Here is a 72089-nt window from a genome sequence, read left to right as displayed (position 1 = left end):
AGAGGATGTGGTGGAGGCTGGTACAATTGCAACATTTAAGAGGCATTTGGATGGGTATATGAATAGGAAGGGTTTGGAGGGATATGGGCTGGGTGCTGGCAGGTGGGACTAGATTGGATTGGGATATCTGGTTGGCATGGACGGGTTGGACCGAAGGGTCTGTTTCCATGCTGTACATCTCATTTCTGATGGCAGCCATCTTTTGCATTCCCCAGTTGTTACCATTTCATATGAAATTAGCAATCACTTTATATTTGTGGTCGAAGAACTATATGTAAGTGACTCAAATTCATTTAATGCACACCTTTGCAAACTGTACCAATATAGAAAGTGCTGCAGAGACTCAGTAAGTCTGGCAGCATCTGTGGAGACAGAAATAGAGCTAAAGTTTTGGATCTGGTATGGCTTTTTTTCAGAAATTTGCCATATTATACTGTATAACAATGGACATCTCTGAATTTAATCGAGGTTTCAAAGATGCAACAGAAATCAGCTATTTGTTCTAATTGGGCGATATTTGTGTTTGTTCCCCATCCAGGCAAATTGCTTTACACATCCCATTCTGATATTCTTTAAATTCATTTCCTACATTCACCTACCAATTGAACCTTGAATGTGACATTGTTTCTGCTAAAACCTTAAATCTTGGAAGACAATTTCAGAGCCCCACAACCTTATATGTTTCTCTATCCTAAGTTTTTTGTATATCATTTGAATTTAAGGCCCCTCATTTTTCACCCTTCAGTTACTGGAAACAGTCAGCCACTCTGTTTCATCGTCTCATAATTTGAAACATGTCTATCATATCATCCTGTAATCTACTTGTCCTAATGGAATAAGAGTCAGTCTATTATAATTCATTCTGTTGTATTGTCTCAGAATGAGGCAGCAGATTCATGAGCTTCTGTTGCATTTTTGTTTTAGAACCTTTTTCTGGTTACCAAGAAGACCAGTTAAACATATTAAGACTGGAGGCTTGTGACCAGCAGTGTGCCACAAGGATCGGTGCTGTGTCCACTGTTGTTCATCATTTATGTAAATGATGTGGATGAGAAGATAGGAAGCATGCTTTGTAAATTTGTGGGTGACACCAAAATTGATGGTATAATGGACAGTGAAGAAGTTTATCAAAGAGTACAATGGGATCTTGATAAGTGGAGCCAGTGGGCCAAGGAACAGCAAATGGAGTGTAATTCAGATAAATTCAAGGTGTTGCATGTTGCTAAGACAAGCCGCAGCAGGACTTACACAATTAATGGTGCCCTAGACAGTGCTGACAGACAGAGGGACCTAGGGGTGATTGAAAGTGGCATCATAGTTAGACAGGCTGGTGAAAAAGGCAGTTGGCACACTTGCCTTCATCGGTCAAGGCAGGCATTGGGAAGTCATGTTACGGATGTTCAAGACATCGGTAAGGCTACATTTGGAGTACTGCTTACAATTCTGGTCATGCTGCTATAGGAAGAATGTTATTAAATTGGAAAGGGTTCAAAAAAGATTTATAAAGATGTTACTAGGACTGGAAGTCATACAGAGAGGCTGGATAGACTGGGACTTTATTCTCTGGAGTGTTGGATGCTGGGGAGTGACCTTATAGAGGTTACAGATTTCATAGACCTTATAGATTTTATAACATCATGAGAAGCATAGATAAGGTAATGGCCAAGCTGATTTCCCCAGAGCAGGGAATTCCAAAACGAGAGGGCATAGGTTTAAGGTGAGGGGGTGGGGGGGGGGATTTAAAAGGGACCTGAGAAGCAACTTTTTCACATAGAGGGTGGTGCATGTATGGAAAAAACTGCCACAGGAAATAACAGAGGCAAGTACGATTACAATATTTAGAAGACATTTGGGCAGGTGCATGGTACGGAAAGGTTTCGAGGATATGGGCTAAATGTAGGCAAATGGGACGAGTTAAGTTTGGGAAACTTTGTCAGTTTGAATGAGTTGTGCCAAAGGGTCTGTTTCCATGCTCTATGACTATGACTTTATAATAAGATCTATCAACCGAGTTTTGAAATGTATACAATTACTGTATAAGACTTCAGGTAGAGCATTGTGTGCATTTTCTGGGCAATACATTGTTGGCAGGACATGAACACATTGGAGAAAGTACAGGTTACAAGATTGTCTTCCAGGGATGAGGAACTTCAGTTGTGTGGATAGATTGAACAAATTGAGACTGTTTTCCTGGAGAGAAGAAGATTAAAAAGAGATCTGACTGAGATTTTCAAAATCAAGACCAGGCTGGATAGAAGTGAAACAAATGGGTGGCACGGTGGCACAATGGTTAGCACTGCTGCCTCACAGCGCCAGAGACTCGGGTTCAATTCCTGCCTCAGACGACTGACTGTGTGGAGTTTGCACATTCTCCCCGTGTCTGCGTGGGTTTCCTCCCACAGTCCAAAAATGTGCAGTCCAGGTGAATTGGCCATGCTAAATTGCCTGTAGTGTTAGGTTCAGGGGTAAACATAGGGGAATGAGTTTCGGTGGGTGTGTTTCGGCGGGTCGGTGTGGACTTGTTGGGCCGAAGGGCCTGTTTCCACACTGTAAGTAATCTAAAAATAAAATGTTCTCTTTTGTTAAAGGAACCAAAACACAAGGATATAGATTCTCCCCGTGTCTGCGTGGGTTTCCTCCGGGTGCTCCAGTTTCCTCCCACAGTCAAAAAATGTGTAGGTTAGGTGAATTGGCCATGCTAAATTGCCCTTAGTATTAGGTGAAGGGGTAAATGTAGGGGAATGGGTCTGGGTGGGTTGCTCTTTGGAGGGTCGGTGTGGACATGTTGGGCCGAAGGGCCTGTTTCCACACTGTAAATAATTTAAAGCAATCTGCAAAAGAAGCAAGGATGATGTGAGAATTTTTTTTCCCACTCGGTGACTAGGGTATGGAATGCACTATCTGGAAAAGTGGTGGGGGCAGCTTCAATTGAGGCATTCACGAGAGCTTTGGATGATTATTTGGATAAAAATAATGTGCTAGGATATGGGGAAAACAAACAGGAGATTGGTTTTAGCTAAACATGCTCATTTCACAAGTTAGTGTTGATGGAATGGGTTGAATCATCTCCTTCTGCACCGTAACACTCCTGTGATTAATTTATTACCAAACAAATTCAACAAAGACATAGAATCCCTCAAATCCTGCTGATCTGCTGAGCGTATTCAAACAAGCAATATTCAACTGCAGGAGTCATCACAACTACAGAATCTGACTTCAGGTTTTAAGCTTTTCACTTCAGAAAGAGAATCTTCAATAATCTAAATTTTATATTTATATTTACCTTTCTTCATGAACTCTTTTGAACCTTGTATACATTGTTAACATAGACAATAAAATCAGATGCTTATCCCTCAAGTGTCCTGGAAACTCATATACAAATGCATACATACTCTAGGAAAAGAGAAAAATCAAACTTCTCTGTAGAAATTGGTTTCCTCGAAGTAAATAATACTTTGGCCAATGGCTACTATTGAAGGCAAAAAGGACAAAGCACAGAATGCTCCTAAATCTTGATAATAAATTAATCACAGAAGTGTTACAGTGCAGCTTTGACAAAGGGTCAGTTAGACTCGAAACATCAGCTCTTTTCTCTCCTTACAGATGCTGTCAGACCTGCTGAGATTTTCCAGCATTTTCTCTTTTGATTTCATGCTTCTAAATCCATTGCTCTGACATGTGTGACTGTCACTAATCATGCATGTTTTTTAAAAATCCTTGCAGATACAGTTTGCTCAGAAAATATAATCTTGAGATGTTCTTTCAATTACTTTTTCAAAAGAACATGTACATTTGCCCTTGAACTCAAATTCCAGGTTTTCTTTTCAGAAGTGGGAGAGATCAACCAGGCAGCTTGTTCTTATCGGGATTTCCTCCTTCTGAATCAAACAATAATTACCATTGAAAGCCACTTTTTCAAAACAACCCCAGCAGGTGACGACAACAAATCAAGCTGTTATTGCCAGGCATGTGATTTACAGAAAGGTTTGTTAAAAATACATCTCAATGTCCACAGTGAACATTCAATGACCTCTTTTAAGGAAATTACTCCAGGTATCTCCACAACATGAAATAAATCCATTTTTATAATCTTTCAAAACTTAAGCCCTCCAAACAATATTTAATATTAAGCAGCTTTGTAATAATTTTCTTTTACCTTGTGATAAAAGTGAGAAATCTCTTTTTAATAATTTTACCAACTTTAGAAGGTGACTTTACCATCTTACAGACTCTCATGACCACATAATCAGGTGTGATCTCAGAGTGGCCAATTGATCCATGAGCTAAGAATTTATTTAAGCCTTTTTTTTTGCACCCTTTTAGTTTTTGAACATTTTAATTTAAAATAAACCTAGCACAGCCTAATGCTTTGAACAAGATAAAACATTAATTTATTAAACATTTTGTTTAAGTAAAAGTAAGATGAAGTTATTGGTTAATATACAAGTTTCAAACGAGCTAATGAGGAAAGGTAAATATAAAGTTTAGATTATTGCAAGCCTGGTCTGATTGAAGACTCTCTTTCTGAAGTGAAAAGCTGAAAATCTCAAGTCAGATTCAGTAGTCGTGGTGACTCCTGCAGTTGAATATTCAGTTATTGCTTGTTTGGACAACCCCAGCAGCTCAGCAGGGTTTGAGGGTTTGCAGGGGATGGGAGAAAATGTTTTTTTGCTCAGCGCTAGCTCTGCAGATAGCTTGGACTTTTTCAACGGAACAGTAGGTCATTTCAAAATGCCTCATCTTGCACTTCCTTTCGCTGAAGGGATCTGTTCCGATGGGGTTGGTCTCTGCCTGAATCATGCTGGGACCAGAGTCCTGGTAAATTGCATAAATAGGGCTATGTGGAGGGCATTCACTGAATATTGTCAGGGGGGTGGGGTGAAATGTCAATGGTGGGGAGGGCTCAGCAGAGATTAATAATGTTTCCATGACAAGTCATAGGAAATAAAGTTTGGAAAGGGTCGGGAATCTAACTTCAGGCAAAGCAGATGAGTGGACAATTGTGAGAAGGGAGGCAGTCAATGCAGGGCTGAGGGCGTTGTACTTAGATACGTGCAGTCTACAAAACAAGGTAAATGAACCTGTAGTGCAGAGTCAAATTGATAGGCAAGTCTTGGGTATCACAGAGTCACGGCTGCAAGTGGAGCAGCGCTGGGAACTATATATCCAAGGTTCTATTGAGGGACAGGCAGATGGGCAGAGTGTGCAGGGTTGCCTTGTTAGGAAGAAATGAAATTAAATTGATAGCAAAAAGGGATGTGGAGTTGGAAGTCATAGAATTTGTGTAGGCTGAGATGAGGAACTGCAAAGGAAAGGAAGGATTGTGATGTGAGCTATGAACAAGCCTCCTCGCAATAGTCAGGACGTGGGGAAGAGAATAAATCAGGAGATAGAAAAGGCATGTATGATAGGCTCTACTACAATTATCATGAGGAACTTCAATTTATAAATGGAAAGGGCAGATCAGTTTAGTAGCAGATCTCAAGGGAAGGAATTATTGGAATGTCTAGCAAATAGTTTCTTTTTGGAGCAGCTTGAAGTAGACCCCGCCAGGTAACAGGCTGTTCTGGATTTGGTGATGTGTAATGAGGCAAACTTGATTAGGAAGATTAAGGTGAAGGAACACTTAGGAGGCAGTGACCATAATCCGATTGAATTCACCCTGCAGTTTGAGAGGGAGAAGCTGGAATCAGATGTAATACTATCATAATTGAGTAAAGATAACTACAAAAACATGAGGGAGGGGTTAGCCAGAATTGATTGGAAGGGGAGCCTAGCAGGGAAGACAGTGGAGCACCAATGGCAGGAATTTCTGGGGGTAATTTAGGGGACACAACAGAAAATCATTCCAAGGAAGAAGAACCAAACTGAGGGGAGGATTAAACAAGGGAAGTTAGGAATAACATTAAAGCAAGAGAAAAAGCATATAATGTGCTGAAGATGTATGAGAAGCCAAAGGATTGAGAAGCTTTTAAAGACCATCAGAGGATAACTAAATAAGTAATAAGGGGAGAGAAAATGAAATATGAGAGTAAGCTAGCTAGTATTAGAAAATAAATTGCAAGAGTTGTTTTAGACACATAAAAAGTAAGAGAGAGGCAGGAGTGCACATTGGATCACTGGAAAGTGAGGCTAGAGAAGTAGAAATGAACGAAGTGAACTGAAAAGGTACTTTGCATCAGTCTTCATGATGGAAGACACCAGTAGCATACCAGAATGTCAAGGCAGTCAGGCACAGAGGTGACTGTAATGGCCATCACTAATGAGAAGCTGCCAGGAAGTTGTAAGGTCTGAACATGGATAAATCATCCAGACCTGATGAACAACACCCAGACTTCTGAGGAAATAATTGAGGAGATTCTGGGGGCATTAGCGATGATCTTTGAAGATCACTGGAGTCAGGGATGATCCAAAAGGACTGGAAAATGTCTAATGTAACACCCTTGTTTTAGAAGGGAAGGAGACAGAAGACAGTAAGGTATAGGCTGGTTATCCTGGCCTCAGTAAGACTTTAGAGTCTGTTATTAAGGAAGAGATTGCAAAGAACTTGGAAATGCATGGTAAAATAAGGCTGAGTTAGCATGGCTTCCTCAAGGGGGAGTCATGTCTGACAAATTAGTTAGACTTCTTTGAGGAGAACCTGAGCAAGTTAAATGCAGGAGAGCCAGCAGACGTGATATACCTATTAATTTCTAGAAGCCCTTTGACAAGGTGCTGCACAGAAGGCTGCTAAATGAGACAAGAATCCATGGTGTCTGGGGAAAGATACAGGAACGGCTGAGTGGCAGAAGGCAGAGAGTGGGGTTAAAGGGGTATTTGAGGAGAAAGTGAGGACTGCAGATGCTGGAGAACAGAGCTGAAAATGTGTTGCTGGAAAAGCACAGCAGGTCTGGCAGCATCCAAGGAACAGGAGAATCATTTCCTGAAGAAGGGCTCATGCCCGAAACGTCGATTCTCCTGTTCCTTGGATGCTGTATGATCTGCTGTGCTTTTCCAGCAACACATTTTCAGCTCTTAAAGGGGTATTTGTCAGGATGGTAGCCAATGACTAGTGAAGTTCTATCGGGGCCTGAGATTGGACCCCAACTGTTCATATTATATATTAACAATCTGGACGAATGAACTGAGGGCAGTATTGCTAAGTTTGCAGAAGACATAGGGATAGGCAGAAGGGCAGGTCGTGTTGAGGAAGCGGTTAGGTTGCAGGAGGATTTGGACAGACTAGGAGAGTGGGCAAAGAAGTGGCAGATGGAATACAATGTGGGAAAGTGTGAGGTTATACACTTCGGTAGGAAGAATTGAGATGTAGACTAATCTCTAAATGCGGAAAGGCTTTGGAAATCTGAAGCACAAAGGAACTTGAGAGTCCTAGTTGTGGATTCTCTTAAGGTTAACATGTAAGTTCAGTTGGCAGTTATGAAGACAAACATAATGTTAGCCTTCATTTCAAGAGGGTAGAACACAAGAACAGGGATGTACTGCTGAGGCTGTATCAGGCTCTGGTCAGACCGTATTTAGAATATTGTGAGCAGAATTGGGCCCCATATCTAAAGAAGAATAGATTGGCTTTGGAGGGTGTCCAGAGGAGGTTTACAAGAAAGATCCTCAGGATGAAGGGCTTATCATATGACGAGCTGTTGAGGACTCTGTGTTTGTATTCAATGGAGTTTAAAAGGATGAGGTGGAGGGGGGGGGGGATCTAATTGAAACTTACAGAATACTGAGAGGCCTGGATACAGTAGACTTCGGGAAGATGTTTTCATGGGTAGGAGAGACTAAGACCCAAAAGTATAGACTCATGGTGAAGGGATGACCTTTATAACTGAGATGAGGAGGAATTTCTTCAGCTAGAGGGAGGGCAATCTGTGGAACTTATTGCTACAGAAAGATGTGGCGACATCTTAAATGTCTTTAAGATGGAGCTCTTGATTCGTAAGGGGTTCAAGGAGAGGTTACAGGGAGAAGGCAAGAGAATGGGGGTTGAGAAACACATCAGAAATGATCAAATGGTGGAGCAGATTTTGGGGCCAAATAACCTAACTCTGCTCCTAAATCTTATCTTCCTATGAAGACCCTCTCCAGTGATATCTTTCAGAGTTCTTCTGCATACAATGGCTTTTGTAACCTGTGCTGATCATAATGAAAGTAAATGGCTGTCTTGTCATTTGCATGTGAGCCACTGTTTCATAAAGCAAAGAAGTTAATTGTAGGAGCAAATTACTGCAAATGCTGGAATCCGTACTGAAAACAAATACTCAAACTCACAGTGAGTCAAACAGCATCCATGGAGAGTAAGCAAGCTAATATTTTGAGTCTACATGACTCTTCATCTGAACTCTGATGAAGAGTAATCTAAAATAAAGAAGTTAGTTGCATGAGTTCTTTTTCTGTCTTTTGTTCTCTCACAAGTTTTCAATTCTCACACCTTCAGAAAGATCCATTTTGTTGTTCAAGTGTTAATCAAATTATAATTATCGACCTTTATGATTGATGCTGATGGAACACAGTTCAGTCGTGTTTGACATGGCCACTGTAACAGACTACCGCTAATTTTTAAAACTTAACTTAGACTTTAGAAGGATTTTTTTTTCAAATTATAGTTTCTTAAAGTCAGTAATATCGGAACTGCAAATTTGTGACACAAGTCCAGGCCCCAAATACTACTGCCTTTTCACTGCACCCAGCGTACTGTCACTCAGTATAATTACAATCATTAATGTTCTATCTCACAGTTATTGGCACTGAATTCAATTTGCTGTTCTGTTAGTCCATTCTCCTTTATTATCAAACACCCTTTGTAGTTCTTTTTGTTTCCTATATCTTCTATTTTGAAATCATTTGCGACATGGTTCTTAATACTCAATGTGTGGAAATAGAAATTGTCCCAGGACTGAATCATTAGGATATCACAAACCACCTCCAACAACGCCACAAAAATGCCTTAATCCCTCGGCCTAACTTTCCATTGTCAAAATAGATAGCTTAAGTTGGGAAATTGTCCAACTCACCCACAATTTCAGTAGGTCTGGCAGCATCTTTGGAGAGAAATCGGAGTTAACATTTTGGATCCAGGGACCCTTCTTCAGAACTCAGTTCTGAATTCAATTTCTGTTTTTGTTTCTGATTTCCAGCATCCGCAGTTCTTTCAGTTTTTTTTAATTAGTTGGCTCTGATATTTGCTCCATGGAGTGGGGTGAGATGTGGAGCACCGTCAAGCCCACTAATCCCAGCATAGACCAAAGAGGCAGATGAATGCTGAGGCAGCCTAGTTAGAATGTGTTTCTCATCTGCTTCAGGAACTGTCAGGGTATTAAGTCCTCACCCCCATTATCCCTACTCCACCCCTAACAAGCAACCCCCCCACCCCCCACTACCATCCCCTGCACTTCTAACAATCTTCTAACTATTTATTACAGCTCTCATTCATACATGAGACTGAAAAAAAAACTGTTATTTATGAAACCCATTGAGTCAAATGGATAATTTCTTACAAAAAAATCACATAAATGTTTATTCAGATCCCTCATCAAGAACTGCTAACTTTTTAAAAGCCTCTTTAAAATGTCAATCAATCTGAAATCAGAAACTCCTTTAAAGATACATGTAACATTTAAAATTCAAACAAACATTTAAAATGGTAATAACTTTCATAAAATATAAACAAATGCCACTATTGAAACTGTTGGAACAGATGGTATTCTTTTCTGTCCTACATCAGATGGACTGTCAATCGAAGCATTCCAACAGCTTCGACCTATATTTTTATTATTTAAGAGACCATGGGATATATAAAACCTCCCTCCTGTCACATAAAGAGACTTTATCCACTGTTTAAGAGCATTAATGTCTACTCCTTCAATTAATGACTCCCACATTATAGTTTAAGGCCCTTAGGGCAGTCAAAATGAGACCTACGAATTCAGCACAATATACAAGTGACTCTGTTGAGTGTGGGTTTTCCCCACTGTGAGATTCATGCCCTATCTCTTTTATCTGCTGGCAAAAACTGCATCAATTGAAAATGGCAGCAGGACTTCTGCATGGAGTTGCCACCCACTATTTCTAAAAGTCCAGGGAGTCTCTCCCACTATGCAAAAATCAAGTTCTTTCTCTCCATATCTCTTCATTTTTTTAATAACTTTTTAAACCTATTTTCTCTCCTCTCTCTAACTCTAAATCATTTATTCTTTCCCAGTAATTTCTTAATTCTTCTCATGGAGTCATACAAGACAGAAGCAGACCCTTTGATCCAATTTGTCCATGCTGCACGAGTTTGCCAAGCTAAACTAATCCCATTTGACTGTGTTTGGCATGTATCCCTCTATACTTTTCCAAGTCATGCATCTGTCCAAATGTGGAGAAAGTGAGGACTGCAGATGCTGGAGATCAGAGTTGAGAGTGTGGTGTTGGAAAAGCACAGCAGGTCAGATGCTCCTAGGATGCCGTCTGACCTGCTGTGCTTTTCCAACACCACACTCTCGAATCTGTCCAAATGTCTTTTAAATGTTGTAATTTCTATTTTGAAAGACTGTCACATTTTTAGGAATGAAAGTACAGGATTTGAAGGAAACTTTGTCAAGGCCTTCCTTAAAATTCATGTATTTCACATCTCAGTCCTGCATCTTATACGGATATTACATTTTAAAAGATTTCTTGGAATCTGTCAAGCAGTTCCAACTGCACACTTTTAATTTGTTTTGTGTGTCTCAATATGTGATAATTTAATGGTTAATTAAAGACTCAAAACTGTTCCCTATCATAGCTATTAAACTTATCCATTAGCTGTGTCTATTTTTTTGAAAAGAAAATCCATATTCCAGTTCTGGCATAAATCTGCACTCAACAAAATACTGAGGTATAATTTCTAGGGGCACTGCAATTGCCCTTTAACACTTTTAATAATAAATAGAGAAATCTGATCCATGAGAGTATTTCACATTTCCAGGATATCCTAAGGTGCTTCATAGTAAATGAATTTCTTCTGGAGTATTGCTTCATTTATTGGCCCAGGTTTTCTGAGAAGTGACATTACAGCCAGGTTGCCTCACAGCTGAGTGGACCCACCTTTACATTTCTAGCCGATGGTTCTAACCCCATCTCCTTCAGAAATGTGGAGAGTACCTGAAATCAATTCATTTCCTTGTAGTGAAGGATAGTTAGGGGAAGTCAAACCATGCCCCCTTTAGCAGCAGTCAATGGACAGTATTCTATGATTTAAATGGCTAGCAGTTCAGCCAGACTCTTGGCAGTTTATGCAATAGGACACTGTATACCATGCTACATATATGATCTTCATAAGATAGTCATGCATTGGAACTCTTTCTTCATCTTACAATAAACGAAAGCAATGTCTATGATCTTAACAGTCCGAAGTCTCTTGACAGATACTATGAGAACTGCTGAGTTTCCCCTGAACTTTCTGTTTTCCTTTCAGACTTCCAGCACCTTGATTTTGTTTTTTGGGAAATCAAGAATTTTTAATTGGATAACGAAAAGTTCTGATTATGTGAAAAAGCAGTAGCAGGCATGGCCGAGAATGGGTCAGATTTAACTCCTAAATTTGATTTGACAAAGAATATTTGACTTGTATCAAAACTCAGTGAGGAAGGAGTTGAAATGTATTTTGTCTCATTTGAGAAATTGCTATAAAGTTACAAAGGCCAAGATAAACTTGAAAATTTCTATTTCAATATTGGTCAAAAAATGAGAGGTTGTTTTCAACCCTTGCAGATGGCCAGACTACAGAATATGATAAGTTTCAGATTACTGTGCTGAACATGTTTCTGTTTTTATGGAAGTGTACAAACACTTACAAATATTTGAGGAAGAGACAGAGTTGGACTTTGTGGAATTTTCTGTAGGAAAGCATGGTGCAGTGACTGATAGGGTCAATCCTTTACAGTATGAGCAAGTTGAAGAAGGTGCAAGTTCAGCCAATGAAAAATGCAAAACTAAATGATCATCAGATTGGCTGAAAAGTAATTTTACATGTGGGTAACCAATAATAAGTACTTCCTCAGGTTCTTGGAGTCCATAGTCCTTGATTAAATTCTAAGAAATTGAATTCTAATCCTTTCACAAACGATAGAGAGTAAAGCGAAAAAAAATTGAAACTCATCTGTAAGGCAACTGTCTTTATTGCTGTTGCTTCAATCACTCATGATCTCCCTTCTGTAACCTGATGTATAATAAATGGCAAATTTTACAAAAAATGGTGTATATAGAGAAATGGACCATCAGAATACTTATACATGTCCCCTTTTTTTTTCTTGGATGACATAGTCAGATCCAAATATCTTATTTACACAAAATAGTAATAATCAGAAATAAGTCAAATGGATTTGTGGCGGCACGGTGGCACAATGGTTAGCACTGCTGCCTCACAGCGCCAGAGACCCGGGTTCAATTCCCGATTCAGGCGACTGACTGTGTGGAGTTTGCATGTTCTCCCCGTGTCTGCGTGGGTTTTCTCCGGGTGCTCCGGTTTCCTCCCACAGTCCAAAGATATGCCGGTCAGGTGAATTGGCCATGCTAAATTGCCTGTAGTGTTAGGTAAAGGGGTAAATGTAGGGGAATGGGTGGGTGGCGGGTCGGTGTGGACTTGTTGGGCCGAAGGGCCTGTTTCCACACTGTAAGTAATCTAATCTAATCCTGTTCAGGTATGTTAAAGACTTGTCCAGCTCCTATGCTGTTGGACGACAACTAAATAAATAACTGGAGTCTCTTTTGATTTAACACATGATTTTAAACCATTTCATACTTAGCACACTCATAGAAATCCTGCAGCTGGAGTCATAGGGACTAAGTCTTATCAACTTCAGATGCTGAATATATTCTGCATTTAAAAAGGAAAAGCTATCCACAGTTTGGAATATCTTCAAGTCATTCCTTACTGTACAAGCCACAATAGCTAATTGTACCATGAACAAGAGAAAATCATTTTCCTTTCATTTTCATTAAACTTCAAACCCATTAAGACCCCTTTGACTGTCATGATAGGCCTTTGTGTTTATCCAGAGAAAGATAACCAATAGTCCTGCTGTTGTCACTTCCAGGTGTCAACAGAAATGATTCTGGCTTTGGATTGGCATAATTAACATTCATCATTTTCATTTCTGATTCAGGGTTGTTTCAGATAGTTACTTGGGTGATTTAAAGACACTCAGCAAAAATCACTTCAGAACAAAAGGAATCTTTAAGTCAGCTGTGAGGATGTTAAAGACTCCAAATACAGCTGAGCTATGTACCAAATTGAAAGCACTGCCTTTCTGTTCTCTGGAGATTTCTGTTGCAACACTGGTGCACACTGCATTCTGGTCAGTGTAGATGGAGAGTGGCAGCAGAAGATGAAGTGTGACAATTGTGTCCAATGATGTTTCCATTTGACACCATACAGAGGGGGTGAAATTGAGTTAGTGTTCTGCTGACATAAAGACTGCACTGAATTTGGCAGCCACCATCATCTGCATGCAAACAGCGGGCTGCAGGCACCAATCAGGTGTTCAGAAGCTCATCAGTATCTACAGCAGTGATTTGGTTGTGAACTGGCAAATGCCCTTAAAAAATCATTTGACAGTGGGGTTGATACAATATTGACAGGAATGAAAATTGGGCTGCCAACAGTCTACAGCTGTTTTGTGGACCTACAAGGAATTCTAGTCTCCTCGCTATAGGAAGGATGTTGTGAGACTTGAAAGGGTTCAGAAAAGATTTACAAGGATGTTGCCAGGGTTGCAGGGTTTGAGTTATAGGAAGGGGCTGAATAGGCTGGGGCTATTTTTCCTGGAGTGCTGGAGGCTGAGGAGTGAACTTATAGAAGTTTATAAAATCATGAGGGGCATGGATAGGGTGATTAGCTAAGGTCTTTTCTCCTGGGTAGAGAAGTCCAAAACTAGACAGCAAAGATTTAATGTGAGATTTGAAAGGGATCGAATGAGCAACCTTTTCACACAGAAGGTGGTGCATGTATGGAATAAACTGCCAGAGGAAGTAATGGAGACTGGTACAATTAAAACATTTAAAAGGCATCTGGATGGGTACGAAATAAGAAGGGTTGAGAGGAAGATGGGACTAGATTTGTTTAGGATGTCTGGTAGGCTTGGATGAGTTGGACCAAAGTGTCTGTTTCTGTGCTGTACATCTCTATGAATTACTTTCACTTTCACAAAATCCTAATACTTGCAATGCTTTTCACTGCTTTCAGTGGTCTCTAGCTAGTTGAAGTCCAATCGAAATCAGGGTTTCAAAACTAGCTGAGGATCCCAAACAAAATTAAGAGCCCGAGTAACACAAACTTGCTTAATCTAATTACATTGTGAGACACAATCCAACCTTCGACAAGACTTCACCCATGAAAAATGCCATTCAGTTATCCAAGTCCCTTGCTCATCTAATGTTTCCTCAGAGAATTTTCTGTTACTCCTTCCATGAAGACAAATAAAAATTGACTTTAATTTCTCCAGAATTTATTTGTCCTCCATAATAAACTCTCCTATCCCTGTATTCTTTCTAATCTTTTCCATTTCACATAGCAATAGAAGCTTTTGCCATCCCTCTTTGTGATACTTGCTAGCTTGCATACATATTCCCTTTGCTTTCCTTTTCAGTTTCTTGGCTGTCATTTGCTGGTTCAAAAATTGTTCTCAATCCTCAAATTAGCCACTATGTCTGTCACTCCTCTAAATCACTTCCTTTGACCTAATGTAATCTCCAAATTCTTTCACTAACCATGGTCACATCATCCTTCACTTTAGGTGTACATGCCTTAGTGGAATATATATATAGCTTGTAGATCTTGTGATATTTCTTCAAAAAATATCCAATGCCTGCAAACTATCAAAAATCATATTTTTCTTCCAATCCATCCTAGCCAATTAGTCCCTCATATCCACATAGTTTTGTTTCCTCAAATTTAAGACATTAATTTCAAAATGCACTATGTCACATTCAAATTTCAAGTAAAATTCTATTATATTATGGTTGCTATTTCCCAAAGCATTATAGCAAGATTATTGCAAGGTTTCATTAAAGCAAGGCTATTACATAGACCTTTCTCATTACAAAACACCAAATCAAAAACAGCTCGATCTCAACTTGGCTCCTCAACAGACTGATCTGGATACGCATCTCATACACATTCCAGGAATTCATCTTCCATAGTATTACTGTGTCCTGGTTATCTAAGTCTGTATGCAAATTGAAGTCATCCATTAATACTGTATTACACACGTTACATACATTTTAAATTTCCTGAATTTTGCATGTCCAACGTTAGTGCTATTAATCCCTTAAATAACTTCACTAGTTTCTACAGCTGTAACTGTGGCTCCAGGCTGGTTGTTGCCTCCGTGGTTACGGGTCCAAGGGTGTCAAATGCACCTACTGGACCCTTTTCTGGAGGACAGAGGTCATAGTTCATGTTGTTAATGTTATGACTCACCAGGGGAGTGGGCTGAAAATTAATATTTGCTGTTCTGGGGTCATCACAAAAGTAAAGATTTTATAAGTGTGAAATGTTACCAATTTACCTGACTTTCAGAATCAGATTTCTCCGCTGAACAAAAATGACTATTTATTACAAATAATTAAAAGGTAAAGGTTAAGTCACCACAGTCTTACCAGACCATACAACTGCTCTCTCATTAGGGGAAGATGACTAATGGTGGTTTAACCTGAGGGTCACCTACCTCAGATGAGGGGGGAGCTTGAGAAGGAGAAGCCAAACCTTAGTTGTGGGGAGATTGTTGGAGTCTATAATCAAGGATGGGTAATTGAACTGCAGGCTCTGTTACACTTGAGGCAATTGGTGGTCATGGGAAGAGGTGGGTAGACGTTTAGTATCACAGCACTGTCTTTACTCTGTTTTTGCCTGGCTCCAATTTTTTCCCAGCGGCAAGTGTGGAGGTGCTCAATGCCTTCCCAGAATGCATCTCCTCCACTTTGGACAGTCTTGGCCCATTGATTCTCAGGAGTCTGGCAATGCCGCACTTTGCCAGTGAGGCCTCGTGGGTATTGCTGAAGCACTTCCTCTGTCCACCTGAGGCTCTTCTGCCATTTCAGAGTTGGGAATGGAACAACTGCTTGGGGAGCTTTGTGTCAGTCAGGCAGACAATGGCCCAGTCCATCACAGTCAATCAAGGTGGATCAGTGCTTCAATGCTGGGAATGTTGGCTCCGTCGAGGAAACTGGTGTTGATGCATCTTTCTTCCTAGTGGATTCGTAGGATCTTGTGCAGGCAGTGTTGGTGGTACTGTTGGTGGTGCTTTGAGGTGTACACAATCCATGTCTCAAGAGTCATATAGGAGGCTGGGAACCACCACAGCTCTGTAAACCATGAGTTGATGTTGTTGCCCACTAGAGGCTGCTCTAGCACACTGGAGGTGATGCCAGATCTCTTCAACAATAGCTGCTTTGGCCAACAAGTACACTCCTAAGTTATTGGAAGTGGTCAACATTCTCTAAGGTTGCCCCATGGACTTTGATGATCAGGGCTCACAGTACAATGTCAGGCCAAGTTGTGGAGGATCTTCGGCTTGTGGATGTTCAGGTTGAGACGCATGCCCTCATATGCTTCCATAAAGGTGCTGATGGTGATCCAGAGTACATCCTCTTAGTTTACACATATGCAAGCATCTGCATACTGCAGCTCAATGACACTGGTTGGGGTGGCTTTGGTTTTGGCCCAAAGGCAGAGAAAGTTGAATAATTTCCCACTGATTCCGTAAGTTAGCTCCATTCCAATGGGGTGCTTGTCGGTGGTGAGGGGAAGGTATTGCAGTGAGGTAGATCAAGTTTTGGGATGATAATGCAGCCCTGCTTGACACGGATCCAAAAGGAGAATGTTTCGGTAATGAAGCCATTTGTCATTGCTCGACTCAGACAGTACTCTCCAAACCCAAAACCTCTGCCTCCTCGATGGACAAGGGCAGGAGCTGCATAGGAACAGCACCATTTGCAAGTTCTTCTCCCAGCCACGCAGCATCCTGACTTGGAAATATAATGCTGTTCCATCACTGTTGTTAGCTCTAAATCTGGGCCTATTTCGACTGTGGCTGTTCAATAGAGGGCAGTCCACTAACACCTTCCTAGGACCAAATTCTGGTCCTGTCTATGATGCTCACACCCCATGAAAAAAAAATACTAAAAAAAAATCATATCGTATACAGAGCCCCCTTGCTGAAATGAATTATTGAATGGGCAGACATCAGCTCAGGATTCTAAAGATGGTAATCACTGAAGACAGGAAAGTATATATTTTTTGAAATAACATCCCTGTGACAATGGAAGGAACAGGAGTCATGAACCCCAGCATCCCATTTCAATGAGTATATCCCACAGTCCAGTCTGTGGCCACTGCCATGAAGCTGCTTTCCCAATGTTGCTCCCTTCCCCCATGCTGAATATACTCATGAAACCCAAAAATCAAAATCTACCCCAATGAAGGAATATGGTGCATTTCCTTAGGCTTGTGACCCAGGATCAGAACAAATGCAATAACTAGAAATGTATTAAGACGAGGGGTAAGTCTTGAACATATAACTTTAAAGTAACAATCAGAAGTCACTATCAGAGCCATTAAACCATTATAATTATATTTATTAAACTGATTATGGAATGAATGCTGAAACAGATCACTTCTGAATGAGCAGATAGATTTGTGGCCAACTAATATATAAACAACAGTGACTTTATAACATGGCTAATTGGTCTTACAAGCACAAATCAAAGGCTTATGAGCTAATTGCTGAAACCATTTGGCATAAGTAATGATATCAGTGTACATTGGAATTGTCCTCTAATCACAGGTCAACTCAGTTGTCAAATATATCTGTAGGCAGACAAGGCAATTCCTATGTGATGGGATGGCAACAATTTAATGGTTAGTTATTTAACAACACTCATTATAATTAAATAGTAACGTTTTCAAATTGACTGGAACGTGATATACATTAAAAGCCTGCTCTACAACCTCCAAGCAAGAGCTTCTCAACAGCTGAGTAACAAATCTGAGTGCAAAAGAATATATAACCTAATAAGGTGCATTATTTGTTTTGATATTTATGTTTTCTTCATGGATAATGTCAGATCTGATGATTTATTCCAGGGCATGGAGATGCAGGATCCCAAGTAGCTACTAACTAAATTTAAAACTGGCACTAGATGGCACATACATTAATACAAAGAGCCTAGTTCTTTGCTGACAGAAATAATAGGGCACTTACTCCACCTGTTCCATATCAACAGACTGGGTGATAGACATTCACTGGTTCACTTCTCAGCTCAATGCCTTGACCAATCAACCTTTCTGGTTTACAATTTAACAAAGCCTGGAAGTTAATAGTCAATCAGCATTGATGGGTGCAATCTTCAAAGCAATGCCTGTCAATTAGAGTCCACCTTCCAAACAGTCAACACTCTGTTCTCATGTTGCTTAAATGTTTTATTTCTCTTGAATTTATATTTTTTGCAAAATATCCCAATGAGTACATGATGTAAAGCTTTGATAAAATATGTCCATTTTCAGTAATACTGAAGGTTTGCAATACTAAAAAGCTACTCGAATGTTGCTTGTTGGGATGGAATTATCACCTATATCAACAAAGTCTGAATGGTGAGTCGATGTTAGGGTGTGTGCAGAATGGGGGTGCAGATTCACTCGTCAGATGTTCCCTGACATTAAGCACCTTGAGAATGGTTGGAAAAACTATTGTCCAATTAGGCATACCTTCCTAAACATCAATGTGTTTGGCCACGCCTTTGGAAGTCTATGGATGCCACCTTTACTTTCTGAGGATTTGGCATCAAGATTTTTTAAAAAATTATACAGGTTCCTATTTCTCTATAATGGAGCCACTGGGATAACATGCTCCTGGATGAGAAGGAGAGGAACTCAATTTCATCTCAGACTCCTCAGCCTGGCAGACAATGTTTAGTTAGACTGCACATCACCTGCCTGCTTTACTCCTGCAGTTTTGGAGAGCGCCAGTTTAAAATGTTTTAAATCTAATCCAATGTGAAACAAATTGCTACTAAATTACCACCCCATTCAAAAAGGTCACGAGGTAGCTGTTATGGAAACTAGAAGTTACAAGTTCAGTATCCAGGTTTAGGCAATCAGAATACAAATCACGGACATTAACACAAAGTTTGAATAATATTTTAAAGAATTAGAATAACTTAAGAAAATTGAATAAAACTTAGGCATATTTGCTGCACATAGAGAAGACATGGCAGCAGATCTGGAGCACAAATCAACTGAAAATTGTATTTTATAGGTGTTATCTCATCATGTGAACATCCACCATATACTATGAATGAAAATGCCAAAGTGGCCAAAAGTCACAGTCAACAAACAGGGTTCAACATGAAGAACAGTCTTGAGAGAGAAAGAGCTGAGACCAAGAAGTGATACAGAGGTCAGAGACTGACAGGCAGTGTAAGAAGATAGGCAGGCACAGAAAAAAAAAAGTTAAGAATGGGTGCAAATAAGTTTCAGAGATCAGCAAAGGCGACAAGAACAAAATAAAGAGGGGGCTCATGTTTTTACAAGTAACATCAAAAAATTAACCACAAGACTAAACAAATTATGTCAAAGTGCACTAATGTTTATTGCTAAAATGGTGGGTGAACTTGAAGGTATGAGAAAATGAAACCATACAAACAAATGGGGTTCAAAACTGTAGGAAATCAGCCTGTCTCCTGAAAACAGATCCAGGTCTGTGACTTGTGATATAATTGACAACAATTTAATGGAAACTAAAATTACAGACTGAAGAACTAAAATATAGTGTTTAATAAATAATTGGAAGTGGAATAAGCAAGATCTAAGCGAAACAGTTAGTAAAAATGAAGATGAACAGAAGTTAATAAACATTAAAGTGGTTACATATTAGAGTTTTTTTTAATCATGTAGAAGACTAAAAACACGTGCATGCCTGGGGACTCTGCAAAGCAGATTGGTTGAGAACTGAATACATTTATGCAAGAGCAAAATATTTTAATGAGAAGAAAAATAGAGTGGAGGTATTCTGACAGAGTGAGATAAAATGAACTATAGGTTTTTTTATTTCAAAGTTTTTCTTGACCTTACAGAGAATATTTCCACAGAGGGGGAGATATGAACAGTGAAATCAATCTAATTTATTTTAAAAAGGGCCTGAAACTCCTTTGGCCAGAAGAGGTAGTGACCACACAGGCACATTCTCTAAGAATAACTGATTCAAACTACTCAGTGTTCCTGTCCAAAATCATTGCTAACTCTCTTTTTCAAAAAAAATGATTGCAATCACTTTCAACAACAGTTTCAGGCAATAAATTTTATGTTCTATCTGCTCTTTGTAGAAAGGCATTTTAAATTTATTGGTGATATTAAATTTGCAATTTTGTTATCACTCCATAATTATTTGCTGTACATGATAAAAATGGATTTAATTGGAGTATAATCCATAAGAATAAAGAAATAAAGAAAAGTTGGTAGAAAATATTGCCTATATCCACAGTTAGAGTATTATTGTTCAGTCCTGGGCACACCATTATCAAATGTACATTAAAGCCAGGCAGTATATGTAGCCTGGATTTAGCAGGATGGTGCTAGGAACAGGTGCTACTTATGAGCAAAGTCATAGAACTACTTCTGCTGAAACAGGAAAGGCCTAGAGGAATTTTAACAGAGATTTGTGAAATTACGAAGTGAAAAGGGCAGTGAGAAACTAGGATCATCAAGAAAATAAAAAATGAAGTTCAGGTTAAAATTGTTAGAGCATGAAATAGTTTGCTAGTTTAGGCACTTTTTAAAAGACATTATTTAAAGCAGTTGGTTACATTGAGGAATGGATCAGTGTGTTCACTTTCGTGCTGTTCAAATAAAGACATGCATATATAGTCACAGAGAAATGATGGGCTGCAATTCCCAGGTGTTTCAGGGCCCTCACTGTGGAACCACATCAGAGGGGACCAAGTAGGTAGGTGTCTCTGGATAGCCTACTGGGACCACAAACATGAATGTCTCTTTCTGTGGCATCATCTTTGGGCCGCGGAGAGCCCAGCTCTATTGGCTTTGTGAACAGCTGCAGTGAGGCAGCTCCCATGAACTTGGCACTTGCTCACTATAGTGGAATCCTGCACTGCCTCTGCAATATGCTGGCAAGTCCTGAAAAATCATTTCTAATACAACCTTTAATTGTTTAAATTGACTGTCTGGCTCTTCTTGTCCTGACATGGCTTCCTGTTTCTTCCTGGTCCTCTTCCCTGTCTTCCTGCCTGCCAACCAGGTCTGGAAATAGCCTGTCCAATTGTATAGAAATTGGTTGACACCACACCCATTTTACAGCAATTAACAGGTGCCCAAATACTTAATATGGAAGAGGCACATGCACATTCAACACTGAATTGCATGTGCCACTTCTGCCAACCGTTGAAAAGCTTCACAATTTGCGAAATACTTTGTTTTAATAGTGCTGCAAATTTTGATATCATCCCCTCAGTTTTTATCTACTTGACTGCTGTCTCGGTTTTAAAGCACCAAGAAAAAAGGGATAACCACACAATTCCAGTCTAATGAAAATAATCTGTTGTCCTCAATCATAGAGTCATAGAAATGTACAGCATGGAAACAGACCCTTCGGTCCAACCCGTCCATGCAGACCAGATATCCCAACCCAATTTAGTCCCACCTGCCAGCACCCGGCCCATATCCCTCCAAACGCTTCCTATTCATACACCCATCCAAATGCATCTTAAATGTTGCAATTGTACCAGCCTCCACCACATACTCTGGCAGCTCATTCTATACACGTACCACCCTCTGCGTGAAAAAGTTGCCCCTTCGGTCTCTTTTATATCTTTCCCCTTCCCTCCCTAAATCTATGCCCTCTAGTTCTGGACTCCCCGACCCCAGGGAAAAGACTTTGTCTATTTATCCTATCCATGCCCCTCATAATTTTGTAAACCTCTATAAGGTCATCCCTCAGCCTCTGACGCTTGCTTCCTGTCCTCCAGTTTTGTGGGTACACTTTCTGTATACCCATAATTGCCATTTTCCTCTTCATTTGTCATGACATTATCTTTGCCATACTTTTTTTACACGTTACTTTATCAAACAATTTTTGAAAATCCATGTAAATCACATCAATTGCATTCCTTTATCGACATTCTGTGTTACTTCCGAGAAGATTGATCAAACAGAAATGTTCATTCAGAAAGCTTTGTTAACCTGGCTTTCGGTATATTTGAGCAGGGTGTATTTGAATTGGCTTTGAATGTACACCAGGAATACTCACATTAAAAGGCAAAAAGAATCATCAACAGAATTTGATCTTTGGCACATTCCATGGTCAAAATGTAATTTTGCTTAAACTGCATCACAATTTGGCAACAAGTATTAAAAGAATATTTTGTGTAGCACATGTACATTTCTGCAAGTAATCTTTGAATAATTTTGCAAAGCTTTGTTGCCCAACAGTGTTAACAGATCCCATGAAAATAACTTTGCATTCTTATGTTTTCCATCATTGTATTTTCTGTTCAGGCAGACAGGTATCTCAAGGATTAAATGCAGCACACCTATTGGCATCTTGCAAAATTTAGTGTGATAACTCTTTTGACTGTCGCTCAAATGTGTTGTCTCAAATTTGTTCCGATTCAGGTTGGACCACTAGATGGAGAAACACTGCAGAAATAAAACATTCTTCCCTCAAATGGAAACAAAACTAGGCGTTTTTAAAATCCCTTCACCCGTCAAGCTGATTGCAGAAGCAGTTCTAGCAGTTGCCACAACAGTATACGCCCCAGATTATCTACAGATTACAGTAGGAGAATGTGTGGAAGTGTGCAGAGTAGTAGAACTGTAGGAATATAGAGGGAGTGATCAAGGGAATAATTTACATTGATGCAAAATAAATTAGCTTTCTTACAGATAACACACGCACAAATGGCCGATATAACTACAATTTTAAAGTTCACCAATAGCTCTCAAAATTTAGATCTGTATTAACATTTGTATTGAGTACACACAGTAAATATAATTCTTGAATTTTCCTTTGCTTTAAATGAATCAATTAGATCTTAAGTGTGAACAGCAGTCACAATTGTTCACAACTGAAATGTAATTTCATATTCAGGTAATATGGATTAAGTGAACTCTTTGCCCTTCAATTGATTTCAATGAGCAGAATCTGGAAGAATAAGTAATACTTCATTCCAACCTCACATCACCCTTTAATTCAACAAACACTAAATTTTCTCTGCATCTTGCAGCACAAGGAATGTGTTTTAATGGATACTTATAAAATAGTATATCTTATAACCCTAATGTTAAAATTTATTAATGGAAATCCACATGATATAGCAGCCAGCACAAACTTAATCATTCATCAGGAGAAAGGAGATGCAGTGGACAATGATGTGTGTGACACATCAGAAAAACAAATTACTGCTTTCATGTTCCAAAAGAAAGAATAATTCAAATTTATATTATTATTTACAAGATCTTAAAACAGCCTTCATAACTAATGAAGTATAATCACTATTGTTATGTCGGAAATGTCGTATCCAATTTACACACAACAATTTATTGTTGATTAAAGGATAAATGTTGGCAAGAGCACTGACGTGAATTCTCCTGATTTGTTTAAAATGGTACCATACATGGGATTTTCCTTGCATCCAACATGGAGACCATGACTCAACGTAACATCTTGTCCAACTGTGCAACACTGTCTCAGCAGTGCACTGAAGTGTCAACCTAAATTTTATGTTCAAATTACTGGAGTTGGAGCTTTTGACTTCGAGGTGAGAGTCCTGCCAAAAGAATTAAGACCGCCACCTAAACTTAGACTGATGAAAGTAATCTGGCTGATGTGATGTACATGACGTCTGAATGGTGTTTAAGCAAGTGCCACAAAGTAGGATTGTCAACAAAGTTGAAGCCCATGGATTAAAGAGGATACTAGCAATATACATACAAAGTTATTGAATGACGGGCAGCAGAGAGCAGAGGTGAACAGTTTTGTTTGGGACTGGACGAAGATAGATATTTAAGATCCCTTCGAGTCGGTGTTAGGAGTCTTGATTTTACTACTAAGTATTAATGACCAAGACTTTAGTGTACAGGGCACTATTTCAAAATTTAAAGATGACACATAATGTTATGCTAAAAATCACACAACACCTGATAAAGAAGCAGCACTTCGAAATCTAGTGATTCCATATAAACCTGTTGGACTATAACCTGGTGTTGTGTGATTTTTAACTTTGTCCACCCCTGTCCAACACCAGCTCCTCCACATCAAAGTTTTATGGATTGTGATGACAATAGGAGGACAGACTTCAAGACAACTTCGATGGTCTGGTGGAAGGGATAGGTAAGTAGGCAATGAAATTTACTGAGTTTTAAGTGATTAACGCCGGCAAGAAAAATGAGGAGAAACAATGTAAAATAATAATATAATTCTAATAGGTGCAGGGGCAGAGGGACCTGTGCAAATATCACTAAGATGGCAGGTCTGGTAGTGAAGGTAGTTCATATAGTATGCGGTCTCTTGGGTGTATAAAAAATGTCATCCTGGACATACAGTACAAAAGCAAGGTTGTTATGATGAAATGTATACAATCCTGGTTTAGCCTCAACTGGAGTGCTATCTAATTCTAAGTACTGTATTTATGGTACCTTCATGGTACTGAAAACACTGCAGTATAGAATCACTGAATCATTATGGTCTCAAAGGAGACTATTTGGCCCATCACATTTGTACTGGCACTTTGAGCATTTTAACTTAACACCAAAAGTTCCCTTTGCCCTATAATCCTGCACATTGTTTCTATGATATAATGTTCCAATGCCCTTTCGAATGCTTCAATTAAATCTGCCTCCACCACACTTCCAAGTAGTGCATTCCATCCCAACACCACTCGCTGTATGAAAAAATTTATTTTTCTCACCTTATGTTTGTTTCTTTTGCAAAACTCTTTATCACTCTGCCCCCTTGCCCTTGAACCATTTTGTAATTGGAGGTATGGAGGGACTTTTTTTTACAAGGTGTGGTTGAGTGATTGGGCTTGTACTCTTTAGAGTTTAGAAGAATGAGAAGCCCCCTTACTGAAATGTATAAGATTCTTAGGGGACTTAACAGTGTAGATGCAGAGAGGTGGTTTCCCCTTGTGGGAGGGTTTAGCCTATAGCTTCAGAGAACGGAATCACCCATTTAAGATAAATGATAAGGAACATTTTTTCCTCTCTGCAGACAACCATCTGTCCAATCTCCCTGGCTTGGCAAGTCACCCAGAACTTACAGCCAAGACTCAGGGTGTGGAGCTGACCAAGGACACTCCATCTCCACTCTAGACAATTCATGCATTGTGGATACCCCTTCCAATTCCCTCATACACATCTCATGACATATTATAGATAAGGTTGAAGGACCCCTTGTAGGTGAACCTCAGGAAATGAGATATATCATAGAATTTTACAGTATAGAAAGAGGTCATTTATCCAATCATGTGTGTTCTGGCTCTCAAAAAAGCAACCCAGCTCATCCCATTTTTCAGCACTACCTCCGTAGCCCACTAAATTAATCACTTTCAAATATATATCCACTCTCTTTTGAAATCTCTGATGGAATCTGCGTCCATCCCCACTCTACCAAGACATTTCTTCTCATCTTACTCCTAGCTCTCCTCCTGACAATTTTGAAATTGTCACCTCGAATTACTGACCTACCAACTAGTAGAAACAAAATACTTTTCTTTACCCTGTCAAAACTGTTAACAATTTTGAAAACCTCAATACGGTTGCCTCTTAATCTTCTCTGCTCCAAGGTGAATACACCCACTTTCTCTTACCTTTCCTTGGATCTAAAGTGCTTCATTCCAGTAAATGTATCTGCCAAAGACCTGGAGAAAAATGTAGAAGGAGGTAATACTTTGGAAGCAATCCCAGTTAGTGGTTTTGCTTCCATTGAATGGCATGGCATTTCAGCAGTTAAGGGCAAAAGTCAAGATCATAAAGACAATGCAATCCCAATAAAATCAGAGTACTCCCCTCTGCCCTTGGAGAAAAGATTTGTTAGAATTTCTCAAAATTATGCAGGGTCTGAGCATATGAGATAGGGAAAAACTGTTCCCAATGGCAGAAGGGTCAATAACTAAAGTCCACTGAGTTAAGATGATTGGCAAATAAAGTAATAGTAAGTTGAGGATTTTTAAAAATTAAATGCAATGTGCAGTTTGGATCTAGTACATTCTGCCTGAAAGTGTGATGGAGGCAGATTCAATTGAAACTTCTAAAAAGAAAATATTTTAATTCGGCGATAAACTTGGCAGAGAACTGTCATGAACATGACAGGCTGAATGGTGTGCTTCTGCTGTCACCATTCTTCCATGGTATGGTTTTGTTTTGATTATGGGTCAGGGTATTATTTACCATGTGCTTGTTCCAGTAAAGATTTTATCCAAAAACTATATAAGGATGCCATCAAAGGCTTTTGTTTGTATCCCTGCAGCTGTGACCAAATAGTTTTCAAATTAACCTTTTTACCACCCATTAAGCCTTATTTCAGCTCATTCAAATGTCTGACACTTCGCATTTTTTCAGGAACCAATAATTCAACTCTTGCGATGTAACTGATCTGAGTTTTAAAGAATGGGAATGAAGGAGTAAAGCGACATTGTTGTTTTCACTGCCTATATTTTTGGTCGAAGGGTCCTGGACTTGACAAATTCAGAGCAATCAATGAAATTTCACAAGAACCAAAAAGGGTGCACGTGCAAAGATATGTTAGCAATGCAAATCCAAAGCTGTTCTGACAGATTTCTGTGGAAATCAGGTGCAAACATGTCCCCGGAGGAGGGAAGGAGAATACGCTAAACTAACGCTATCTAAATCACACAGCATGAAGTCTTTGGGGTATTAATGTATGATAAAAAGTATAATAAGCAGAGCAGTTGAATAACCTTAGAACAACACAACCAAAACCTAAGGCAAAGAATTGATGTTAGAAAATAAGGTCTTCCACTGAAACCAATTTGCCTTTGTGGTGTTCACTATGCTGTGGTATGGTATCTATGCTGTTGATGACTCACACATTGAGAAAATATAAATCTCATCAACAAAAAACATTTTTCCAACCTTCAGTCAGAAGGCTGCATACCATTTCCAGGGACTCCCCACTGTTTACAATATTTTTATGGGTGTCTTCAAGCAGTATGATCATCAGTGAAAGGAGAAATTATAAAGCTACACTTTCAATCTTGCTGCCATCACATACCAACAGATGCCAGTCCTAGGAGACAGTGTAAGGAAATTGGCAGACTTACTCAAAGTGGTAGAAATGGTGTAAATTATATTACAATTACATTTGCAGGGCAATTTTCACTATGACTGAAGAGCAATACAATCTAGAAGCTTAATAATTGTATGAAGTTCATTATCCATTTATTATATCAGCTGCTTTAGGACGACAACAACAACAACAAAAAATTGGAAATATTTTCACCCCATCTGATTTGTATGAGAATTTTTTTAAAAATAGCTGAAGATGCAAGAAAACAGATTTGCAAGGAAATACCTCGAGAGGTTCTCAAGTTTTATTTGTATTCTATTTTTGATACGATTTAGGAAGTGATTGATTTTCAGAACTAACAATAGATAACAGATGCAAACTCAGTGTACATTACACCCCCACCAAAATAACAGAAGTTGCAATGTTTGTAAAGCTGGACTCATACTATTCAGCTAAGAAGTACAACAAATTCTTACAGCAATTGGAAAATTTAAAATATATGCAACACGTTTAAATGTCTGCATGCTTTGTGTGATAAACTTACACAATTGTGTGAAAATACCCCTTTACACTTGTTTAAGAAATAACATGGGATTTCAGAATCCTTTTGTCTGCTTTCCAAGATATTGTTACTATGCTGCTTTTAGCTGTGTTATGAACACGGAGCAATGCAGTTGCCTGCAGTATGTGATTGAAGTAGGCACAGCAGTTATTTTCTTTGTAGAGCTAAATATCGTACTTACTTCTCTGATGCATTGTGAAAGAATTAATAAGTGGAGCAGTCATCCCTTTAAGTATAGTATTTCATTCCATTTATGGGATTCTCAAAACGATGGCCTGTTACCCATCGTGAAAGATGCTAAGTAATCTATATTAAACAAAGACATATCAAGGCACCTACTGTGTTTGTAATCCCCTCCAAGTAACATTTTTTAAAGACTGCATTTTTTATTTTCAAAAGCCTGGTGGTATAATATTTTGGAGATTTAACAGGCTGTGCGTTTCTTATCTCAGCTAGCATTGTCTCCACAGTGGAGATGATAAAGTGGAAGGAAAGTCAGCTCCAAACATTCTTGCACTGCTTAACAAAATGGTCAGTATTAAAAATGCACTGAGGTTCAGAGTGAAATCACCTGTCTGTACCTGCATAGAGACATGAGTTCATTGGAGAGTGCCGAAGTGATTAATGAGAATGGGTCCAAGAATGAGAAACTTTTGTCATGAGGATAGATTGAAGAAATTAGTTTTTTCCATCTTGAAGAGAAAAAGGCTGAGAGGGAATCTTATAGAGATTTTCAAAATCTTGAGCAGCCAGATAGATTTTATAAGGAGTAGTGGTTCTCACTCATAACTGGAACAGGAAAAAGAGGCCATAAATTTAAATTCATGGACAAAAGAAGTAAGGGTGATATATGATAAACCTCCCTCACAGTGAGTAGTTAGGTATGGAATACACTTCTTGGAAATGTGGTGAGGGCAGTTTCAACTGAGACACTCAAGAGGGTATTAAATGATTAATTGTTTAGAAATAGTGTGCAAGGGAATGGAGAAAAGGCAGGAGATTGTCACGAAGCAATGAAGCTTTTTTGAAGAACCGATACTGATATGATGGGTCAAATGGCTTCCTTCTGCACTGGACAATTCTGCGATTATTGGCTTATTCAAAACCACTCCAAAATCAGAGAAATAGCTTTTAGTGTTGATTACTATTGGTACATGATCTTATACCTCAAAAATAAAAAGTATAAAGTGATAGAGAAAGGGAAAGGAGAATGAGAATAAAGCTGAGAAAGAAAGAAAACCTTATTAGTACTGGCTAGCAGGAAGTGATGTTGAACTGCGTTTTCAATTTCAATCCAAAGATAGCACTCGTGACAGTCCTCTTGTATAATCTTTGTATTATTCAACAACATCCTTCCACTCTTGCTCAAATTAATTTGTGACATTTATTTTGGCTAACAGATAAGGGTAAGTCTGTTGGATTGGGCCCACAATCCCATGATTATAAGTCATATCATCATTCAGTGATAAATAATTTAAAAATATTGAGCCAGGGAAGCAAAAACGGTACTCTGCCAACAAAGTTCCAACCACATACACACCTTCCAAATTCTGCTTCCTGTGTCAACTATTGATGTGTTTGTTGGCTTGGAGAACATTATCCAACAGAAATGTTCTGATTGAAATTAGTCTCAAAATTGCAAATATTGAACTGATGAATTGGACTATCAATTTCTCAAAAGCTAACTGAATGGCTACTCAGCTCCACAACAATATCTGTACTTCCTGGTTTGGCTCCAAATTTGAACATTCCCTCACCCTTGTAAGTATTCTTACTATAGTGTGCTGCAGCATTCATGATCAAAGTAGTGACAGGAAGTTGGAAGAAATTGTGCACTAGTATTTATGCAGCTCTGATTTTCATTTGCAAATGTAAAGGTGCTGATACTGCCTGTACAAGAACACTTCAACACAGCAACTGCAAATCATCAAACATAGAAGCTATGACAATATGAGAGCTACCTGAAACTATATTGTATTATTATAATCACTGAGAAACCTAACTTTTTCATTGTCCTCTTAATATTTCTTTATTTAGACAAAAGCAATAGAGAAGAGATTTACCAGGATATTGTCGGGTATGATATGTTTGACTAATAAAGGCTGGATAGGCTGGGACTTTTTTCACTGGAGCATAGGAGGTTGAGAGATGACTTTATAGAGATTTATAAAATCATAAGGGGTATAGTTAAGGTTAATGGTAGGTGTCTTTTCCCTGGAACAGGCAACTTTAAGATTAGGCAGCATATTTTTTAGGTGAGAGGAGAGAGATTTAGAAAAGCACATAAGGGGCAATCTTTTTAAACAGTGGGTTGTTCGCGTGTGGAATAAAGGTCCTGAGGAAGCATTGGATGCATGTACAATGACAACATTTAAAAGACACTCAGATAAACAAAAGAATAGGAGAGGTTTGGAGGGATATGGGCCAGGAGCAGGCAGGTGGGACTAACTTAATTTGGATTCTGTTTGGCATGGACTGGTTAGGACTGAAGGTGCTGTATGACTGAATGATTTGTGACTCCAAATATTTGGATTATACTTGACAGCTAATGCCAGTACCAACAGTGAATCACCAGCAAAGGCAGGGAAGGTTTTGCCTGCTCTTCTTGATAAGAGAAGCACTGATTGACTTTGGTTTGTAGTGTAATGGACTATATCATTTTATTGACATCAGTGAAAATGAACATTGGGAAAAATGCATAACAGGCAACCAAATAAATAGTATCCAGTTTACACCATTACATAGCAACAAAATGACCCCTGACTGCGTGAATTTATTCATATTACAGTGGTCTTAAGCTTTCCTGACACGTCAGCATGTGAAAATGGTGGGCAGGAAAAGACCAGCTGGTCCAGAAATCCAACCCATATCTCACAACTAAACCCATTTACTACATCCTCATCACTAACTACTCACAACCATGTAATCTACTGAGAAAGGCACAAAAACCCGATGGGAAACAGTAACTCAGGGCCAATAAGGGAAAGAAATACTCTGGATGTTCCTCTCTGACCTCTTTCACTCAATCAAAACTGCTACAAGAGTTAATATGAACGAATAACATTTATATTATGTTCTGATTCTGGATAATTTTGATCTGTGATCTTCAACCACATAATGCCCAAATACATTGCATGTGATAGGCCTATTTGCTATCACAAAACTAGAGGACATAGATTTAAGGTGAGAGGGGAAAGATTTTTAAAAGGGACCTGATGGGCAGCTTTTTCACACAGGTGCATGTATGGAATGAACTACTGGAGGATGTGGTCGAGGTGAATAGAATTACAACATTTAAATAATATGTTCACTGGTACATGAATGGGAAAGGTTTAGAGGGATATGGGCCAAATACAGGCAGGTGGAACTTGCTCAATTTTGAAAACATGATCGATATGGATCAGTTGCACCGAAGGGTCCATTTCCGTGACTCTCAGACAAAGACTTACGTTTTGCAAAGTTACATTTCATTCAAACCTATGGCTTAAAGGATGGTGTGGAAATCCACTACGCTATTTAGCCCCACAAATGTCTTTTTTTTTTGACCATAAAATACCATTCAAACTGGGCACTACTTCAAAATCAAGGAGACAAAAAAACATTCTCTTAATATTAAGTACAAAATGAAAATTATGGAAAACTGATCTCTCTGTTCCCAATTTGCAGATCACCATAAAAAGATATTTCTGAAATGTTCTTAGTTCAATTAAAAATAAATATCGACATTATATGCAATTCAATTGGCACCAGGCAGCACATTATTTTTCAGTTAAATCTGATGCTAATGTGAAGGAGTCCCCTGTTTAATTGAGGGACACAGTTTCTGGGATGTGACTACAGGCCATCTGTTCCTCATTATTTCTTTAAATCCAACAGGAAAAGGTATCAGTTTGGCCTCAAATGTAAAATTCTATAAATGCTATGCATAACTTGTAGTAAATAATGTTCAGTAAAATACTTCTTAAGGGTGTTACTGCACGTTATTTTAAAATATGTTAGAGTATTCACTGAACTGCATCTGTACTTGGTTCATGGAATCCCCTACACAGATGAGACATGGTATTGATTGCTTGAACAATTAAAACAGCAGTGCAAATGAAAATATAGGTTAACGTCATCCAGGAGGCATTTCAATCACACCCAAATGCTATACAGCCGCCATTTAATCCTGCCTGAGAGAGTCAGGCTAATGTGTTAGGGAAGTTTTTTTAAAATTAGGGATTCTGTATCAATGGGAATCACAAACAGACATTATAAAGGAGTCAGATATTATTAATGACATACTTTGTATGTCGCATTATAGAGCTGTGTGTTGATCAAGTGTTTAGATAATGTGCTGTAAAATTTGTCCCTAATACATTCAAGGGTGGATTCCAAAACATCAGCTGTAACAAACTACACTGCTTGTGCAAAGTTGTTTGAAAGTCGCAAACCATGCCTTGTTTTCCCAAGTTGTTAAACGTCTGCCAATGGCAGGGTGCAATCCATGTAAACCACATAATGGGAAAAGTACATTTATAGTATATCTGACTGAGCTGAATGCACAACCTGCTCATTGGACTCAAAAAAGTAGAAAATGGTTTAAATTGCAATTCTGGTGTCACTACTCTTGAGGCACAAGCATAGAGCCATTCTTCAGGCAGATCTCTGCTCCTCTAAAAGCAGGAATATCATCTGCTTACATTGTTATCCCTAAGATCAGGACTGCCATCAAGTTGTATTTCCGTAAGATAACTGCACTGTTAAATCAAAATGTTGGAAATTCATAGAATAGTTAATATCTGTTGCCTGATGATTTGTTGACTGACCAGTTGAGTATTGCCAACATTTTCCAGTCTTGTTTCAGAATTCTGGCTTCTGCTGTCTAAAACATCGAGTGGATACACAGGTCACCATACATTATCTATTCACTCTTTGTGTCATGGTAATGCACATATTTTACTTCACTTAGAAATGCTGCAATAGAATCACGTTTAAAAACCTAGTTTGCTATGTTTCAGAGTATGGAGTGTTGTCCCTGCTGCTTGTCCGAATGCAAGTAAAGGACCACCAAGGATAATTAAACATAGTTCACTAACACCAAGAGATTTAAGCCTGGACAAGAGTTCAGTGTTGTGGTCCTGTATTGTTAAAGTAGAAAACTTTGAATAGGGTTATGGTGCAGAAATAGTTAACATGCACCATCTGCATACTTTGCGCTGTCAGTCACTAATTGCATGCTACTTCACAGTTATGCTACAGTGTCAGAACAAGGATTTGACAGAACTGATACAGTGTCTGCTCCAGCAGGTGCCTAACATCCTATGCACCATCTTATAACTGTTTTAAATGAATACTACAAGTCTGATGCCTATTCATGACTACAATACTATTTTAGAGTAAGTAAAACTTAATTTGTTTGTCTATCAGCTAAGGAGAAATTCCGTCAGTATTCAATGCTTATTAATTTAAAAAGCACAGAAAAATAAGGATTCATATTAGGTGCATTCCTTGCTTCCTTCAGGGAGGGGCTTTTTGCCAACCTAAGCCAGTTTGGTTTATATACGACTTCAACTGCACTTTGAATAGTTGACTCTTAATGCTCTTGGAGCAACAAAGAGTAGGCAATAAATATGACTTTGTCGTCGTGGCTTGCATAGCGAGACTCAATAATAAGAGGCTATTTTGAGGTTAAGTGAAAAGAATAAAATTCTGTGATAAATGTTTATCTTCCAAAATCTATCTATTGTGATTTCAAGCCATCTTAGTATCTTTATAAGTTACATTAAAACTTGTGAGATATCATATTTCCAAATTTGTATGTGCACTTATGGATGAGGTATCTCAGAGTGGGTGGAGAGAGTCATTTAATGTGGCAAAAGCTTGAAATGACTCAACAATGGCAGCATCTCACACAGAACACCATTAGCAAACAAAAAGGGGGATGGTCAGCAGTATTTATAAAACAATTTTGAACACAATTTACGAACATTTATCACAATAAAGATCGATGCAGCATTGTTCTTTGAGCAGAATGTAGTTTAGCACTATTCTTCACTCTATAGTTTGATCTCCAGCTCAAACTATAAAATGTAGAAAAGTGCCGATCTGCACTAGGCTAAAAGAGCGGCACCACCATCAATCTTCATTATGGGAACATTTTTATGCTTTACGCTAGCGATCTCTTTATAAACACTGCTAGCTTCCCTCTTCACAACGTGTTTTGCTGCCAGGATTGTTTAATTCTTCCTTCGCTTGAGTGACAGCGTCACATCTCTCTGCACTTACAGCCAGCAACAGGAACACAGAAAGACACAACAACATGGAAGCTGAATAAGAGCATTATCACTTTGCTGTTGTTAACTCCTTAATTCAATAATCAATAGTTAAGAAAGAAGACAACACTATTACTGCTGCCATCTGAACCATATGAAATGAACTGTCTAAGGCAATGAGTCTGGGTAACAGATATAGGGGACTAATTTTGACTTGTGTTATCATACACGATGTAGAAAAGAATAGAAAGTTTTGTTGATGGGTTCAGTTAAAATATAAGGTTGGGGAAGATGGACACTAGCACAGAGCAGTGGGAATGAATTGTTTGCTTCTGTGCAGTAAACTCATGTAATTCAACATAATGGTATGTAAATGTGAAATATTTTTCGTGAATCAGTAGCCCAACTTCACTGGAAATAAAATTGGGAGCAATATATACTACCCATTCACTATCTCCCAATTAACACTATCACACAAAATCAATATTATCTCAATTTTCTCCATCTGTTAGATAAAACTGATATCTTGCTCCTACACGAGATAAACTATGGATCCGATCACATAATGTGCCACCACATCTAGTACTATGCCAGTAAAAATATTATAAGAGTTTACAGTCTCTTAAACATTGCTCCTTACGTTCTCTCACTGAAAAATAATGATCAACTTCCATTCCAGATCTCAAAATGATAATCAAGATTGACACTGTGATGCAGTACAGAATGGAGTGTTGCATTGTTCTAGTTGTTGTCTTCAGATAAGAATTAAACCATAGTCCCTCCAATTCTCTTAAGCAGACACCAAAGTTCCCACACCTGACTCAAGAGGAGTTAAAGAGGTAAGAGATCAACATATATCCTTCAATGAACATTGCCAGAATCATGATAATTGAGCACTAATCTCTTTGTTGTTTATTATTTTCTAATTATTAGTATGCAGATTTGTGTTGGTAAAGAGAGAATACCACTAATTGGAACAGAAGATTGCATGGACATAAAATCTGAAGGTTCAAAGGAATTAAGGAAAAGTGCTACAACTGAACAGCTTTGGAAATTCTTATAAAGGCTCAAACACCATATCAAATGTTAAGAAGCTGTTGCTAAGATTGAAAGGAAGAGGATTATGAAGTGACAGGATAAAGTTACGAGAATGAAAATCCAAGTGTGTAAATAATCAAGTGAGCAATTCTGCAGCGAGCATTGTCCTATTTCCACAATTTCCACAATTTAATGGCATTTGCAAGAATATTCTTCACTTGCCTGGATCAGTGCAGCTCCAGCAACACTCAAAAACTCAACACTATTCAGGACAAACCAGCTGGCTTCATTGGCACTCCATCTACCATCTTCACCAATCACTCCCTCCACCACCGATGCAGTGACAGCATTGGGAACTATCTACAAAATACATGGCACGATCATCCAGATTACTTTGAGATGAGGTTCTTGTTGCATGAGAAAAGGGATATTAACCCCCCCTTCTACTCCACAAGATTACCCCCATGAATCTGAGTATGAACAAAAGCTGGCTACATTGTAACAGGTGGTAAGAATTTCTACAACTATTCAAAAAGGTAAAGAAAAGTGAGTGTTGGTGCTGTACTGAGAGAGTCTGGGAAAGAATAATGGAAAATAAGGAAATAGCGAAAGTGTTGAATGGGTATTTTGTTCCTATCTTCATTGTAGAAAAGGAAGAACATTTTCCAAACATTGCAGAAAATCAAGAGACAAAAGCAAGGGATGAACCTAAAACAATTACCATTATCGGACAGAAATTACTTGAAGACCTACAATATCTAAAAACAGACAGTTCTCTAGAACCACATGGCTTTTATCCTTATGTTTTTTTAGGACATATGTACATACTTTCATTGACTGCAATGAAAGTATGTACATTGGTTACAATCTTCCAAAATTCCTTAGATTCCAGAATGTCCAAGTAGATAGAAAAATGATAAGTTTCAATCCCAATCCCAAAAAAAGGAAAGATAGAAAGCAGAAAACAATAGACCAGTTAACTTAACACCTGTTCCAGGGAAACTGTTACAATCTACTATTAAGGAACTTTTAACAGGATGGCTTGAAAATCATAATGGGATCAGACAGAGTCAATTGGTTTTGTAAAAAAGAACTTTAGATTAGATTACTTACAGACTTGTGCAAAACTAATTTATGAGAGTTCTTTGAGGATGCATTAAACAATATGGATAAAGGGTAACATTAGTGGTGATGTACATGGATTTCAAAAAGGCATTTGATAAGATGCCACAACAAAGGTCACTAGACAAATAAACACACATGGTGTAGAGGAATAACATGTCAGCATGGGAAAAGGACTCATTATATAACAGGAAATAGACAGGAAGAACAAATTACTCTCTTTGGGATTGATAGTCATTCCCATGGAAATACACCGGACAGGCAATGTCCCAGAACTATCATTATGATTCATGGAGTGAAAACAACAAACATTGGAGATCACAGAGGGTCAGCAAACATCCATGGAGTGAGAGTAAGCTAGATGACTCTGGTATGTCTTGTCCTATCATTTGGAGAGATCTGATAATGGTATTGGTGTAGTAGCATATTGTCATAAGGGAATTGAACTTGGAGCAATCAACATTGACTCTAGACTCCATGAAGTCTTATAGCAACATGGGAAAGGAAATCTCCTGGTTACCACCTAGCATCCCCTGCCTTCCCCCAGAAAAATGATTAATCAGTACTCTTCCATGTAGAACACCAACTGAAAGATGCATTGAGAATGTCAAGGACATAGGATATACCCGGGTTGGGGAGCTTTCATGTTCACCACCTACAGTAGCTTATTCACAACAGTACTGACTGGTCTGCCTGAGTCCTAAAGGATATAACTGCTAGACTGTGTCTATATCAAATGGTAAGTGAAGAAACAAGAACAAGAAGCCTGCTTGATCTTGTCCTCACCAATCAACCTGCTGCAGATACATCTATCCATGACAGTATTGGTCAAATGGACCATTGCACAGTCCTTGTGGAACGAAAGACTGTTCCACAAATCCAGACGGCAAATGAAAGTGATTGCATTTGACGTGAAGGCAGCATTTGACGGTGTGGCATCACAAAGCTCTAGCAAAACTGGAATCAATTACAAACAAGGGGAACACTCTCTGCTGGTTGGAATTAAACCTGACAAAAATGAAGATGGCTCTGATTGTTGGAGGCTAATCATCTCAGTTGCAGGACATCTCTGCAAGAGTTGCTCAGTATGGTGTCATGGTCCCAAACATCCTCAGCTGCTTCACAAATAACCTTTCTTCATGTAAGAACTGGGTAATATTCAGGCTTAGGCTAATAAGTGGCAGTCATGGCCAGTTTGAACAAGAGGGAATATAACCATCTCACCTTGACATTAAATTGCATTACCTTGAGTGAATCTACCACTGTCAACAGCCAAGGGATTCCTATTTACTAGAAACTGAATTGGATCACTGGACTGAACTATAAGGGCAGGTCAGAAGTGAGCAATTCTGCAGCGAGCATTGTCCTATTTCCACAATTTCCACAATTTAATGGCATTTGCAAGAATATTCTTCACTTGCCTGGATCAGTGCAGCTCCAGCAACACTCAAAAACTCAACACTATTCAGGACAAACCAGCTGGCTTCATTGGCACTCCATCTACCATCTTCACCAATCACTCCTTCCACCACCGATGCAGTGACAGCATTGGGAACTATCTACAAAATACATGGCACGATCATCCAGGTTTCTTTGATAGCACTTTTCAAATCTACAATCTCTACCACCTAAAAGGATAAGGGAAGCACATGTACGGCAACATCACCACTTTAAAGTTCCCTCAAACAGCATCCTGTCTTGGAACTATATCACAGTTCCTCATTGTCGCTGGGTCAAACTCTTGAAAACCTCTCATAAGAGCACAGTGGTGTACGTACACCCCAAGGTCTCCAATGAGTCAAGAAGGCAGCTTGCCCCCACATTCTCAGGGCCAACTCAGAGTGAGCAATAAATGTTTCCCAAGCCAACAATCACATATCTTACGAGCAAATTAAAAAAAAAGAGACTTGTGCAGACACGTCTTGATTATTTTAAAGAGGCAATTGAGACTTGATCCTGTAAAGGTTGTTGGGGTCAGTGCAGGTGGTTGAATCTTATCACTGAAGAAGGAATTCACAGCCCGTGGGCTGAATTTTACCAGATACTGGCCAAGTGTCATTTTTGTCAAGCTTCACAAAGGGTTTCTCTCTGCAAAGCCGTACGAGATTTCTCATGTTATTGTCCCAAATTTGCCTAGGTACCACATTTCCTTCATTCAATACTAGCCCGATTCTCCCAGTCAGGATAGGCAGAAGTGTTTGCCACAGCCGGGGTTTCCCAGTATTCCTGATGCTGACATTATCTTTGAACTGCAGCAGTTAAGGTTGACTCTTTGAAATTGCTGTTCACCATTTATGTAGTTGAGCAGTGTCCACAACCAAACACGAGGCAGTACGGCTGACACTTTCTTGCACATATGATTGCACTTTCCTACACCAGATGGATGAGTGATATTATCGCTGGTGTGTCAACCTAGGGACCCCCGTAACGTCCTGGGGACCCAGGTTCAAATTCTACCATGGCAGATAATGGAATTTGAATTCAATACAAATCTGGAATTATTGTGTAATCTGGAATCTAATGATGACAATGAAACTACTGTTGACTGTTAGAAAATCCCATCAATTCACTAAAACTGCCATCCTTACCTGGTCTGGTCTACACGCAACTCCAGATGCACAGCAATGCGGTTGACTCTTAACTGCCCTCTGGACAATTAGGGATGGGCAATAAATGCTGGCCAAGCCAACGAAGCCCTCATCCCATGAATGATTTTTTTTTAACCAGGCCACACAGCTCACCTGTCCTCTGCCACATCCCAAATTGCTGAGACTCTTTCCCCAGTGTAGACAGGAAAGCCTTCAAATGCATACAAACATTCATTTTTATTCAACAGCAGCAAAAGTGAACAGAAATCAAACAAACAGAAACTGCATTTGACTCTCAGAACAGAAACAAACAGCTTGTCTTTCTAATAACAACAACTTTACAAACAATGAGTGATAGCGTCACCCCTCACCTACTGGAAACGGTGTCAATCAAGTCCTTTGGCTTTTAAACCTCAGTGCTGCTGTGCTCTGTCATGCAGGATGATGTTCCCTTGCAATAATCCTCATTTCCCTTCTGTCCAGCTCATCAGCTTCCATCATCTTCCCTCTTTGCCTACTCCAATTGTTCAGAGCACAATATGCTGGGAATTTGCAGCACTCTGTCTGGACTGTCCAAAAATGACACCCAAGATGGAAGTCTGGAGGAGCAAAAGGCATGCCGGAATGGCCAGGTACCCACTCAGACTTTCACAATGGCAAATCCTGGTATCTAGGTTTTGTCCGGTGGGTGGTAGAATAGCAGGCTGCATTTTAATAAAGGTAGATTAAGTAATAATGAGGGTGACAATTTGTGATAATCCCTGTTAATAGGCCTCTTGCCGCTTACTAACTTGTCTTGATATCCAGGGCTCGATTGGAAAATGGAATCTTCAGTTCTTAAGACCAAAAAGGAATCTTCAATAACATCCCACGTAATTTAAACCAAATGTTATGCTGGTTATGCTATGGCCCATAAGGAATGAGAAGAATTCTGCACCATGGAAGTTTGGGCTGTTCACATTAAAGTTAAGGTGTAAAGGTGGCCGTAGGCATTTAGGCCAATTACTGATTTGTAAAAATTTCCAAACCCATGACCACTGCCAGCTAGAAGAACAAGGCCAAGGAATGGGAGCATCATCACTTGCAAGTTCCCCTCCAAGTCATTCAGCATAAGACTCAGAAATATATCGTTGTTGTTTTGCTGTCGCTGGGTCAAAATCCTGGAATTCCCTCCCAAAGGGCATTGCATACAGCACATGGACTGAGCAGTTCAAGCTGTAAGCTCACATCCACCTTTTCAAGGGCAACTAGGGACAGGTAATAAATGTGGGCCCAGCCAGGGATACCCACATCCCATGAAGGTATAGAAAAAAAATCCATGTATTAATACATTATTATTTCCATGAACAGCTAACACTTAATTGGATAAGATATAGTGGAGATTTACTCGTACGATGCCAGGAACCATGTATTTGATTATGTGAAGAAGCTGAGGTTTCTGATTGGTGTAGAAAGGATTAAGGGCAGATTTGATAAGATGACAAAAATTGTGCATGGTTTTGATACAGTAGAGAAAGTGAAACTATTCCAGTAGCAAAAGGCCAGTAACCAGACTTCGAGGATTTCAAAGAATCGCGAGCAACATGAGGGATTCTTTTTGAGCAGCAAGTTGCTGTCCTCTGGAATACACTGGCAGAAAGGGTGGTGGAAGCAGATTCATAAATGACATGCAAAAACGAACACTTGAATACTTGACAGGCAAGAATTATGGGAAAAGGCAGGAAGTGGAATTAATTAGATAGTAATATTAGCACAGACATGATGGGACAAATGGTCTCCTTCTGTGCTGTATCATTCTTAATTCTATACATATTTGCAGATTTTATATACACATTCTGGAGCAAATCCCTTTCCAAATTATGTTTGCAATACAATTTACTTGCAGAAGTGTAAGGCATTGTTTCTATGCTGACAAAGGCTGAATAAAGGCTGTTTATATTTATGCCTCATTGTTACCCTGCCTTTAAAGCAGTCATTAACCATTTGAAGCTGGGATTCCTAATAAGCTACACAGTCGGGAAGTAGGGGAGGAGGAGCATCAAGACACATTCATATAGACCACAGAAATCACAACTACATTAAATGCACTGGCATAAATAATACTAATTTTTAAAAATCACAAATAAATAAGCCTCATGATAGTACAAATAGAAAATTCTGCATTACAGCATTAAATGCAAAACGATTCCCGTGTTGTTAAAATTCATTCCAATGATTCCCTATGATTACAAGCTGTTCTTTCTTCCCCTCTCCAAATCAAAGTAAACCATTTCTCTTTCACTGCCATCTGTGACAGTGTCATTTAAACCAATAACCTTCCCTTGCCCCCAGCAAAACTCCCACCCCAGTCCATTACCAAGAGTTGGTCTTATCCCCTGCTGTCTGACATTGCAATAAAGATGACAGACTAATTAAATGACTTGTAATTTCAATGATACAAAGAGAAGTGCTGCATGATGGTGCTTTCTTTGTGATGTTGGGTTTGTTCGGCCTATCTATCCAACAAGGCTAACATATTGTGTTCGGTTGCAGGCAGAGGTGGTGGGGAGGGGGAGTTTTATGACAGCAATTGAATGGTGCAAAAGAGAAGAAAGTAGCTAGTAGTCTTCAATGACTCTGGCACTATCAAATCTGGCTCTGTTGAGCCATTTTTTTTTGCCTTTGTGTCCAGATTCATTGTCATTCACAGCTAATTGTTCCATTAATGTTTATCATGGGAGATCCACCAGGGAGCTGTATATGCAGAGATAAGCTTCTCTGCAATGATACGTACCATCTCACTGATCTTTAAACATTTTGCTTTTTATTGTATCATGCTCCCTATTGCTCTGTGTTTGCGATCTCCTTCCCCACCATCCCGACAAAAGAAAAACAACTTAATCAATACACAGACAATGGTATCTCAGCAGACGTAATCAAATTGCTTGAAAATGTTAGCAACACAGGAAAGTCATGTGTGAACAGAGTAATTGAGGCAGTTGGTTCCCTCTACCACCTGCTGTTGGCGGCTTGGGTTAATTAGAAATTTACACCAACCAAAATCCAAATGAGGTCCTATTCCTGCTGCTAAGGATGGAAAACACATTTTAACCCTTTGCAAGGTTTACTGCTTACTCTTTTGCACTATTTGAAAAATAATGTCTTTGATAACCTAGAACATTTGTATCCTCTTTGCAGTTGCTCTTTGCAAGTCAGTAGTGTAATTTACCAATATTTACTTGAAGATAGGTTAGCACTGCTGCCTCACAGTGCCAGGGACACGGGTTTGAATTCCAGCCTTGGGCGACTGTCTGTGTGGAGTTTGCACAATCTCCTCATGTCTGCGTGGGTTTCCTCCCACAGTCCAAAGATGTGCAGGTTAGGTGAATTGACCATGCCCAAATTGCCCATTGTGTTCAGGGATGTGTAGGCTAGGTGCATTGGTCAGTGAAATGTAGAGTGTCGGGTAGGGGAATGGGTCTGGGTGGGGCACTCTTCGGAGGGTCAATGTGGACTTGTTGGCCCAAATGCCCTGATTCCACACTGTAAGGATTCTATGATATACGGAGTATTGTAAAGAAAAAAGAGTGCTCAGTGGTTAAAATGTTTGTGATAATCACTGGCACTTTCAAATGTCCTTGAGTGACTGTTTGACTACCGAATTAATTTGTTACAATGTAAAATGCAGTAACTAAACAAACAAAATATGCTTCGATTAAAATGATGTACAGATTTGTTAAAAAATCAATTTTAAGTTAAGACTTTGGCATACAAAATTATTAATTGCTGGTTGTTGGTAATGCTGTGTCTTGTTATGTAACACAACAAAAAGGTCCAAAACCAAACTAAAGAAAACTCAATTTACAGACCATTCTCCAACAGAGTATCTTGTGTAAGTAAGAAATGCCTTGGATTTTTTGGAATTGTTGGGAGAGTCAAACTCCAGCATTTGTTTGTTCTCAAAATACTAAGGCTGGACAGAATTGAACTGCTGCAGTGAAGATTGATGTATATAAAAAATTCTTTTATGACTAAAGTATATTTTTGAAATAAAAAATCTGAAGCACCAGCTTGATTATGTCAGATTGCAGTATTAAGTATTTGCTCCTAGCTGCCACTATTTCATTACAATTTAAACCTATTAACAAGACTGTTTATTTTGGTAAAACTCTTCATACAGTGCATAACCAGAATATCAATATGATTTTTGTGAGTTAGTCTACGATCTTCTCCTGTACCTACTGAATTTTCCCAATTGGTAATCTCTATAACTGTTACTGACTTATCAACCAGGGTGAGCTGAGTCACTCTCTAGACTTCTCCATGACATTTTTCGGAACAGGTAAATGATTAACAGTGTAACAATTTCATCACCTTTTCTAAACAAATGCAAAACCTACCTTGCGGAACACAGAGATTTGAGAGGAAAATTGATAATGCTGTTAAAGTTCATTTTGATACTTGGTTCATAAATTTACTTCTATTTTATGCATTGTGAACAACTCACGAAATGCAAGGTTAAATATACTTTTTATTCAACATTATATGGAAAGGGAAAGCAAAGGTTTCAGAGTTAGGAGCTCCTTTGGAGCTGAACCTCATCTGCAATTATTCTTCAAAATTATTGCAAATATTTGTCCCATCAGGAAAGGCTGTATAACTGTAAGAAGAAATGAATATATAAAAGTGTCAAATATACAAAAATAGACTTTAGTACATCAAATCTGCAATCAATGTTCCCTGTAATATTTCACAACCAGTTCTTTTTCAAATATAAATGATTTTGCACAAGTATTTAACTCTGTGGCTGTGTGGGACTGACTAGGCCGCTGTTCAATTATACAGACAAACTTGATAGAGGAGCATCGTTCACAATGGATTTTCAAAAGTGGATATTTCTTTTCTGTACAGCTTCAAGTTGGTCTAATGCTGTATTTCCATCCCTGAAATCAACCGTCCAGATATTCCTTTTTCTTCTGAGCAGGAAATTGGCCATCAGAGGGGGAGGCAGTGATGTAACAGTAATATCAGTGGACTTGTAATCTGGAATGCCAGGTTCATGTTCTGGTGACATAGTTTACAATCCCATCATTGCAGATGATGACATTTTAATTCAATAATGAAATAAACATCTGGAATAAAGGCTAGCTGATGTTGACGATATTAATGTTGTTGATTGTCACAAAATCTATCTTCACCAATAGCTTTTGGGGAAGGAAAATTGCCATCCTTATCGAGGCTGACTTACATGCAAGAGTCCAGACCCATAGCAATATGGGTCTACCCTCTGAGCAATTCAGGGGAAGCAATAAATGTTAGGCAGTGATGCACATATCTTGTGAACATTTTTTAAAAAATACCAGTGTTCTGCCTACTCAATCCCTACCTCCCCACTCAATTGACTGGTTTTCCTAAACTTACCTTCCTCAGCAGCTGCCATTAATTGACTGTTGCTGGATAAGTTTAGATAAACCAGTCAACTTCCTTTCCTCCCCATTGGATTTTGCTGAGCTCTGGTCACACCCAAAGAGGAGTGTACATAGGGAGGTAGAGATTGAGTAGGCAGACCACTATCAGCCCCTATCAGTAATGACCAACTCCATCTCTGTTCTTCCTTAATAACTAGGGCAGACGTGAATGAATCTCAAGTGAATTAGTGTGACAAAAGCTTTCAAAACCTCTTTATTTGGTCTGTGTGTTCCCCGGAAGCTTTATTACATTTTTCTTCCTGCCAACAGTAGATTTCCTTAACTCTCTCACTTAATTCAAGTCTTTTGTTATTAATTTTTCTTTGTTAAATTGTTGAGAGATCAGTCTGGGCTGCCAGAGAGAAACATTTGAAAATAGAGGAAGGTCGGCTGCTTGCAATTCTTTGCAGGAACCAAGGGAATCCCTCCTCCTTCCGATTCTCCAAAAAGCTTTAAAAAAAGTCCAAATTTGTGGGTCACTTTTGTAAATCCCTCCAGCAGCTGCTTACGTCATTCAAATCCTGGAAATGCCACTTGCAGCTTGCTAGAGAAACCATTTTTGGGTGCTCTGATATGAAATAAGCACAGGCTTTTGCTTATTTCACAAAATTTCCTGCCTGCTGAAATAGAGGCCCTGATCAATTTATCAATGGCCTGAACTTCTGTGCAGAGCAGGCTCGGATCTGTGGCCTGCTAAACTGGTTAGTTGCATGCCATTTGTAGGTGTACAAAAACATGAACAACAGTGTTAAATGTAAACTCCAGTTTGCCAAGACGCTTCACAGGAGACCAATTGTGCTTCTGACAATTAAATAGTAGGAACGTATGATTATATTATTTCCTCTTCACCCTGGTGATACCATTCATGCACTGGTGTTACAAGGATATTATTCATTTTCAGTCATGGAGACTAAATTCTACTGGACTGCTGCCATCAATGTAAGGAAGCTAAAGCACACATGTAAAATTACAGCTTTGGTAATTTCGCCCACTTTTACATGCAGCAGAATATTCCAAACAATAGCTGATACAAATGACATATGAGAACAGGATATTATAAATTAAGCACCAGAATGCCTATTTATTAAACAAGAAAGAATGTGTAACTCCCTCCATGTTTTTCTACAAATTAAATCAAGTCCAAATTCTGACATAGTGTGTAATATTCTGTTTGTTTTAGACACAGTGAGGGAACAGGCACAGTGAAAGGTGACAAGTGTATCTTTGTTAAGCTTATAATTAAATTAAAATGTTCTACAGATGGTCTATACAAAAGCATAGGCCTCAAGTGACCACTGATTAGTGGGCTAGACCTATAATTTTTACTCATGACAGTATTGTACCTGTCAGTAGCTATGAAAAAAAGGGATTCCCACACAACAAAGAATGTGCTATTCTAGAGAACATCTCTATATCCACAACACAGTGCCAAATTCATGCTGAAATGAATTTGCTATTTACAGTGATATGGCACAAACTTGGCAATTGTAAACATTGAAGAATTACACATTCTAGCCTCATACCAGGATGCAAAAGCTGGCATAGACCACTTCACATAAATTTTGTAGGAATTCAAGACAGTAAGTGACATAGCAATCTGGAGCCTGTTCTTCCATCTCAAGGAGCACAAACTAGACAAAGTTGATGGATTATATTGTCCAGAAAGGTTATCAGTCAAAAAGTATGGCGCAGGTCACGCAGTATTCGAGGAGCAGGAGAGTCGATATTCCAGGCATAAGCCCTTCATCCAGGCTTATGATGAAGCCTGAAACATCGACTCTCCTGCTCCTCAGATACTGTCTGACCTGCTCTACTTTTCCAGCACTACACTTTTTAACTCTGATCCCCAGCATCTGCAGTTCTCACTTTCTCCCAGAAAGGTCATCAGTACACCATTATGTAATTCCTCATAGGTATAAACATCCAGGCTCATTCACGTATAACTGAATTTTCAAACTGGCAACTCTTTAGCCTTTGGCCGATATTTGCCATGATGGTCTTGTAGTCAGCAATCAGTTCGGATACTTCCTCATCTCCATTATTGATCCCATTGTCACAGATAAAGATTTTAACTATTTTTGTTATTCTCTGGGTCTGTTCCATATCTTTTCTTAAATATTGGGAGATGCAGACTTGTGTAGATCTGCCATATAACTTATTTCACCTTCCATCACCAAATCAGACAAAACTACATTCAGCTCTGTCAAACCTCATTCTCTTTTGACAAAGCTATATAGTAACCCAAGATCAATGTTGCTCCAATCCAGTAGCAAGATGTCAATAAATTGAGCTTATCCATTATGGAATTTCAGGCATAAAAACAGGAATTGCTGGAGAAACTCAGCAGGCCTAGCAGCATCTGTGGAGAGAGAGAGAGAGTGTTAAAGTTTCAAGAATGATATGACTCCTTTGCATATCACTGTCAAAACATTAACTCTGTTTTTCTCAGATCTGCAGAGTTTCTCCAGCTGTTTTAATTTTCTAAGGTCAGATTTTCAGCATCGGCAGTATATGTCGTTATTACAGGATTTCAGGTGAGTTCACGTGCCTCTTCCTTGATTTATATTTACAACTATAATTGGCTAACGAAATCTCTGGCACAATTACAAAAACCAGAACTCTTTTCCCATCTCTGAGATTATTTTTTCTGCCACATTGGTCCAGGGTCCATTTGTTGGAGTAAGATATCGTGAGGAATGGCAAATGCAGTTGTGCATCAACTGTGCTCAGGTTTTTACCCTTGGCACAAAGGGGTATAAAGTTGGGGGTAAAAATAGAGAACAGAAAGGGAAACCCCCTCACCCAAACTAAACACAAGTATCTTTCTTGGAGTAAAATTAGCCTGGAGTCTCCTTGAGTTGGCGGCAACTCTTTTTGAAACAAATCAGTCCTGTCATTGGGATCTCACAAGGTGATCAGATCAAGGATTCTGAGATTTATTTTCCCAGTTATGAGTAGGGATTGGTAATGTCCAAGCCATGGTGGTGTGTGACTTGGAGAACTTGGAAGTGATAGTAATAAGATATTTCTGTTCTTGTTCAATCTCTTAAGCTCGGAGGAATTGTCAAAGTACACTTGCTGTGTTGCTGAAATATATTACATGATGTCGGAGAAGCAGATATTGAGGTGATTAGATTGACTGCTGTAAAGTTCTTCGAGTGGTCTAACAGAGAATCCATCCAAGCAAGCAGAAAGTTTGGCTCAGTGGTAGAAATTTTGTCTCCATATCATACACTTGTGATTTTAAGTTTCACTTCAAGACTTGGGCCTACAGTCTAGTCAACGGAGTTCAGGATTAATCAGAGATGCATCATTTAGATGAAAAACTGAACAAAAACTCGCATCTATCTGTTCAGTTTGTCCCAAGAGTGGTAAAATCTGAACTATCAACTTTTAACTTGCATCGTCTCATTTTAATACCTGAGCCTTTCCCAGACTAAAGGACTTTATAAAAAGGGGGAAAAAGAGAGATTTCAGATGGCCACAATTGCCACTTAACCAGACTAAACAAAGTTCACGAAACTGCAATGTGAGATCAGCTAAGATAGTCAGAGTCAACATTAAAATTTTATCAAAACGCACTGAAGCTCAGTCAGGCAAAACATTCTCTTACTTTTATTTCTCTTTTGAAGCTTCACATCTTGGGATGAAAGTCACTTGCAGATTAGCAACTTGAAAAACAAACGATGCAGATTTGGGAATTCAGGAGTACACTGCATTTCATGAAACAGCTTTGGACTGAGCAGAAAAGGAGAATGAATTCAGAACAGCCGAACCTGAATCACCTGCTCGCTTTCATTCTTTCCTTGTTTCCTCCTCAACCTCTTAGACCCCCACACAAGAAATAAAACAAAGCAGAGAAGCACCAATCACAAGAACTCAAGGAATCCACAAATTTTACAATTTAAAATAGCACAGTAATCTCAAATTAGGCTCTCATTATCCAAGCAGTAAGTGTCCCCCTTATTGTTTCTTCTAAGCAAATTCCTTCATATTTATTTATATTACAATCAGTTTGCCAATTGTGCAAGTTCAGATGACCAGCCACCTGAAGCAGTATACACATCCTCTGTCCTGGCCTTGCATTTATGATGCTGGTATCGCAGGCTTAGCCAAGCCAAATGTATCATGAATTGGCTGAGAATAATATACCAATATCAAAATGATGTACAAAGTTCAAACTATGGAGAGGAGCCACTTAACTCAAGAGCAATATGGATAGGCAATAAACGCTCATCTATTCAGCATTTGCACATCCCATCAAGGGATATTAAAAAGAAGTCAATAAGTACTTTTTAAGGTGGATGACAAAGAAAGCAAAGCTCAATTAGGGGGTGGCACGTTGGCTCAGTGGTTAGCACTGCTGCCTCACAGCGCCAGGGACCCGGGTTCAATTCCTGCCTTGGGCAACTATATGTGTGGAGCTTGCACATTCTCCCTGTGTCTGAGTGGGTTTCTTCTGGGTGCTCTGATTACCTACCACAGTAGGTTAAAATCTTCGAGGAGAAAGTGAGGACTGCAGATGCTGGAGATCAGAGCTGAAAATGTGTTGCTTGAAAAGCGCAGCAGGTCAGGCAGCATCCAAGGAACAGGAGAATCGACGTTTCAGGCATAAGCCCTTCTTCAGGAATGGGGAAAGTGTGTCCAGCAGGCTAAGATAAAAGGTAGGGAGGAGGGACTTCGGGGAGGGGCGTTGGAAATGCGATAGGTGGAGAGAGGGAAATCTTCTTCCTGACCTCTCCGCCCCCACCCCACTCCGGCCCATCACCCTCACCTTGACCTCCCTCCACCTATCGCATTTCCACGGCCCTCCCCGAAGTCCCTCCTCCCTACCTTTTATCTTAGCCTGCTGGACACACTTTCCTCATTCCTGAAGAAGGGCTTATGCCTGAAACGTCGATTCTCCTGTTCCTTGGATGCTGCCTGACCTGCTGCGCTTTTCCAGCAACACATTTTCAGCTCTTTCCTCCACAGTCCAAAGATGTGCAAGTTAGGTGAATTAGCCATGCTAAGTTGCCTGTAGTGTGAGGTGCATTAGTCAGGGGTAAATGTAGGGGAATGGGTCTGGGTGGGTTGCTCTTCGGAGGGTTGGTGTGGACTTGTTGGGCTGAAGGGCTGTAGGGAATCTAAAAAAAGGTCCCCGTACAACTTACCTCACCTTGGAGAACAAAAAATAAACTGCCCCTTTGTTTTTGTCAAGAAAAGGAACCGAACAAACAAAAGCAAAGCTGGGTTGAGACCTGTAAGTCTGGAAATTACTGCAAGCAATTTAAAATGAATGAATGAATAGCTTCATTAAAACAGCAGAGACAAGAATTTAATACAAAAGCACTAAATATTGTTATAGTATTGTTACAGTAATTTCCAGGCTATGATCTCACTTAATTAGTAAGAAAAGTAAATTAAATTAATTGAACTCGGGTCAACATAATTTAAACAGAGTCAGCATTACAAATTCAAACAGGACTATGGAGACTTGTTCAGTTTGACAATACATTCTGAAGTTCAAGACAACTTATATTTCTCTGTCTTATTGTAGCAACCAGTGCCAAGGTTATTATTCATCATTAGAAGATCAGGTAGCATTTATGCTAAAAGCAAGACAAATGAGACAGCAGGTACCATCCAAGTTGAATAATTGTCCCTCTGTGATCACAAGTGGAGCCATCTGAACTGATGGTTCCCTAATTGACTTAATTGGCTCCATGCATACATGTTTCACCATTGTCAGATTTTGGCAACTGAAATCAAAGAGAAATTACTTACAAGTGGGCCACAGTTATACCAGTAGGATAACATTCAGTGCTTAGCTTTTGTGTCACATTAGCTACTCTGCATCACAATGGGAATATGGGTGCCACCTGGCTTCAATTTTTTTTGGCAAGTGAAAGAGAGATCAGAGTTCCTATCTGGTGTTTCACAATTGTCATCAGAAAGTGTGCATGTGTATAAATGCTGTTTGTAAACAGGATTCGACTAGGCTAGACTTCCTTCATCCTCTGCACAATCCAATAGCCATCAGACCTCCTCATTCAATCTTAGGTATGAAGAATGGTAACTTGGTATACATAGAATTGTACCTTAATGGTTTATATTTGAAGAGAGAAAAAAAACATGAAACGTTTTTGTAAGAAACAAAAACATTATCTCAATTTTCATTGTAAATTAGTTTTACTTGATATAAAAAAATCTCTATGATTGATATCAACCATCAATATATGTCATTTTTATTAGAACAAAGAATAATACACTGTGTTATTAAATAACAAATACACAGCAAATGTTCTCATGGTTTTTAAAGAAAAGAAACTGTGTAATATGGCATCACTTCCAAGCTACTTTCGTATGGAATTATTACTAAAACATAGAGGTTTACATTCCAAACTCATGGCATTGACATTACTTTACAGCAAGATAAATGGTCATAAAATAGGCAAACATTGGTCTTATAGCTTGAAGATTCTGACCATGAACTTTCATCAGTGTCAGTGGAAGATATGTGCAGGCAAACGCTCTGAAGTCTGCAACACATCTTCCTGTGCCTCTCTGCAGAGAAGCCTTAAAGGATGCATTTGGCAACATCTAGTATAAATATACTATTCTGATCTTGGTTTAGTTAAAGGCTAAACTGTGATGAGATAGAGCTATATCCTCAATTCTGTCTCCAGATTAAATTGCTTTGGATTGTGTTGGGAACTAAACATAGCTTAAAAATGTGTTGCTGGATCTGATCTCCAGCATCTGCAGTCCTCACTTTCTCCTGGGAACTAAACATGCCAAGAATTCATTAGTGCTGTCCCTTTGAAACAATAGATGCAAATTAGTCCTGCCTAAAAGATGGCCCCAAAGAATGTTCCAAATGGCACCTATATTGGACCCATACAATCACTACTATACAGATTTTACCAGACACCATTCTGGTGATGCTTTTAGCATGTATCCACCATTGCTCAGGAAAAGCAAACAGATAATGACAACAATCAACATATAACTTTGAATTGATGCCACACTGCTTAGTTAACCAGTTAACGTCTTCTTTTAATTAGGCATGGCTGAATATGCAGCAGCTGGTATGACACTCACCATTATTATTTTAAAAGGTTCCTGTTAGTCTGTCTGCCTTTATGGCCACCCATATCCTCGTTCAGTTTGCTGCAAAAATGGTAATTCAAAGACACAGGGACAATGATCTTGAGCCTGGCAGCAGTCACAGCACCAGCAGTCTGTGGCAGTCCACTGTCCCATCACCATTTGAGCTACCATGGCATAAAAACGAGCAACAGGGCAAATCCATTATTGACATGGCTGATGGTTCCAGTGTGCAAGCTACACACAAGTATGGCCGCAATGCAAGTAAAGGCATGATTTGGAGATGCCGGTGTTGGACTGGGGTATACAAAGTTAAAAATCACACAACACCAGGTTATAGTCCAACAGGTTTAATTGGAAGCACACTAGTGTGCTTCCAATTAAACCTGGTGGACTATAACCTGGTGTTGTGTGATTTTTAACCAAGTAAAGGCAAGTAGTCAAGATCCCCAGAGGACCCTTGCTTTACCTGATAATTATTAATAAGCTGGTTCTTGGTGTGCGGGGACAATTTTCAAGTTTGCAGATGACACTAAATTTGGAAGAATTATAAACTGCAAGGAGGGAAGCATGGTAGCTCAGTGGTTAGCACTGCTGTCTCACAGTACCAGGGACCCGGGTTCAATTCCAGCCTCGGGCGACTGCTTGTGTGAAGTTTGTACATTCTCTCCATGTCTTCCTTCAGGTGCTCAGCTCCCTCCCGCAGTCCAATTGATGTGCACGTTTGGTGAATTGGCCACACTAAATTGCCCATAGTGTTCAGGGATGTGTAGGTTAGGTGTATTTGTCAGGGGTAAATGTAGAGTAATATGGTTGTGGAATGGGTTTGGGTGGGATACTCTTTGGAGGATTGGTGTGGACTTGTTGGGCGTAAGGGCCTATTTCCACATTATAGGATTCTAATGTGGAACTCAAAAAGGACATTGACAAATTGAAGGTGTGGCCAGATAGGTGACAGTTAAGGTTTATTGCTGAGAAAATGTACTTTGGTCAGAAGAACATAGAAAGACAATATAACATTGGGATGCGATTCTAAAGAGGATGCAGGAGTGTATATGCACCCAAATCATTGAAGGTAGAGAAAACAATAAAGGTTATCAACACCCTTTCTTCCCCAGCACTCCATCCCCTCCCCGACCATCATATAAATGCTGCTCCCTCCACACTTCATGTCAGCTCTGATAAAGAGTCATCGAGACTTGAAACATTAGCTTGCTCTCTCTCTCTCTCTCTCCATGGATGCTGCCTTACCCACTGTGATCACCAGCTTTTTTTGATTTCAATAAATAAACAATACTCTTGGCTTTATTAATGGGGGTAAAATAAGTGCAAGGAGGTGATGTTGAATTTGTAGAAAACATTTGCTAGACACTGGTTGGAGTACTGTGTACATTTGTGCACACCAGATTATAGGAAAGATAGTATGGAAGTTATTAACTAGAAAGGTTCCAGGTGTGAGAAACCTTAGCTATGAGGATAGATTGAAGAAGTTGGACTGTTCTCTCAAGATTCTGGGGTAGAGTGGTGCTGGAAAAGCACAGCAGTTCAGGCAGCATCTGAGGAGCAGGAAAATTGACGTTTCGGATAAAAGCCCTTCATCAGGAATACAGGCAGAGTGCCTGAAGGGTGGAGAGATAAATGAGAGGATGGTGGGTGTGGGGAGAAAGTAGCATAGAGTACAATAGGTGAGTGGGGGAGGGGATGAAGGTGATAGGTCAGAGAGGAGGGTGGGGGAAGGTAGCAAAGAGTACAATGGGTGGATGGGGGTGGGATGAAGGTGATAGATCAGAGAGGAGGGTGGAGTGGATAGGTGGAAAACAAGATAGGCCGGTAGGACAGGTCATGGCGACGGTGCTGAGCTGGAAGTTTGGAACTGGGGTGAGGTGGGGGAAGGGGAAATGAGGAAACTGGTGAAGTCCACATTGATGCCCTGGGGGTTGAAGTGTTCCAAGGCGGAAGATGAGGCGTTCTCCCTTCAGACGTCGGGTGGTGAGGGAGCGGCGGTGAAGGAGGCCCAGGACCTCCATGTCCTCGGCTGAGTGGGAGGGGGAGTTGAAATATTGGGCCACAGGGCAGTGTGGTTGATTGGTGTGGGTGTCCCGGAGATGTTCCCTAAAGAGCTCTGCTAGGAGATGTCCAGTCTCCCCAATGTAGAGGAGACAATCGGGAGCAATGGATACAATAAATTATATTGGTGGATGTGGAAGGCTCCTTTAGGGCCTTGGATGGAGGTGAGGGAGGAGGTGTGGGTGCAGGTTTTGCAATTCCTGCGGTGGCAGGGGAAGGTGCCAGAATGGGAGGGTGGGTTGTTGGGGGGCGTGGACCTGACCAGGTAGTCACAGAGGGAACGGTCTTTGCGGAAGGCGGAAAGGGGTCATGGGGTGGTAGGGTCCGTTTGGAGGTGGCGGAAATGTTGGCGGATGATTTGGTTTATGCGAAGGTTGTAGGGTGGAAGGTGAGCACCGGGGTTTCTGTCCTTGTTACGGTTGGAGGGGTGGGGTCTGAGGGCAGAGTGCGAGATTTGGGCAAAATGAGTTGGAGGGCATCTTTAACCACGTGGGAAAGGAAATTGCGGTCTCTAAAGAAGGAGGCCATCTGGTGTGTTCTGTGGTGGAACTGGTCCTCCTGGGAGCAGATACGGTGGAGGCGGAGGAATTGGGAACATGGGATGGCATTTTTGCAGGAGGTATGGTAAGAAGAGGTGTAATCTAGGTAGCTGTGGGAGTCAGTGGGTTTGTAAAAAATGTCGGTGTCAAGTCGGTCGTCATTAATGGAGATGGAGAGGTCCAGGAAGGGGAGGGAGGTGTCAGAGATGGTCCAGGTGAATTTAAGGTCAGGGTGGAATGTGTTGGTGAAGTTGATGAATTGCTCAACCTCCTCACGGGAGCACAAGGTGGCGCCAATGCAGTCATCAATGTAGCGGAGGAAAAGGTGGGGAGTGGTGCCGGTGTAATTACGGAAGATGGACTGTTCTACGTAGCCAACAAAGAGATAGGCATAGCTGGGGCCCATACGTGTGCCCATGGCTACCCCTTTGGTCTGGAGGAAGTGGGAGGATTCTAAGGAGAAATTGTTAAGGGTGAGGACCAGTTCGGCCAAACGAATGAGAGTATCGGTGGAAGGGTACTGTTGGGGATGTCAGGAGTGGAAGAAACGGAGGGCTTGAAGGCCCTGGTCATGGCGGATGGAGGTGTAGAGGATTGGATATCCATGGTGAAGATGAGGCGTTGAGGGCCGGGAAAACGGAAGTCTTGGAGGAGGTGGAGGGCGTGGGAGGTGTCTCGAACGTATGTGGAGAGTTCCTGGACTAGGGGGGATAGGACAGTGTCGAGATAGGTAGGGATGAGTTCAGTGGGGCAGGAGCATGCTGAGACAATGGGTCGGCCAGGGTAGTCAGGCTTGTGGATCTTGGGAAGGAGGTAGAACCGGACAGTGCGGGGTTCCCGGACTATGAGGTTGGAAGCTGTGGGTGGGAGATCTCCTGAGGTGATGAGGTTCTGTATGGTCTGGGAGATGATGGTTTGGTGATGGGAGTGGGGTCATAGTCGAGGGGGCGGTAGGAGAGGTGTCCTCGAGTTGGCATCTGGCTTCAGCGATGTAGAGGTCAGTGCGCCAGACTACCACTGCGCCCCCTTTATCCGCTGGCTTGATGGTGAGGTCGGGATTGGAGCAGAGGGATTGGAGGGCTGCGTGTTGTGAGGTGAGAGGTTGGAGTGGGGTAGACAGGTTGAGGCAGTTAATGTCTCGGCGGCAGTTGGAAATGAAGAGGTCGAGGGCAGGTAATAGGCCAGCACAGGGTGTCGAGGTGGATGGAGTGTGTTGGAGGTGGGCGAAGGGGTCCTCGGAAGGTGGGCGGGAGTCCTGATTGTAAAAGTATGCTCGGAGGCGGAGGCGGCGGAAGAAGTGTTCAACGTCACGGCGTGTATTAAATTCATTGATGCGTGGGTGGAGGGGGAATGAAGGTGAGTCCTTTGCTGAGGACTGATCGTTCGTCCTCAGTGAGGGGGAGGTCTGGAGGGATGGTGAAAACGTGGCAGGGCTCAGAGTTGGGAAGTGGTGTGGGTGTGGAGCTGGGAGTGGGGGAGGAGCCTGTAACTGGAGTGGGTGTGGTGGTGGGGGGAATGGGGGTGGAGTCATGAGCAGGGGTGGTGTTCCCCTCAGGGTTCTGGGGGGTGGGGATGGTGACAGTGGGATCTCTGGGGGGGCGTGTCAGCAGAATGCAGGTGAGTGGCCTTGGTGGGGGTGGAAGTGGTGATGAACACAGCGGTGGGGGTGTGGCTGACGTCACTGAGCGTGTGACATCAGCGATGATGTGGGGGCAGAAGTGATGTCACGTGTAGTGCATGAGGAATTGTGAGGGGCGGAAGTGGCTGTGGAAGTGGCCATGATGCAGGTGGAAGTGATGTCATCCATCACCATGGTGATGTCATCCATCACCATGCACCATAGCTGCACCAGCCGCATGGCTAATGGCGTCCGAGCAGTTCCAGAGGCCGGGAATCTATTGGAATGTTTGAGGAATACTGCTTATGGAGGTGGATAGATAAAAGTTTGTTGTACTTACAGTTTCTGATGTTTGAGAGGGTGTTGAAATACTGTTTGTTGAGAGTATGAATTCTCCTGAAAATATCGTAAAAGAGGGGTCCTTTGCAATTCTGAGAGAGTGTGGCCCTCAGCTGAGGCAGGGCTGACTGTAGAGAGGTTAGGTGCCGGCGCATTGCTGCGAGTGTGAAGCGGAGGATCTTGAAGGAGAACCGTTACTGGTGTTTTTGAATCTGTAGTCTGTACAGTTTGTCCTGATTGGATCCGAACTCTGCTGGTTTAAAGGTGGTCCGGAGTCCGTGTGGGATGAGTTGGTTACAGAGGCAGGCACTGAGGAAATGTGGCTGTGGTAGCGAGTCTGTTTCAGGACATGGGTGAAGAGCTTCAGGGCAGAGGAAATGACCTGGGAGTTGCAGTGGGAGAGGGACTCCCTGACATTCTTGTAGAGAGAGGAGGAAAGCTTCTTCAAGGCAGGCATCTTTGCAAGAAGATTCACAGTAGGGTTAAAATCAACTAGATAAAAACAATGACTGCAGATGCTGGAAACCAGATTCTGGAGTAGAGTGGTGCTGGAAAAGCACAGCAGTTCAGGCAGCATCCAAAGAGCAGAGAAAAATGGGCAGAAAGGAGTTCTAATCGAGATTTCCAAAATCATGAGCTGGTTGGACAGAGTAGATAGTATGAAGCTGTTTCTGTTTGTAAAAGAAACAAGAATTAGAGAGCACGGAATAAAGTGATGTGCAAATGAAACAAGAGTGATGGGAGAAAACACTTTTTTCGCACAGTGAGCTGTGGAATACATTGCTGGAAATGTGGTGGAGGAAGGTTCAATTAAAACATTCAAGAGGGCAATGGATGGTTTTCTGGATAGAAATATTGCGCTGGGCTCTGGGAAAAGTGAGCAGACTGACACTAGATAATAGAACTGGACTAGATTATTGAGCCAGTGCAAGCACAATGGACCCAAAGGCTTCCTTTTGACCATAATAATTCTGTGATCCTATGATTCATGCCACAAGAAATACCACTGAGCAGTCTGCTGAGATTATGTTTCTATTGCCTAGATCACGCTGGAGGAACGATGTTGTACTTGGTAGAATGAGTAGTCTGCTGCCTGTTTCACAACCTTGTCTTCAGGAAGAGACAGATTCAGTTTTATAGAACAATATCAGCTATGTAGAGACAAACTCAGGAGGAAAAGGAGGTGGAAGCAACTAATGGAGCTGTTTTCTGTTTGTCTGGTCTGCCTGTGAATGGAGTGTCTGACCGCAATAACTCTAATGTGATGATCTGTTGGTGAATGGAAAATTGGAGCCCCAATTCTCCATTCACCAAAAGACCACATTATATTCCTTACTGTCAGTGACCATCACAGACTCCATTTGGCGACAATGCAAAAATAAAAACCAACACAAAATAAATGCCCCAAACCAAATATATAATCAAACCGTACAACATTGTATACAAGTCATTGACACATCATTGTGCATTCTTAGTGTCTGTTTTCCATGTGCCTTTGCATGTGTTAGTGTTCCTACAGAGTAGTATGCCAGTAACTGCAACTTGCCTACTGAAAGGTTGATGACTTACAGTGGAAGGGACTATAGGTGGCCTTGGTGGAATGACCTCAGCTAGCACCACTCTGACAGGCAGTTGCATGCGCACTTATAAAGTAGAAAGGACAAACACTGTCACCTTGAAAGGATAGCAGGTTTATGTTGCATGGAGACTCTGCCACTTCATAGGGACAATAAAAACCTTAAAAATCAGTTTGAAGGCAAACTGCTGCCAAACTGTGACATGCTACAAACCTCACTGAACACTGGTGTCTCCAGTGGTAACAAACTAACCTTGCATGACTTCAGTCTAAGCTATCGCTGCAGAATTAGGAATTTGGGAGAGTTCAACTTGACCTGCCGAAGTCAATCTTCAGATAGTGCATTGCGTTTTGGATCTGCAAGTGTTTTTCGAGTTGACCATAACTTACCCATTGGAAAGGAGGGTCTACAAGTTCTGGGCGATCTTCTGGACAAAGGCAATGCCAGACTCCGCCATGCTCTTTCAGACTTCATGCCATCTCTCTAGTAGAGCTGGCAACACACTGACAATGTTAGCACTGATAATTTCATCAGCCTTCTTTTGGTGCACTTGTGCAGTGCCACCCCACATGAAGATCCTGCTTCAAAAGGTTCCTCTAATTATATATTGACACAGTGGTTGGTGGCAAGTAAACTGGTCACTGTCATTGCAAAATCAAGTAATGTTCCTCTTCCTCATCATTGTCTGTTTACTTTTTCACCATTTCATGGTCAGATTGTGATTTCAAATATCTGAAAGACCAAGAAAAACAGAATAGGATAGCGATGAGAGGAGGATCAAATAACAAGAGCAAACATACACAAACCTAAACTTAGAAATCAAAAGTTATTGTCAGATGAGTGGAAAGTGGATGTGGGAAGTAGGATGATAAGCACTAACTATGGATTTAGCCCCACTGTTAACCAGGTCCTAAGCAATGACTCATTCAGTGATAACAAGCACTACCTCCTCTGGAGGGTAAGGACTCACGGTCACGGTTGTTTCCCTGTTGATTAGATTCTGCTGTTTCTCATCACGTGTTACTTTGTTCTGGAAGTATATTGAGTATGGTGCAAGTGTGGGTGATCTATGGTTAATTCAATGGATGTGCAAGATATTGCTTGATGTGAAGTCTGCAGTGGAACTAAATGAATGAAGCTGAGGTGAAGCTATGACTGTGAAGTACGAAACAAGATTGGTCCAGACTATGAGTGAAAAGGGTGTAGTGCATTGAGAATTGTGGGAGGCTGGTGGGTACATTCTGTAGGATGCTGCCTTAGAGGACATATTCACCGACTTTGCCCACCAACGTAAGGTCATTGAACTTCTGCAACATTTCAAATAGGTCCTCAGACTTCGTTCCTAGCTATTGACTGTCATGTGTCTTTGATCCCACCATCTGCAAAGTTTATCTTATTGACTTCCTAGTTCCTGATGGTTAGATCACATCTCTCCTCCACTTCACCTCCTATACTATGACCACCAATGCAGTGTCATAAAACCTTAGAGACCACTAGTTGCCATGCTTATAATTATTGAGACCTCTTGCTGTCAAAGTCACTTTTAAAACTATTTCCAGCAACTGTTCCAGCCACAGTGCATCTCCCCTTTAAAAGGTGCAGGTTGACTTCAGCTAGTGTTAGCTCCTCACTATTTTGCACCAATCGTCTGCCATCATTTATATTCACAAGCAACACAAAGTTTGCCTATAACTTGATAGCATGGTGGCTCAGTGGTTAGCAGTGCTGCCTCATAGCACCAGGGAGCAGGGTTCGATTCTCGCCTCAGGCAACTGTCTGTATGGAGTTTGCACACTCTCCCTGTGTCTGTGTAGGTTTCCTACAGGTGCTCCAGTTTCCTCCAACAATCCAAAGATGTGCCGATTAGGTGAAATGGCTATGTTAAATTGCCCATAGAATTCAGGATTATGTAGGCTATGTGCATTAGTCAGGGTAAAGTAAGGTAGGGGAATGGGTCTGGGTGGGTTACTCTTTGGAGGGTCAGGGTGGACTTGTTGGGTCAAATGGCCTGTCTCCATACTGTAGTCATTCTGTGATTCTAACTTGAATTGGAATTGAGGTCATTGCAATTCCTACACCAGTTTTCTGGCCCTGATCAATGTTTTCAAACTGTCCACATTTGCTATTGTTGCACCCCAGGAGTTTGTAATTACAATATCCATTATAGATATGGCCGCAGCAATTCATTGTAAATATAAAAATGAGGGCAAAATATATTCCTTTAATAGCAGGACTAAACTGCCTCTGTCTAGTTGAATTATTCTACACCTTTTATCCTCCCTTCCATCTGAAAATTAGTCCTATCTCCCCATGTATATTGCCCTAGGAGAGTAACTAGTGACATGGAATTTTAAAAATACTGTGATTATAAACTGAAGTATTTGTTTGACCAATACTGACCAAACTGCAATATATTTAATCTGATTCAATATTTAGCTGAGGTAAAAGACTAAATTCAAATGGGGAAGCAGAAAGAAGTTGATACTTGTTTCCTTACACATAAACTGTGCAGCTCAATAGACTGCTGTAGAATGGCTACAGAAGATATTCTGCTAAGAGTTTTTTTTATATAACGAAGCAGTTTCTACCATTTCATTTCTACCATTTCAGAAGATTTAATTTTCCATTTGCTAAAGTTGTTTTCTATCTTTGAGCCACTGAATAAACTGATGTTTAGTTTTCAATTGATTAACTATGTGAGTGAAGATAATGGGTCTAATTTTACAATTTTTCACACTTAAATGTATCACATTAATTTTAAAAAGAGAATACTTGCCCTATATACAGAATGATTTCAAAAGCAGAAGCAGAATTAAAATTTAATTAAAGATTTTTGTTTTTTCACAATGCTCCCCTAACACAATCCATCTACCTGGAGCCCCACAGACGAGGGGTTGGAGCTCAGCACATTTTTTTTTATTTTCGTTAATTATTCTTGAGGCTGAGGAATATCAGTGCTGGGAATTGAATATTTTACACATTTGGCTGTCATTGCCAGGCACAGAATGGGCTAGCTACAAAATAAATCACCCTTCATACTATAACAACAAAGGACGTCAGCCCAACTACTGAACAATAATCCCCCAAAGGCACACTTTTATGTATATCAATGTGCCACCAAACCTGACTTTCACAAATGGGTTAATAAGGCAAAAGAAAAACAGAGGAATTGAAATGTGCTATCTCTTTCTATGCCTTTGTCTTGTTGCCAGTTTTCCTGCTTTTTAAAATGATATCCAAGTTCATCATAATGCTCTTTTGCTTCACCTGTAAGGTCAGCAGTGAAAGAAACTCCATTGACATCTGACAGGATACATTTCATCATTCAGACAATCTTTGTAAACAATCCACAGTGCTTTATAGAGGAGAGAAAAAAAGATAAAGGAGTCACCACAGAATGATGGCAGGAAAGTTAGGAGAGGCAGCTGAAAATTTAATTGAAAAGATGAGTTTAATAAGATTTTATAGGTGAGGAGAGAAATAGAAGAACAGAGGCATTGGAAGAGGTCAAAGGTAACAGCTCTGACATTAATATGGGGCAAAGGAGAGGAGAAGGCATGAAAGGCCAGGCTAAAAGGCAAACATGGAACTTGCTACAATGTTGGCAAAGGATAGAAAAAAAGGGTTGTGCAATGACACTGAGGACGGAATGAAGAGAACAATGTTTATAATTTCAATATGTTGGTTAAAAGGAAACAAATTTTGGTGTTTGGCAATGGGATAATAGGTGAGCAGGACTCAATATGACAGTGATTCACATAACTTTAATCTATGGATTACAGAAGCAAGGCAAAAGATCCCATGGAATACCCATGAGCTGCTTTTACTCGTCAGGAAAGAAATTAAGGACATTTTCATGTTATAAATATTAACACGAAAAGAGATCATGTTTATATGAAATGTTCTAGTATGTAATGACAAAATCTTCACAAAAACCTTTTTCTGAGAAGCTGGTATTTGTCTTACATCTGTATTATTCAACAATAACAAAAGTCGATATTGTTGCTAATGATGACTCATGCCATGCACAAAGGGTGAGTCTGCCTCAGTGGCATCATTCGCTTGTGGGGTCAAGGGTTTTGGAATTTATGGGATTTATGGATTAAGGATAATTAAGAATAATTAAGGATTTATGAAAAATGGAAGATGGATTTTGAGCAGCAGCATTTGATAAATCACACCAAGAGAGGACAGAAAAAAAAGATAATTGTCAGGAGGTGGGGTTAAGTAACAGTGGAGGCCAGCAATGAACTCAGGATGGATATCAATGGCCTTGGTGATAGATAGGATATGGATTTGAAGTTAAACTCTAGGTCAAGCAAGACACTAAAGTTTCATGTGGACTGGTCCAATCTGAGCAAGTGGCTAAGAAGGAGATATCCATGGAAAAAGCAGTAAAGTGTACGGTAGGGTGGAATAGCATTGATCTTCTTATCCTCACGAAGAATACGTTTTGACTTATATATGACTTGATGCCAGATATTCCCAGAAGAGGCTATTATGGGGCAAGGGCAGTAATTAAGAACTCAATACCATCATCATATGAACAGTGTCTTTCAAAATGCTGGCAGGTGATGGCATCAAGGAATGTTTGCTTCTTTCTCTGTGTTACTGTTAAGCAACGTTGATTAATTCGCACAGATTAAGTTTAATTGAAAATCTACATCAAGTTTATTAACAGCTTAAACTGCATCATACAGTTACAGTGAATATATACAGCCTTCTTCTAACATACTTCTTGCTGGACTACACATAGCAAATGTCATGTGGTTCACATTAGCTCATTTGCATATTAAGCTCTTAAAGGAACATAACTCTTAAAACACCAGGAGAGACTCCCCATTCATTCAAGACAAAATTACACACCCCAGAAGTGAAAATGCATATATAAAAGTAATCTTTAAACTATTTATATATGCCGCTAAGAGCTTGCATAATTTCTAAGTGTTTGAACATTTCTTCTTGGGATACAGGGCCTCATGCCTGGGTTGCCCAGCTGTGTTAGTGCTTTGCAAATTATAGAGTCATTGAGTCATTGTTAGCATGTTGATTGTTAAACTGATGTTATTCCACACTATCACAACCCAAATCTATTTTTCTGGGTGTCTTGTGCACAATTGAACGATTGTATAGTTTCCTAATTTGGATTATGTTTCTTCTCAATGTTGTGACTTCATAGAATCTAGACTTTTTGCACATTTTTGGTACCACTACAGGTAACCATGTTTCTTGTGGAGGATGTATAATTTTGATTTCTCTCCTATCCATAGATTAAGCAGTTTTGGAACAAAAACATAAATTGCTGGAAAATCTCAGCAGGTCTGGAGAGAAATCAAAGTTAACGATTTGGGTCAATTTCCTCAGTTCTGGACCTGCTTGTCAGTCATGTACGATCTTCATTTCCCTTTGTTTTACAACATGTTCGTCTTCTATCTGAGGACTTGGACAATTATAGGCTTGTAATAACTTGTCTTCAAATCTCTGCTGGTGACAGTACATGTAGCCCTTAAGTATAACATTGCATTATGAAAATCTTGCTTTGATGCCCTGACCTCGATGATAACCATTAAAACCATTCATTTGATGGCACCATTGGATCGGAAAAAGTGTGACTGGCTGTGTATGTTTATGCTCCATTTGGCACATACGTCAATGCACAGTATGTATAGAGTGGCCTACTGTCATATTTGATTTCTTCAGGTGTACCAAACTGAACATTACATGGATGTGCTTGAAATGTACTTTAATTCAGATAATTGGAAATATGAAGCAGTCGGTGGCCATGAGGAAAATTGTTGCGCATGTGTTGAATAAATCTGTTGTAATTTTGTATCAAGGGACAGACGACAGAATCTCATGAGGGTGTAGAGGAACCTTGTGTTGCTATGGTTGGTGACTTTGGCACGCCTCATACATCCTCACTGTCTTCTCTGTGTCACTGCTGATCCTTGGCCAATGCGCAGTATATCGTGCCAGACATCTTGTTTGCTATATGCCCATATGTCTCTGATGTAGCTGTGACAATATGTTCTGGTGTAGAGCTTTGGGAAAAAAAAATACTTATTTCCCTTTAAAAAATACATCTCTTGAGATACCTCGTTGACCTTTGCTTGGTTAAAGCATCTGAGAGGGGTCTTGTTTATGTCAGGCCATTCTTCTATGATAGCTTTCCATAGTGCCTTCAGTCATGGATCATTAGCTGTTTCTTCCTGAAGTTATTTGCACTGGTGCAGACTAAGACTCATCAGACTGACTTTAAGTGCATTTGCCCCCTTGATGTCCATGCTACCTACTTATTTGTTTAGTGGAATTCTGCATTCTTATTGGGATTAGGTAATCTGCTGGTGAGTCTGTACAATTTCTGTACCAGGTTTGTAGCAGAAGTCAAAGTCATACTCCTGTATTTTTACTCAAAGTTATTGTAGTCTGTGTGGTGCACTAATTCGTGTCAATGTCACATCATTTCCACTGGTTTCTGATCAGTTTCCGCTGTGAATTTCTTACTTAACAGGCACATGTGGAATTTTGGGATGGTGAGTACTAGAGCAAGAGTTTCATGCTTTATATTGGAATAATTGGATTGTGCTTGCAATAATATTTTGGAAACCAATGCAACTAGGTTGCCATTTTGCATAATTAATGCTCCTAGACTTATCAGGCGTGCCATTAATGAGTGCGGATTTTGATCAAGTTCATATTTGGTTTTGCCCATTACCACAATGTCATCAGTCAAGAGTGTGGTTATGGAAAAGCACAGCAGGTCAGGCAGCATCTGAGGAACAGCAGAATCAATGTTTTGGGCATAAGCTCTTCATCATTTCTGATAGAGGGCTTATGTCCGAAATGTCAATTCGGGTGCTGCCTGATCTGCTGTGCTTTTCCAGCACCACACTCTCGACTCTGATCTCCGGCATTTGCAGTCTCCACAATGTCATCAGCAAAACATATGCATCCAGAAGCATTTGTGCAGCTCTGTCCACATGCTCCTGGAAAGGATCCTGATTGAGAGTTCGAATCTAAGGTAGTCTCTGGAAGCAATATGTTCCAAATCGTGTTCTAAAAGCAATGATTTCTTCAGCTTTCTTTGCCAAGAATAATATTCATGATTGGCTTCCAGTTCAGAAAACAAGGTAGTTTTTATGATGCAATGATTCACATCATCTAATATTTGATGTTGCCAGTTGCTGGGTAAGGAAGTCTTCACCTCTTTGTAAAAATCTAAATTTTCTTTGTATTTAACATTTAACTCAAATCTATTGTTATAATTTTAAATTTCCTCGCCTTAAGTTACAATCAGATCAGCCACGACCTTGTTCAATGTCAGAACAGACTGAAGAGACTAAATGGCCTACTCCTGCTCCTAATTTTTAAACCATTCATTCCCAAGCCAGCGATATCAGCCATCCCTAATTTCCCAAGGGCAGTTAAGAGTCAATATGGTGCTGTAGATCTACAATCATATGTGGACCAGACAAGCTTCCCTTCCCTAAAGGGTACTAGTGAACCAGACATGTTTTTCCAACAATTAATAATGGTTTCCTGATCATTATTAGACTCTTATTTCCAGATTTTATAAACTGAATTCAAATATCACCATCCTCCATAAAGAAATTTGAACCTGGTTCTGTGGAACGTTACCTGGTCTCTGGATTAGTAGTCCATTGATAACACCAATAGGTCATTGCCTCACCCCAATTTATACATTTACCCGCATGCTCACATGCATGGGCTTCTCTTTAGAAAATGCTTTTAAATGCTTGGGGTCCAAATGTATTTAGTACATATGTCTTAGATCTACACTAATCCTTGTATTGATGTATAGGATGGAACATACTCCTACATTCCATATGGTCCAAATCACTCTTAAGCTTTGTTAGTATCTGAGCATTGCACATTCTGGGAGGGTTGATTTATGGAATTGTATTTTCTCTGAATTGCAATACAGCATTACCGTTGAAGTTTCCCCTGGCATCAAACCTGTCTGGGTTTAGTTATAAGTCCTGGACTGACTCAAACTGAATATTATTGGTCTCTTCTGCTGTAATTATTATGTTGGCATTCTTATGAATGGCCACAATTCCACTATTGCTGGTCAACTCACGTCCAGCAGGTAAAATACTTACAGTTTCCATCTAAAGTTTCCATAGTTGTATTTAAGATTCAATGTACCTGGGTAATGTAAAGTAGACAGGAAATATCTCAGGACAGAGAGTCTTTGGGCCATCCATATGCTTCTGCAGTATTCAGCATTAGAGTAGCCATTATCCTGCAGGATGGTTTCTCTGCACCTGATTTCACCATCTAGTTTGCACAGTGAACAAACCGCTCAGGCTCTATTTATGAAGTTCCTGACAGGGTCAATCTTATATATGTGGACAATACAAAGCTCGCAAATCACTAACAATGGAGTATCCATTTAACATTTGACATTGTGAGCCTATTCACATAGACATCTGCATTGCAGCTGTATATCATGGTGATCTGCACCTGCCACCTTTGTGTGAACATGCTGAATTCAACAGCTTGCGCAATTGAGTTCAGCTTCAATAATACCACATATGCTTGGACAGATAGAATCCATAGAATCCCTACAGTGTAGAAACAGGCCCTTCGGCCCAACAAGTCCACACCGACTCTCTGAAGAGTAACCCACCCAGACCCATTCCTCTACCCTATATTTACCTCTGATTCATGCATCTAAACAAAAATATGGGCAATTTAGCATGGTCATTTCACCAAACCTGCACATCTTTAGACTGTGGGAGGAAAGAGGAGTACCCGGAGGAAATCCACGCAGACACAGGAAGAATGTGCAAACTCCATCCAGTCGCCCAAGGCTAGAATTGAACTCAGGTCCCTGGCACTGTGTGGCAGCAGTACTAACCACTGAGCCACTGTGCTGATGATGCTGCCATGGGATCCTACCATGCCCTGCTTTTGCAAATATCTTTTTTCGAGGTTCCATGATGAAGTGTCTTGGATGAAATAACACCTAACCTTCAAGTTCTTGCATACTTCCATGATGTTGATGAATCTGCTATATGTGAATCTGCAGTTGCAAGTATTTCTTTCTTTACACATCTTAATGAGAACCATCTTGCACTGAAATTCACTTTTCAAAATCATCTGTCAAATGAAGTCCCTTTCCTCAACATGCTAATTGAGTAATTGACCGGGGATTCTCTACTATTGCCTGTCACAAACCTACCTTCACCGGTCAGCGTATGCATTGGAATTCACACAGTTACACCAGTATAACATTGGCCTTGTTGGAAACCTCATAAAGGGCCTGAGCTGTTTGTTCACTGCTGAAACAGGGCACATCAAAACCATCCTAGGTGATAATGGCTACCCTGATCAGGTAAGTTTTCACTGAATATCACACAAACTCATGGAAGGCCCGAAGTTTGTCACTGCTGGTTCTGAAAATGTCCAGTCAGCCTCAGATTAGGTACCTTAAAAGTTTGACCACCACGTGGAGCTAGCTGTTTCAAACTGTTTCTATCCAGTAACAACACAAATGGTAGTTGCCATTAAGAGGATGCTGCTGTTAAACCAAAAGGATATTCTGCCTGTAACACAAATGAGTAACGTGGTATATTTCAGTGCCAGTGTCACAGATCTGTAGGGCATATGCCCCAAAAACTGACTGATCACATGTCCCTCGGTTGCAACAAGCAACGAGCCAAGCTTAGAAACTTAAAACATTGGATGTGGCTCTGCAATTGGACATTATTCACTGGGTTACATGTATAATTGTCAGTCAGACTCATAGTTTGGTGCACAAGTCTGTGCTGGAAGTTATATACATTAATACACAGGGCCCCGCTCTTTGCTGACAGACAAAATATTGTAAGCACACTGTGTGCCTAAATAGTGACATCCATTCGCCAGTTCATTTCTCAAAGAATCCCTACAGATAGGAAGCAGGACATTCAGTCCATTGAGTCTAAACCAACCTTCCAAAGAGAATCCCATCCAGAAGCACCTCCACACCCTATTCATGAAGCCCTGCATTTCCGATGTCTAATCCACCTAGTCTGTACAAACCTGGACACTATGGGTAATTAGCATGGCCAATCCACCTAGCCTGCACAGCTTTGCACTGTGGGAGGAAACTGGAGCACCCTGAAGAAACCCACACAGACACGGAGAGAATGTGCAAACTCCACACAGACAGTTGCCCAAGGCTGGAATTGAACCCAGGTCCTTGGTGCTGTGAGGCAGCAGTGCTAACCACTGAGCTAATGCATTCCCCATTAAATGACCTGACTAATCAGATTCAACATGCTCGGTTTAAAATTTAATGAAGACGGTCTTTTAATTGACAATTAACATTAATGGATACATTCTCCATGGCAACAACACTGCCCATCAGATGCCACTTGCCAAATAATCAGCACTCTCTTCGCACAGAGTATAAATTTCCCTCTGGAAGTTGTGTTCTTGTGAAATACCCTGATGAATGAAGAGAAGAAAAGTTTTGGCAAACTGTGTCTTTTTTCAGCAGTACCCAAGTTATAGCAAGGTTAGCCAAATGTTTCAGTCATGATCATGGAACACAAGAAAGAATAATGCACCATGGTCTCATCAAAAGATATCAATTGTAACTTTGGCCAGAGCAGGCTTGCTTTAAGCAGGTTATACAGATAAACAGGCTAGAGATATGATTCCAATTTTTAAAGACCATAGAGAGGGAGGAGAGGTTAGAGTTGAAACTGTAGGAAGAACATATAGACTGAGAGTATGTTGCTGAGGTCTGGGTGATGATGATAGCTTTAAATGGAAAGAAGCAGACTTAACATTTCGAGTTCTTTAGTTTTGTAGAATGGTCATTGAACTTGGATGTTAACTCTGTTTTCTCTCCACGGATGCTGCCAAACCTGCTAAGTTTATCCAACAATTTCATTTGTTTTCAGATTTCCAGCATTCATAGTTCTTTGTTTTATTTTTGTTTTCAATGGAAGTTGGATAATGCTTCAACAAAGTCAGACATTGATAATGCCAGCTACACATAGGTTAGGAAGGATGGTCGAATGATCGGAAGAGTAGGTCAGAAGGAATAAAGGGGAATAAGAGAGATAAGAGAGAAAAATAGGAGTTTAATGATGATGCAATGTGAAATCTAAAGGCAGTTGGACATTATGTGGAGAGGAACGAGAGGTAACAGCATAAGTAGATGCATGATGGATCACAATCTTAGATTTTCAGAAACCCATGAGATCTTCTCACTTGATATAGTCATAGAGACTTGGAGGTAAGGAGAAAAGGAGTAGGTAGTCCTTGAGCTCAATGATCCTAGAATAGCATAAACAGGTGAGGAGAGAAATGCACATTAAATGTTTGATCTGGTAGAACTAGACCCTTTAAAGAATGACTAGATTGGCTGTGTTGTAGCTTCAGATCTTGGCAGTCTGTCTTAAGGTAGTGAGTAGAAGGGCTTATCTCAAAGAGAACTGCAGGATTGGAAATGGTGAGCAAATTGCTGGCAACTGAGGGAAGACAAAGGACAAAGGAATACTTTAGTCAGTCATTGGCAAAAATAGATAGACAAAGAAATAGTTTATTTTTAAGGGAGTAAAATTAGAAGATGCTAGTTCATAATAAACCAATATCCACTCAAACTGGGCCACACTTAGGTTGTGAAACAGTCCAAAACAAAAATTTGGAACAATTGTTTTGTGAACTTCAATGTACAGAAAAAAATAGAGAAATGAACTCTGAAAAATTTTAAAAGTAAACAAAACTGGGCAGGTAACTGTCAGTAATCTTTAACTGGTACATCTTCCATGGCAATGCCTCTCCCAGTCAGAGTTCACTTGCCAACCAATTAAAATGTTGCTTACCCTTTGCTTTGGTGTTTCTTTCAGGTTCTCCTGATGACTGCAAGATGGACAGCTTCGGCAACCTGTTGATTTTTTTATCCATATCAAGTTCCTTATGAGGAAACGACTATTTGTATACAAAAGGCACAACTGCTCTGTTGTATGGTATGTTAAGACAAACCAAGGTCATTTCCACAATAATGATTTTAGCCATATATCATTAATTTATTTCCACACAATTTTCTTTTCTGGTTACTTAGTTTTAGTTGCAGACACTTAACCTTTATCCCTATTTGCAATGCATTATTTTCTTTAGGTTCAATGCTCCAAATATCAATACTCAAATTCATAGGCTTGACAATAGATAACTGAGAATTTACTGTTGTGTCATATTTAATTCACAACTGCATTTGTATTATGTATTTAATATAGAAAGGTGCCCCAAGGTGCCACACAGCTGTTTGTTTTGCACATGAACTGCATAACCATTACAGCACAGAAGAAAGACTTTTATCCACCATTTTTTGATAGGTTAACATCTGAGGAGCAATCCAAAATTAATACCTCTGTCCTAGCCTCCACTTGTTAAACATATATTTAAAAGATTCAATCAATCTCCTGTAATAAACGATTATCTTTATCTCAACCACACTCTGTTACAAAACATTCCATACACTAATATTCTCACTCAGGATTACAACTAAATTAGGAAAAGTATGTCCTATAGGAATCTATGGCAGCATTCTCTTTGGCCAGCCTGTCAACTTTTTACTCGGTCTGACGGTTATGTCGCAGCTTCTATATGAAGAACTGAACACAGTGGAGCAAAGTATGATTAGATTTGATTAATTACAGAGTGGAAACAGGCCCTTCGGCCCAACAAGTCCACACCGCCCCGCCAAAGCGCACCCATACCCCTACATTTACCCCTTACCTAACACTACGGGCAATTTAGCATGGCCAATTCACCTGACCTGCACATCTTTGGACTGTGGGAGGAAACCGGAGCACCTGGAGGAAACCCACGCAGACACGGGGAGAACGTGCAAACTCCACACAGTCAGTCGCCTGAGGCGGGAATTGAACCCGGGTCTCTGGCGCTGTGAGGCAGCAGTGCTAACCACTGCTATGATTTTATGTTAAATCGATTCAGTTCTTTTCTTCAAAATGAGGTCAAGAAATATTCTTACTCCTTTTGTATCAGTTGCGTAGATCTCAGTTCATCATTACTCATTGCCAATAAGGCAGACAAGTCCACCCATTCCCTGTGGGGTTAACGGCGCTGAGACAGGGAAGATGACCATTACACTTTTCCTCATCCTGTAGAGTAATAGAGTTAACATCAGGAGCATATGTGATGGTGGCGATGATAATGATGATGTATCGATGATGTATCACATGATCTGATAGAGGGAGTTGGAAGGAGGCTTCAGTCTTGTCCAATATAACTTTACCTTTCATTGAAAACCAGGAGTTTTGCATAAAGCACCATGGACTCAAACAGCATATCTTTCGAAGATTAGGCAGCTCCAAATGATCCATAGCCAACAACTGTCAAAACCTATCCTTACCCTTGAAATATCAGAGAGTTTCATTCAGCATTTCACAGGAACAATGTAGCTGACTGTGGGAGCGCAGTGTCAGAATGGAAATTGAAGGATTTTTCCCTCTTTCGCATGTTGTAAATGTTATGACACGAGGTAAATGCCCTCAGTTAATTTTAAAAGCAACACAGAAAAGATTGATCCCGTGCGGTAATCTGTGAAAATTCAAAATGCCAAAAACTAGTTGAAGTAAAAAGTATCAATTTTATTTCTTAAAGTTAACAGAGAATACTTAACTAACAACTATTTACAACTCCTTCCTCTAACCTGTAGTTTATTTTCCCTTCTATGATACTAGCCAGATAAAACCCCTGATTTAAGGTTTACCAAAATTCAAATTTCAAAACCAGTCAGCTATTGAATCTTCTTTTGGTATCTTCCTCTTGTAGATTTTCTTCTTCTTAGGGATTTCTGTTTCACAGGTCAACTGATCGATAAAGATACCTTTAAGAGAGCTATTTTTCAGGCAGTCTGTACATGTCGGTGACTTGGCAGTTTTCCCCTCAACTTTTCAATTTTTCCCGGTCTCATACCCCAAAGCATTGGATTGTTTCATTGTTTTTTTTAAAATATTGTCAATATACTAAATTCAAACCTGATTACAAGTCGGTATTTTGGAGCATAACTTAAACTGATTGGTGGAATTTGAATTTGTTTTGTCATCTCCAGGCAACCCAGCTAATCTAACTATTTCACCAAATGTTACATTGTTACCTTGTTCTGGGCTCTCTGTGCCTCTCTAAGTCTTTGTTAGCTTTTAACTCTCTTAAAAGGTACAGTACTTCATAATATAAGCAACGGTGAAAAATGTGGGAAAATACAGAGAGAGAATGTGAAAAAAAAATCAGAATTTTGACATTCGGATTTGATTTTTCCCTCAACAGTTGAATGGTGACTTTTGAATCTTGTCATTAACTGGGGAACTACCTTACTTCCTTGCATTTGCAACTTATTAAAGCCAAAGTTGCCTTATTAATAAGCCACTTAAAATCCTTCTCCCCTCCCCTGAAAAAAACAGAAAATACAAATCCCTACAATGTGAGTCAGAGCGAGTTCCCTTGTAGCTGCTGTTGCTGAATGCTTGTCTCAGCAAGTTTCCAACTGCTTATTCACAACAACAGTGTCACATTCTCCATTCCCAGCAT

This window comes from Chiloscyllium plagiosum, unplaced genomic scaffold (assembly GCF_037043375.1).
Source record: "Chiloscyllium plagiosum isolate Xiang-an unplaced genomic scaffold, Cpla_swu_hap1 HiC_scaffold_3, whole genome shotgun sequence".
In the NCBI taxonomy this organism is placed as follows: domain Eukaryota; kingdom Metazoa; phylum Chordata; class Chondrichthyes; order Orectolobiformes; family Hemiscylliidae; genus Chiloscyllium; species Chiloscyllium plagiosum.
Note: the sequence above shows the minus strand (reverse complement) of the source record.